This window comes from Castanea sativa, chromosome 10 (genome assembly GCF_040712315.1).
Source record: "Castanea sativa cultivar Marrone di Chiusa Pesio chromosome 10, ASM4071231v1".
Lineage (NCBI taxonomy): Eukaryota > Viridiplantae > Streptophyta > Magnoliopsida > Fagales > Fagaceae > Castanea > Castanea sativa.
Genome location: NC_134022.1, coordinates 7,665,293 through 7,737,381, shown reverse-complemented (window position 1 = coordinate 7,737,381; position 72,089 = coordinate 7,665,293). Strand labels below are relative to the sequence as shown.

The following is a 72,089-nucleotide window of genomic DNA, read 5'->3' as shown; positions in this document are numbered from 1 at the left end:
TGCGCATATGGAATGTGTAAGCGCTCAATTGTACCTGGACCCAAAAACACACGTGGGCTTAGGCCCAATGAACCTTAAACAATGAAATTTGTAGAGTGTGGACTCGCAATCTAGTTTAGTGATATTTGAGACTTGATGAACAGGCTAAAATATTACAGTGCTTGCAAATAAAAGACAAACTGGGCAAAATCAACCTCCTCGGACGTAAGTCGAGGACAAATTATATATTCTTTTTCTTTTTCTTTCTCAAAGAGCACAATTCTTTATAAATGTCTCTCTCCTTTTCTTTGCCCTCTTTCCTCCTTAAATACTTCTTCTTCTTCCTTCTTTATCCACGTGTCACACAAATCACCCTATTAGTCATCTGTCCCATCCACCACCCTCTGGGAGTCTTTAAATAACAGCAAGAAGGCTGACTTCTACTATTCAGGGGTCACTCCCCTATTAATGCGGCCAGGGAGGCAGGTGTAGGGTCTTTAATGTGGAGGTAGCAGCCTTTTCATAAGATATTTCCCTCACACCATTGCGTCTGGAGGGCGCCTAAGTCCCCCTTTTAACCAACGGTTTTTACGTAACCCTGCCTTGATCTTTCTGGCGAATCCCAAGGTCATCGTGGGTCTGTCCGAGGAGATATTCGTCCTCGGACAAATCCTCGGACTCTCGACTCATGGGTCGAGTTACGGTTCTAAGAGGCTTTTAGTCTAAACAAACTATCGCCCATCAACAAAGCCCAATGCCCAAACACTTACTTAGGTCCTTTTAGTCCCCACAATAGCCCCTAAAAACTTTATTTTTCCTTATCCGAGGAGAAAAATAGGGTTTTGATCCGACCAGAGCTCCCTCCACACGTTTCGTACATCACCACGCGTGTGGGGGTCGTTTCATTCCTAAAAATGCTGTTTGGCGCTTCGATTTCCAGAACGCGCGCATTTATGACTGCAAGTTACACCCTGTTCCCCACGTTCAACGGTGAGATGAACATCCAACGGTCCTCATCACCTCCTGAAAATTTGGGCGGGAAAAATCCAACTTCGAGGCCGCCTCCCGCACGTCATGACATTTGGAAAACTGCGCCCTTATTCATTTCTTCAGAATTCAATCACATCAAAGCGTCAATCATCATCTTTTCTCTTCAGAAACCCGTGGAAACTCGCATAACTGCAAACTCGTAAGTCCTTACTTTTCTCTACCTTTTTCTCCTCGGATTCTGTCCTCGGCTTCCTTCTTAACCATATTCCTTCTTGAAACTTGCCTTTTCCTTTCTTTTAGATGGGTAGATTTAAGTGTTTAGTTGATACCGCCGCTGGGATGGAAGGCTTTAAGGCCAAATACCACATTCCCAGCGACGTGGGTTTGAGATATTGTCTGGCAGAAGCCGTAGGTGATTCTAAGAAAACGGGAGAGGTCATTATCCCCATGATTGCCTTCATAGAAGGTGGGATGACCCTCCCTATGAGAAGCATAACTAGGGAATACCTTCGCAATCACAGGTTGTGCCCAGACCAGTGCGCACCCAATGTATTTAGGGTCTTAGGAAGTGTCGACGCTCTAAATGAGCAGATGGGCTTAAACCTCACTTGGCATGACGTCGTCTTCATGTATGAGTGTCACAAACTTACAAAAGTAGGTTACTACATTAAATCACGGTCTAGTGTAGTTAGGTTGATTTCCTGTCTGCCCAAGTCTAATAAAGGCATGAAGGACAACTACCTCATCGCCTCAGGCAACTGGCATGATGGCCCTCACTGCCCGGTCGTATGGGGAGACCCAGGTGTGACTCTTTAGGAGTTAATTTCTCTACCCCGTACTTCAATCTCAAAATTTTCTATTTGTTCATTTTCTTTTACACATCATCCAATTCGATTTCTCATATGCATTGCAGATCTAACTGTGCTTGGCTTCGTTGGTATTCTTTCTTGCAGATAAACAACTCGTGCGCCCTCGTTTGAGCCACTGCAACGTTGCTGATCTGAATCTTGTCCTGCGCTCAGAAGTATTTGTGAGTGAAGACTTGCAACTTAGAGTGGCCCACTTAATACTAGGCTACGACCCAATATCCTCGGATTTCCAGGAGATAGAGAACGCGATTATCGCGGGGGATAGGAGGCGTAAGAGGATAAACGTAGCAAGACCACGCTTTCCTGCCGACCACGACATCCCCGACGACCCCAACACCATCCTCTACACACAACCTATCGCGGCGATCCCTCTCTCGACGCACTCTCAAGCAACTGCTGTTTCGGAGGAGCAAGTATCCTCTTCGCACACGTTGGACGACGAGATAGACCGGTTTCAACTCGAGGACGTTGAAAGACCCCGAGGGAACCAGTTTGTCGTGCTATCTGACGAGGAAGAAGAGCCTGCCGAGGCCTCCAGAGTTGCGGGCTTAATAGTTGCCCATCCCGAAGACGATTCCGAAGAGGAAGAGATGGACGTGCTCAGCGGCCTTCTAACCAAGAGGGGCGAGAGAGTCGCCCAAAAAAGAGCGGGAAGGTCCCAAGTTCCCCCGACCTTGCCACCTCCCTCTCCTCTAGCCGATCCTAAACCTCCAGTTGAGGAGCCAAAGAAGAAAAGGAAGAGGGATGCCGAGGAGGCTGGTGGCGAAAAACGGAAGAAGCCCAGACAGCAGCCACAACAAGCCCCGCAACAGAAACTGGACAAGGGAAAAGGACGTGCCCGTTCAGTTGAGAGTGGGGAAATTAGGGATATGGCCGAGGTGCGCCGAGCACCGGCTACCTGGTCTCCTGACTTGAGATTGGATGGAGCACCAATCTCTTGCCAGTCCAGCATTAGGGCACTCCAGCGAGGCCACACCCACCATCTGGCTGAGGCGTTGGAGCGTTCCCTTTTGCTGCCCAAGGATATGGATGCCTTGGAGAAGATGAGCCAGCCTCAACTGTTCCTTTCTTTGAAAAGGGACTTAGCCCTGGTATGTTTCTCTCCGTGCGCATACTTCGTTATTTATAATATCTGGCTATTTGTAAATGTTTTACTACTCTTAACCCTCTGATACTTTGTCACAGGCCGTTCAAGAGGTCTTTGCTGTTGAGAAGTTCGTGGAGGATTCTCGGAAGAAGGCCGGAATGGAGCAGGAAATTCGTCTAGAGACTGAGAAGTCTTTAGGCCAGGCCTTAGCTGAAAACGAGAGACTCTCCTCTCAGTTGGCCAACTTAAAAAGAGAAAGAGACGGCGCCGAGGCCAATCTGAGAACGATGAGGACTCAAGTAGAAGGGCAGCGCAAGCTTTTCCATCAAAAGGATGATGAGCTCTCCCAAGCCCAGAAGGAACGCTCGGACTTGGAGAAGGAGCTTGCGCGACTGAAGGAGGAAGCTAGCACCTTCAAGCATTCTCTAGAGGCTGCAAAGCAGGCAAGTTACAAGGAAGGGGTAGCTGCAACGGAAGACCAGCTGACAGAGGCTTTCGTGGCCGTGTGCCGAGAATACTGTCAGCAAGTCTGGGGGGAAGCCCTAAACGTAGCAGGAGTTCCTTCAACCTCCGAGCTGAGGAAGTCCGAGAACATTTGGCTTCCCCTAGACATACAGGAGATAGAAGAGGCTTCTGCTGCTGCTCCTGCCCCTGAGACAATTCCTCCTACTCTTCCTCCTATGATTCTAGAGCTCATTCCGGATCCTATAGAACCTTCAGGTTCCAACAAAGAGAAGGAAGGGAGTGACGGTGCCGAGAAGGGCCTGAGCCAAAGTGTAGAACCTATGATCCCTCCAACCACTACAACAGACAAAGGAAAACAAGTTATGTCTTCCTTTGAGCTGGAATTAAAAGACACTGAGGCTACCAGCACTTCTCAGTAAGACCCTCCTCCGAAAGCTTAGGGTCATGCATAGGGCTTCTTTTTTCTTCCTGTACTTAGAATTTTCCATGTAGTGATATATATATATATATATATATATATATATATATATATATATATATATATATATATATATATGTATCAACACAATTAATAAAAGACAGTTTTATTTGATTTTGATCTGTATTGTGTTTATTTCATCTTTTCCTCTTTATGCTTACCACAAAAGTTCTCATTAGCACACAGCAAAAGAAGAAATGAGATAAATAAGTCCACTTTCAGCAGTTGAACAATTAAAACTTTAAACATCAATACAGATATTTGCCTTGTGAAGTAAAGCGTTCAAGAACCTAACAAAGACTGACCTGGTTTAGCTGGTAAGTAGTACCTTCTTTTGCAAACCCATGTAATACTTAGGACTTGTAATCTGAAATGCTAATTCTAGTAAAGTGTGGGGTCCAAGGATCCTACCTTATCAAATTTATGTCTGACACTTAAAGATATATAACATAAGACCCCATTCTAACCACGATTTTATTCAACAAGCAATCAGATATCAATTTCCACTAGGTATGTAGTCCGAGGACCATACATGACCAAGTTTCTGTTTGATATTTCATAACAGTAACTTAAGATGTTAATTTCCCCAAAGTAGAAGGCCCGAGGACCCGGCATAACTAAGGTTCTGTTTAACAAATAATAAGATATCAATTTCCACTAGGTATGTAGTCCGAGGACCATACATGACCAAGTTTCTGTTTGATATTTCATAACAGTATAAGATGTTAATTTTCCCAAAGTAGAAGGCCCGAGGACCCGGCATAACTAAAGTTCTGTTTAACAAATAATAAGATATCAATTTCCACTAGGTATGTAGTCCGAGGACCATACATGACCAAGTTTCTGTTTGATATTTCAAGAGTTGTAATTGATAAGTCCATATACATTTATAATTTAAATCACAAATGACAAAAGCGCCCTTTATTAATAATAATACCTTCGAAGGTTGTTTACATTCCACGGACGTTGTACAACTCTTTCATCTAGATCAACTAGTCGATATGATCCTATACCTGCTACAGAAATAATCCGATATGGTCCTTCCCAGTTCGGTCCTAATTTACCCCAAGCTGGGTTTCTAGCAGTACCTACAACCTTTCTCAGAACCAGATCCCCAGGCGCGAGTGGTCTGAGCTTCACATGGGCATCATACCCTCGTTTAAGCTTTTGCTGATAATAAGCCATTTGGACCATAGCTGTCTCTCGCCGTTCCTCAACTAAATCTAGGCTCTTCTCCAGGAGGCCGTTGTTATTTTCTGGGATAAAAGTACTCGTCCTCAACGTGGGGAAGCTAAACTCTAAAGGTATCACTGCCTTGGCCCCATAAGTCATAGAAAATGGCGTTTCTCCTGTGGATCTGTGCGGCGTAGTTCGATACGTCCATAGAATGTGTGGTAGTTCCTCTACCCATTTGCCCTTCGCATCATCCAGCCTTTTCTTGAGTCCACTAACTATCACTTTGTTAATGGCCTCGACCTGCCCGTTTTCCTGAGGATAAGCTGGAGTGGAGTATCTATTTATGATGCCCATGTCACCACAGTACTTCCTAAAAGCTCTACTATCAAATTGAACACCATTGTCCTAAATGAGTGTATGTGGTACTCCAAATCTGGTGATGATGTTTTTCCAGACGAACTTCTTGGAATCGACATCCCTAATATTTGCCAAGGGCTCAGCCTCTACCCATTTGGTGAAGTAGTCGGTCCCCATAAGCAACCACCTTTTGTTTCCCACAGCCCTCGGGAATGGTCCTACTATGTCTAATCCCCATTGAGCGAAAGGCCAAGGACTGGAGAGAGGGTTAAGTACTCCTCCAGGTTGATGGATGTTAGGAGCGAACCTCTGACATTGGTCACACTTTCTTGCATAGTCTTGAGCTTCCCTCTGCATATTAGGCCACCAATATCCTTGTGTCAGTGCCCTATGAGCTAGGGACCTTCCCCCAGTATGGCTCCCACAAATTCCCTCATGTAGTTCCTCCAAAAGCGCCTCCGTTGATTCGGGGTGCACGCATAACAAATATGGTCCGGAGAAGGACCGTTTATACAATTTCTGATCCTCAGACAACCAGAAACGCGGTGCCTTCTGACGGATCTTGTCTACTTCAGACTTGTCATCGGGAAGAATGTCGTTTTTCAGGAAAGATAGCATAGAATCGATCCAATTAGGTCCAGGCCTTATCAAATGGATCCGGGCTGCCCCAACAGTGGTAAGAGCTGGCGCTAGCAAATCTTCGACAAGGATAATCCTAGGAAAACCCTGAGCCGAGGACGTCGCTAAGGTAGCCAAAGAGTCTGCATGTGTATTCCCACTTCTAGAAACGTGAGACAAGATAAAGGAATTAAACCTGGATTGTAAACGTTTAACCTCGGCCAAGTATTCTTGCATCCTGGGGTCCCTAGCCTTCATGGTCCCCGTCACCTGGCCGACCACTAATTAAGAATCCGAGAGCATGTGAACTTCCTTTCCGCCCATCCTATGCACCATGTTCATGCCGACCAAGACTGCCTCGTACTCAGCCTCATTATTAGTAGCCGAGAACGCCAACCTTAAGGATTTTTCGAAGATAATCCCTTCGGGGGATACCAGGACGAGTCCGATGCTAGACCCTCTCTGGTTAGCCGCCCCATCAACGGATACGTTCCAAGTCAAAGGTTTCTCGTTCGTAACCATGCCAACTGATTTCTCATCCATGTGTGATTCCTTCAAAGTTTCTTCTAACAATGGTTCAGCAAACTCTGCCACCAAATCTGCAAGAATCTGGCCCTTCACCGAGGTACGTGGCCTGTATTTGATGTCAAAGACTCCCAAAATAGTTCCCCATTTAGCCACCCTTCTAGAGTAGTCCGCACTACGCAACACTGACTTGAGAGGCAGTTGGGTTAAAACTACAACGGTATGGGACTGGAAATAATGAGAAAGCCTCCGCGTGGCATGAACTACGGCTAGAAGTGTTTTCTCCAAAAGCAGATAACGCACCTCGGAATCATTCAGCGTCTTGCTGACATAGTAGACCGGTCTTTGCACCCCACCGTCGTTCCTTATGAGGACCAAGCTGATCGTATGGACAGCCACTGCCAGATACGCAAATAGGACCTCATCAACCTCAAGCCGAGACATAATGGGTGGCCGGGAAAGATATTCCTTAAGTTGTTGGAAGGCTACAACGCACTCTTTGGACCATTGGAACCCCTTCCACTTATTCAACAGTTGGAAGAAAGGCCTGCATCGATCAGCTGACCGGGAGATGAACCGGCTGAGAGCGGCGATCATTTCGGTTAATTTCTGAACTTCCTTTGGATTCCAAGGTGGCTGTAAGGTTTGAATGGCTCTGACCTGTGCCGGATTCACCTCTATCTCTCTATGAGTGACCATATAACCTAAGAACTTCCCAGAACTCACACCAAAAGAACACTTCGAGGCATTAAGACGCAACCTGTACTTTCTAAGTACTTGGAAAGTGTCGTCCAAATCTTTCAGGTGCGCAGATATCACCTTGCTCTTCACTACCATGTCATCCACATATATTTCAATGGTCTTTCCAAGCTGGAATTCAAACATCCTGGTCATCATCCTTTGCTAAGTAGCCCCAGCGTTCTTCAACCCGAACGACATCACCTTATAGTGATAATTCCCTGTTGGAGTAATAAAGGCAGTTTTCTCCTGATCTTCTGCCGCTAACGGAATTTTGTGGTAACCCTAGAAGGCGTCCAAAAAACTCATCCGAGGATGTCCGACTGTGGCGTCCACTAGCTGGTCGATGCGGGGCATCGGGAAAGAGTCCTTTAGGCAGGCTTTATTTAAATCTGTAAAATCTACACACACTCGCCATTTTCCACTCTTCTTTTTGACCACGACCGTATGCGCCAACCACTTTGGATAAAAAACTTCCTTGATAGCCCCAGCCTTCTTGAGCTTGAGCACCTCCTCTTTAACGGCCTCGGAATGCTCCTTCGAGGAACGCCGAGGGGGCTGCCTCCTAGGAGGGATAGCAGGATTGACGTTCAAATGATGACAAATGAAGCTTGGGTCAACACCCGAAGCCTCATAGGGGTCCTAGGCAAAAACATCAATGTTGTTCTTTAGAAACTCCACTAATTCCATCTTCTCCTGGTGTGGTAAACATATCCCAACCTGGAAGAACCTTTCGGGATCATCCGAAACCAAAAACTTCTCAAGGTCTTCGCATACGGCCTTCTCTACTGACACTGCATCGGGTGCACCCAGAGTCATTAATTGCTATAGGTCTGTCACAGCCGAGGTTGAGGACTGCGCTTCGGTCTGATGCAACACCGCAGCAGATATGCATTGCCTGGCCATCAGTTGGCTGCCGAGAATCTCTTCGATGCATTCTCCTGAAGGGAACTTCACCTTAACATGCAAGGTGGAGGAAACGGCTCCCAGAGCGTGCAGACAGGGCCGAGCGAGGATAGCTGTGTACGAGGAATATGCATCGACCACGATAAAATCCACCTCGACCGTCTCGGAGCTAGATTGCACGGGTAAGCGAATCTGTACCTTCGGTATAACGGCTTTCCCTTCAAAACTTATCAACGGCGAGTCGTAAGGGGTGAGGTCCTCTAATTTCAACTTTAGCCCCTTAAATAAGTCAGGATACATGATATCCACGCTGCTACCTTGATCAATCATTACTCTTCTCACATCGTAATTCCCTATCCTCAGAGTAACCACTAGGGCGTCGTCATGGGGTTGGATGGTCCCAACCTTATCTTTCTTTGAAAATCCCAAGACGGGCACATTTAGCTTCAATCTCTTCGGCTTGGAGCCCTCCTCCTCGGCTTGGGAGTCCGAAACTGCCGTCACCCTAGTAGGACATGAGCCAGTCCTGCCGGGCGCAGCGAAGATAACGTTGATCGTTCCCAACGGAGGCCGAGATGAGTTATTCCTCTGATTATTCGAGCCAAACTAACTGCTCTGCCTGCTGGGTTGGTACAGGTGCTGCTTTAACTTTCCTTCGCTAACAAGCTGCTCCAAGTGATTCTAGAGGGTCCGACAGTTCTCGGTAGTATGACCCACGTCTTGATGGTATTGACAATAGAGATTCTGATTCCTCTTGGCAGGATCCCCCGCCATCTTACTGGGCCATCTGAAGTAGGGTTCCTTATGGACCTTCTCTAGTAGCTGGTGCATCGGCTCTCGGAACACAGTATTAACTGTCTGAGGTGTCGCCGAGCTAGACTGCCCGGAGTAATCTCTTCTCGGCTTGTTGTTGTGATACCTGTCTGACCTGAAATCCCTTCTCTCTTGCGGGATAACCTTTGCCTTACCCTTCCCCTATTGTTGGTCTTCCTCAATCCTTTTATATTCGTCAATACGGTCCATGAGGCAACGTACGCTTCGTACGGGTTTCTTGGTCAAGTACTTTCTCAAGTCATGATCAGTTGGAAGGCCCACTTTAAAAGTATTGATCGCCACCTCATCAAAATCTCCATCTATCTCATTAAACATCTCCCAATACCTGTCGGAGTATGCTTTCAACGTCTCGCCCTCATTCATAGCCATAGACAATAGTGAGTCCAACGGTCGAGGAACTCTACTGCATGTAATAAATCGTGATGCAAATGCTCTAGTCAGCTCCCCGAACGAACTTATAGACCCCGATTTAAGACCGTTGAACCACCTCATAGCAACAGGTCCCAAGCTAGAAAGGAAGACTTTGCACATCAAGGTCTCATTGTGAGAATGCACAGCCATTCTCTGGTTAAAGTGGCTCACATGTTCCACCGGGTCAGTCCGGCCATTATAAATGGTGAAGGTGGGCTGGGTGAACCTCCTGGGGAGCCTCCCATTCTCAATCCTGCACGAGAATTGCGATTTGGAGAGCTGGTGCAATGCCCGGCTCATGGCATCGTTCCCTAAGCCCCTGGAGGGGAGCTTCCTGCTCCTACGACCCGATAGGCCATCTTCTTCACAAGAGGAGGTTCTGCTAGGGGGCGACCATGATCTCGAACTATAACTACTTCCCCGGGATTTCCCGGAAGAGATACTAGATGAGGGTGAAGCACGCCTCCGCCTGACGCGACGCAGCTTCTTCTTAAGGTGATCAATCTCCTTCTGCATGGCTTTAGCACCATCCTCATGGGCGGTACTGGCGCCTCCAGTGTGAGTACGACTCGTCCTGGGATACTCGGTGTGAACGCTACCCTCTCGATCCCTCCGGCGTTCAAGGCGTTCAAACAGATCCTCTGGTTGCAATCCCTGAGATTCTGCATGGTGTGAGCCTAAACCTGCCATGGTGTTCCAGTTCCTTTCCACACTAGATTCCTACAGACGGCGCCAATTGTAAGCGCTCAATTGTACTTGGACCCAAAAACACACGTGGGCTCAAGCCCAATGAACCTTAAACAATGAAATTTGTAGAGTGTGGGCTCGCAATCTAGTTTAGTGATATTCGAGACTTGATGAACATGCTAAAATATTACAGTGCTTGCAAATAAAAGACAAACTGGGCAAAATCAACCTCCTCGGACGTAAGCCGAGGACAAATTATATATTCTTTTTCTTTTTCTTTCTCAAAGAGCACAATTCTTTATATTTGTCTCTCCCCTTTTCTTTGCCCTCTTTCCTCCTTAAATACTTCTTCTTCTTCCTTCTTTATCCACGTGTCACACAAATCACCCTATTAGCCATCTGTCCCATCCACCACCCTCTGGGAGTCTTTAAATAACAGCAAGAAGGCTGCCTTTTACTATTCAGGGGTCACTCCCCCATTAATGCGGCCAGGGAGGCAGGTGTAGGGTCTTTAATGTGGAGGTAGCAGCCTTTTCATAAGATATTTCCCTCACACCGTTGCGTCTGGAGGGCGCTTAAGTCCCCCTTTTAACCAACGGTTTTTACGTAACCCTGCCTTGATCTTTCTGGCGAATCTCAGGGTCATCGTGGGTCTGTCCGAGGAGATATTCGTCCTTGGACGAATCCTCGGACTCTCGACTCATGGGCCGAGTTACGGTTCTAAGAGGCTTTTAGTCTAAACAAACTAGCGCCCATCAACAAAGCTCAATGCCCAAACACTTACTTAGGTCCTTTTAGTCCTCACAGAATGTTTGTTTGTTTGAAATATATTAATTTTAGAAATTATTACACCTACTAAGGAATATTTATTACAACCCTTTTAGAGAGAAATAATTATTTCTCGTTTTAAATAATAGTTATTCATAAAAAATGGTTACAACCTTTAATAAAAATATAACAAAACTGTTGAATAGCTAAACCATAAGGATAACTATTACGTTACAGTGCTGATTACAGTATACCAAACATGCCCTTAAAATTTATTATGACAATGTTGTGGACGAAACATTTCTCTTCTTTTTATTTTAATAATGTGATATGTAAGCACTATGTTAGACATGTAAGAATTTTTTTTTTTTTTGGGTTAATGAGATGCCATGAATAAATAAAAAATCAATGTCGAAAACCCATGTATTAAATTGACATAATTGAATCGTTGAGCTCAAAAATAAAACCATCCCATATTTATAGGGACCAAAAATTTACTTCTTCTTTTCAAATTTTTTTTTTTAAGAAGAACAAGTCTTCTATAAATATATTCTTTCTTGGGTGGTTTTATATTTGGAAAAATTAATAATAAAAATATTATTCATTGAAAAAATGAAACAAAAATATTCGGGCAAAACAACAAATTATAGCCAAAGAACAATGATTAATGCTAGGGACAAAACTTTTTAAAAACATTTTTCATAACTTATTAAGTTTAGGATTGTGCAACAACCCGCTAAATCAGCCTGACTCTCCAAATCGCCCTACATGGATGTGATATTTATTTTCAAGTGGGTTTGGCGAGTTTAACTATTAAAGTGGCAATTCGAGTTGGGTGGTGGATTGAGTTTTCTTGTTAGTCTATATCTCATATTAACTTTAATTAATTATTTATTAATTAATTCCTTGATTTACACATGTTAATATAGAAAAATATGATACTTTTTCAACATATTCCTAAACATACATAATGTGATACTTTTTCCAACATATTCCTAAACATACATAATGACATGGATATTCATAAAAGTTTTTTTTTTGAGAAAAATTTAAAAAAATACTCATACCATAAGACATGATTTCCTTTAATGGTTTTATATTTTTTTTGTAATTCCTTTAATAATTTATAGGATTAATTAGAGGAAATAATTTTTAAATTTATCTGGTAAAATAAAATTTGAAGTTTAGTATACAACACATAACTAAAATTAACAGCCAAATCTACCAAGTTGAAACTGGCCAAATTTTCAACTGACTTGCATTTTTGTAAGTTGGTGAGTCGGTGGTGGTTTGGAATTATTCCTTCTTTTTTTCATCAACCTGCCCAATTCGGCCTGTGCGCATCCTTAATTAAGATGACAAACTGTAATTGGAGTAATACCACTTTTACTTGGATCTAGTACTTTAATCATGCACCAAACATAATAGACTATGAAATTTTTTTTTTTTTAAAGATTTGTGAAAAAATTATTGTCGTTGATCTATATAATAGACGTTATCCAAGGGGCCCATGGGTAGGGATATGGATTGTGGAATCAATGCATACCAACATTGTTGAGATTATATTAGATTTTAGGAGATGGAAGATTGTTTTGAATAGTATCCTCTTAGGCCATTAGAGTGGTTACTTGCATCAGACTCTTTATACTTTCTTTCCTGTTTGTCCCCGATTCGACATTGGTTGGTCATGGATCTTTGATGTATTTTTTAATGCTCTTGTGTTTAATTGACTTTGGAGTTGTGGTAGTTTGGGTGTAGGAATTCCTATTGCATTGGATTGAACCTTGATTTGTATGGATTTTGCTAATTGGAGAGAGAGAGAGAGAGAGAGAGAATAAAAAAGTGGAGAAAATGAATTTGAAATACTTAAATTAGTAAGTAAAAATTGTTCCCAACACTAAGCAAGTCTAATATAGTTAGGAATTTAGTTCAAGTGATTGTTCATGTTTATCTTCATTACATAGTTAGATGGTTTGCAAATAATCTTACTTTCGAATTCTCGTGAGATATATTGGGTTATAGTTAGTTTAATCAATAAAATCCCTTGTTCTTGAATAAGGGACTTGGGTTTAAATATCACCTACAATAAAAATTAATTGCTTCTTATTCTTGAATAAGGGACATGGGTTTGAATATCACCTACAACATAAACCAATCAATTACTCTCAAAGAGTGAAAAAAAAAAAGCATAATTATAAGAGATAAAAAAGTCTTTGTTTTGGTAAGTTATTCTTGTAGGAATTCCCATTGCATTGGATTGAACCTTGATTTGTATGGATTTTGCTAATTGGAGAGAGAGAGAGAGAGAGATTGGAGGGAATAAAAAATGGGAGAAAATGTATTTGAAATACTTAAATTAGAAAGTAAAATTTTTTCCCAACACTAAGCAAGTCTAATATATTTAGCAATTTTGTTCAAGTGACTGTTTCTGTTTGTCTTCATTACATAGTTAGATGGTTTGCAAATACTCTTACTCTAGAATTCTAGTGAGATATATTGGGTTATAGTTAGCTTAATCAGTAAAATTTCTTATTCTTGAATAAGGGACTTGGGTTCGAATATCACTTACAACAAAAACCTATTAATTACTCTTAAAGAGTGAAACAAAAAGCATAATTATAAGAGACGAAAGGCCGATAGCTTGCCTCATATATTAGAGCCAGGTTTCAATCCTAAGACCTGTGGGTTATGGGCCCACCACGCTTCCGCTGCGCCACTTTGATTTGTTGTCAAATATTTTAACTTTAGTTTTATTATATATATTATTATAGGCTAGGCCTGTCAAAAGGAATCTAACCCATCAATCAAATTACATATTTTTTTAAGCATTTCTTTTTCTTATTTTGAAGCATTTGTGCTTCATATAAAATCCAATACTTTTATCAAATGGCATGCAATTTTTCTTTTCCAAAATTTTAAATACAATTCTTTTGAAGTGAGTTTAGAAGAATAACAATTATATATATATATATATATATAAATTTGTTTTTAAATATATATATATTTTTTTTGTTTGTGCCTAAGTTAAATACACTTTTAAAACTTATTGCAATTTTTTATAAGTAAATTCACATTCAAAGTTAAAGATAAGTGTTTATAAGAGATTCTACTCACCCCCCTTCCCCTCCCCCCTCACCCCTCCAAAAAAAAAAAAAAAAATTAAAACAACCTAAATCCCATCTATGGTTTTCTTAGATGTGGAAAACAGGTTAGGTCAGGTTTGGGTTAGATCAATCGAGTTCGAATTAGAAATAGGTTGGGTCAATTGGGTTACAGTTTAGGCCAGCCCCTATTTTTTTGCATAAAAAAACAAATTAAAAAATGTATTTTCCACTTAGTAAGTCATGCAATAAATTACATGGTGTGATAATACAAATATTTAACAATAATTGATCCTACAATAGGTCAATATACAATCCTTGAAAGTTTCATTTAAATACCATCATTGGTTCCATGACAAGTGGATACACAATCATTAATTAAAGATTACACAAAGTATGATTCAAAATAACAATATCATGGACTAAGTACAAATATAAGGATGCACAACAATTTGTAAAAAACATTGAGCCCATTAACAAATTATATATGTGCATTTAAACAAAAACTAATAGAATTTCTAATGAATCTTGTCCCCGATTCGACATTGGTTGGTCATGGATCTTTGATGTTGTTAGAAGTATCGGTTAAATGATTAAATTTACCATATCCCAATAGCTTAAGCTTTTGGAACAATTGGTAATTTAACATGATATCAGAGCATGAGATTCTGAATTCGATCTTTGTCTCCTCCACTCTATCTCCCATTTAAATTCCCACGTGTTGGGCCTCACCTATTAAAAGGTAGTTTCAGCCCACACATGAGGGGGAGTGTTAGAAGTATTGGTTAAATGATTAGATTTACCATATCCCAATAGCTTAAGTTTTTGGGACAATCAGTAATTTAACAGATGTATTTTTTTAATGCTCTTGTGTTTAATTGACTTTGGAGTTGTGATAGTTTTGGTAATTTTTTCTTGTAGGAATTCCCATTGCATTGGATTGAACCTAAATTCGATCATTGTCTCCTCCACTCTACCTCCTATTTAAATTCCCACGTGTTTGGTCTTACATATTAAATGGTAGTTTCGGCCCACACGTGAGGGGGAGTGTTAGAAATATTGATTAAATGATTAAATTTACCATATCCCAATAGCTTAAGCTTTTGGGACAGTTGGTAATTTAACAGATGTATTTTTTTAATGCTCTAGTGTTTAAGTGACTTTGGAGTTGTGATAGTTTTGGTAATTTTTTCTTGTAGGAATTCCCATTGCATTAGATTGAACCTTGATTTGTATGGATTTTGCTAATTGGAGAGAGAGAGAGAGAGAGAGAGAGAGAATGGGTTTGAAATTCTTAAATTAGTAAGTAAAAATTGTTACCAACACTGAGCAAGTCTAATACAGTTAACAATTTTGTTTGAGTGACTATTCCTGTTTGTCTTCATTACATAGTTAGATGGTTTGCAAATACTCTTACTTTAGAATTTTTGTGAGATATATTGGGTTATACTTAGCTTAATCAGTAAAATCCCTTGTTCTTGAATAGGGGACTTGGGTTTAAATATCACCGATAGCAAAAATCAATTGCTCCTTATTCTTGAATAAGGGACTTGGGTTCGAATATCACCCTAAAAAAAACCAATCAATGGCTCTCAAAGAGTGAAAAAAAAAAAGCATAATTACAAGAGTTAAAGGCCTAAAACATGTCTCATTTATCAGAGCCAGGTTTCGATCCTGGGACCTGTGGGTTATGGGCCCACCACGCTTCCGCTGCGCCACTCTGATTTGTTGTCAAGTTTATTAGCTTAAGTTTTACTTTATATATGTGTGTGTGTGTGTGTGTGTAGGCCCAGCAAAAGGAATCTAACCAATCAATCATGTTCACTGGCGATGCCACTCAGAAGCCAGGGTGTTCCTAGGAACACCCTGGCTTGAATTTTTTTTTTATATATAATAATTTAATTTTTTTTTATTTGTTTACCCTTAAAAAAAAACATAGGAACACCCTCAAGCAATATCAGGAACACTCTCAAAATTTTATGCCAAACAAATTTTGAACTAAAAGGCATGAAGAGACAGGGGTGTGTGCACACATGAGGTGTGTGCTAACACATAGTGGGGTGTGTGCTAGATTTCTCATAGTTAGTAAAAAAAATGAATGAAGCAACTAAACACCAATAATTAATAATTTAATTAACTAATACATTATAAAAGACAAACAAATTAAATTATGTTAGGCTAAACAACAATTAATAATTTAATAATTAATGAAACAATAATACAACAAATTATAGTTTATAAAAGACAAACAAATTTATGAAACAACTAAACAACAATAATTAATAATTTTATTTATATTTCAAATGAACTTATAGTTTATTGTACTGGTACCTTTGTTCATTAATTTCTTTTCTTTTTATTTTTTTTAATTTTTTTTTCCTTTTGAGGCTTTTCGGTGTACAGAATGCAAATTTGTTTTGGTTTTAAGAATTTTTTTTTTTAAAGTACAAATTTCATGCTTGCCAAATTTTGAATTTAGGCCGGTATTTACCGAAATGTCCCGAAACACCTGAAATAGATCGAAATGACCCAAAAATTTTTCAAAGTGGAATAGGAACACTCTGGACAAAATTCCTAGAGTCGTCACTGATCATGTTACACGTTTTTTTTTGAAGAATTTCTTTTTTCTTTTTCTTCTTTTGAGAAAATTTTGAAGCATTTCTGCTTCATATAAAATCCAATACTTTTATCAAATGGCATGCAATTTTTTCTTTTCCAAATTATAAATACAATTCTTTTGAAGTGAGTTTAGCAGAATAACAATTATATATATATATATATATATATATATATATATATATATATATATATATATATATATATATATAATATTTTGTTTTGTTTTTTTGTTTGTGCCTAAGTTAAATTCACTTTTAAAACTTATTGTAATTTTTTTTATAATTAAATTTACACTCAAGTTAATGATAAGTTTTTGTAAGAGATTCTACTCATCTCCCTTCCCCCTCCCAATATATATATATATATATTAAAGCAACCTAAATCCCAGCTATCTTAGATGTGGAAAACAAGTTAGGTTGGGTTTGGGTTAGATTAATTGAGTTCGAGTTAGAAATGGGTTGGGTCAATTGAGTTACGGTTCAGGTTGGCCCCTATTTTTTCACATAAAAAATAAATTAAAAAAGAATGTATTTTCCACTTAGTAAGTCATGCAACAAATTACATGGTGTGACAATACAAATATTAAACAATAATTGATCCCACAATAGGTCAATATACAATCCTCAAAAGCTTCATTTAGGTACCATGACTGGTTCCATGACAAGTGGATACACAATTATTAAAGATTACACAAAGTATAATTCAGGAGGGCACGCAAGAGGGCTCTTGTTTTAGCAAAGGAGCTGAGCATTTTTGAAGTTTCTGTTAAGGCTGATGCAGGGGTCATTATTAAGGCCATCCTAGCAGGGGACTCAGCCAATCCGGAATTTGGTCATGTGATTAGTAACATTTTGTCTATAGTAAGGATTTTCGTTCTTGTATTTTCTCCCATGTAAATCGTTTAGGCAATTTCGTTGCCCACTTTCTTGCCAAGAAGTCTGTTTCTGGCAATGAGCTACAGGTTTCGATTGAATCCTCTCCTGATGATATAACTCCTCTAGTAACTCGAGATGCAGTGTAATCTGTTTAGAGTTTCAATAATATTTGCCTGGCCTTTGGGTCCGAATTCTCAAAAAAAGAAGAAGAAAGAATAAAAATATCATGGACTAAGTACAAATATAAGGGTGCACAACAATTTGTACAAAACATTGAGCCCATTAACAAATTATACATGTGCATTTAAACAAACTAATCGCAATATCATTGTTTAAGAAAACAAAGGCATAGATTGATCATTCATGTGACTGTGTTTAGATGAAACAAATACAAGTGACCATTGAAAGTCGTATTGTTAAAAGAACATTACTTCTGTTTAATTATTTTATCTTTTCAAAATGAATGTAAAGATTGGTTCATCTTATTTCTAATGAAAAAAAGGTATATTTATCATTATTAAGTTTCACTTCTGTTACATATGAACAAGAAAAATTCAACAATTTATTATTCTTTTTAGGTGAATAGAAAGTCGTTTCCCTTTTTTTTTAATATTTAAATTATTACATGCACATCTCACTAAGTTAGATAAATGCATGCGGCATGCCCATATTTTGTTATAATAATCATATCACGTGTGATCTACAGCATGCCATTATTTTATTTGGGGCACATTTGATACACTACAATTAATTGTGATTGCATGACATGAGAATATGCATAATTATTACAAGGAATAAAAGAAAGATTGGATGAAGTAACTATTGCTTTTCATTTGTTTGGTGACAACATTGGAATTGAATTCTAAAAAATGGAGGAATGAAATTATATTTAAATCAAAATTTCTAAAATACACTTATTTATAAAATTTTATAAATAAGTGTAATTATATATTTTTTGATACTCTATATTTATAGATTTAGAATAACAAGCTAGCATATATATTGAACAATTTTATAATTAATATTATTATTTTCTCAAAATTGCACATAAATGAAATAAGGCGAAAATGCACTTTTGGTCCCTATATTTTGGGTCAATTCTCATTTTGGTCCCAAAATTGATTTCGTTACAAATGTAGTCTCTAAAAAAAGAAAATCGTTTTTAAAATGGTCCCTGCCGTCAACCCACTGACGGAAACCTCCTACGTGGCAGACAAAGTTCCTTGTTTGCTGATGTGGCAATAAAATATTATTAAAAATAATTATTTGGCATTTTTTTAATGCCACATCAGATTTAAATTAATAAAACATTAAAAAAAAGGCCAGATCAGAAAATTCAAAAAAAATTTAATTCCTCAATTTTAGTTTTAATTAAAAACAAACCAAAAAAAATTACTTTTTTTTAGATTAAAGATTGAGGCAAAAGAATTGCCAAGCGAAGAGAGATTGACGGAGGAAGAAAGAGTGAGAGATTGAGGGAAAGAGAGATAGATCAGGAAAGAGATAGAGATCGGGTCAACAAGATCAGTCTCCAGCGGTGGCGACGTTCTTCAGCGACGGCGATGAGATCGGTCTTAGGTGGATCGGGTATCGTAGAGGGTGGGTTTGAGAGAAGTGTTTCGCGTCTGATTGGCAGCGCTGCTCGTCGGAGGGTGGGGGGACCTCGGTCCGTCGTCTGATCGGCCTTCTTGGTGGTTTTGGTGACCAAATCGGAAATGTTGACGGAACTCGTGAGAGTCTGAGATCTCCTTGCCACTTCTTTTGCCAAGCCTTTCGCTCTCTTCCAAATGTCCTCCATTGTTGTTGATTTTTCTGAATCTCGAAATCTCAAATCTGAAATTCTTTGTTTGTTTGTTTGTGTTACTTTTTTTAGTGGGTTCGACTTGTTGGATTGCTGGGTTCGACTTGGTGGGATTTACTGGGTTCTAAGGTTGATTTCTTGGTTCGACTTTCTGGGTTCTGAGGTGGGATTGCTAGATTTGCTGGGTTCAACTTGCCTGAGATGGGTTTTTCTGGGTTTGAGATTTTTTTTGTTTAGGTTGGTTATGTTGTATTTTTGGATTAATTTGGTACTTTGGGGCTTTGGGATTTGATGATTTTGCCAATGTTTGAAAAAATGGTGGATTTGAGATTTATGATTTTGTTTTTGAGCTGAATTTTTTGGGTTTTTTTTGTGTTTGTTTCTTAAGAAAATTTTTGGGTTTGCTAGTTTGTTTGCCAGGGAAGAACATGAAGTTCATGTTCTGGAAAAGAAGAAATGTTCTTACGAAAAAAAAAATGTAAAAAGAAAAATAAAATTTAATTATATTAATGTTTAGTTTTATATTAATGTAAAGAAGAAATGTTTTTATATTTAATTTAATTATATTAAAATTGAGGAATTAAATTTTTTTGAATTTAAATTTGACGTGGCATTAAAAAAATACCAAATAATTATTTTTAATAATATTTTATTGCCACGTCAACGCCACGTCAGCGGCACGTCAGCAAACAAGGAACTCCGTTTGCCACGTAGGAGGTTTCCGTCAGTGGGTTAACGGCAGGGACCATTTTAAAAATGATTTTCTTTTTTTAGGGACTACATTTGTAACGAAATCAATTTTGGGACCAAAATAGGAATTGACCAAAAATGTAGGGACCAAAAGTACATTTTCGCCATGAAATAAAATATAATAAAGAGAAAGGGGGTTTTTAAAAAAAAATATTTAGAAAGAATCGTCAAAGCTCTCTCTCTCTGATAGGAAGCTCATTTGTTATACTACCTTGGCAATTGGCATCTATATTTAATCTTATTATCCTCTTCATCGTGCACAGTATCTAATTATCTATATTTCACCATCTACTGCTTTTGTTTTGTTCATGTCTAGTGCATGGGCTGGTGGTTAAAAATTTATTTATTTATTTTTAAGAATCTGGTGGCTATAAAATTCAATGGTTACAAATTAGTACTGGATACTGGAAACCGTATAGACTTAAAAAGATATATTCACATTATTTTAAATTATCTAAACAAATTATGCTTGAAACGAGCAAGTTTACACTTACCTCCTATCATGTTTTCATCATTACAATGTCAAAATTCCATATTCATCACATTTGTTCCTCGTGAACATCTCGCATTTACTTATTTACTTACATGTTTGATTAAGAATATTGATGACGCTGTAATTTATGGATTTCCAACCACGATATTGTTGAGTAAAATTTGGCTCTAGTTATATTGCTGCTGAATTAATGAGAATTTGTTACTACAACATAACATTATACCATGCTCTGCACAAGTAATATATGACCAACTTTGGAGTACAGCAATATTCTTGTTGAAATTCATGCATACTTTGCATCTGCATAAACCTTACACGCATTTTTTTTTCTTTTGTTGCCAAAAAAGTTGTTTCAATAATACCTACGTGCGCTGGAATAGGCCAAAATACATCGAAAATAGGCTGTATTTTTACATTTTGCGAAACAGCACCAAATTTAAAATTTGGTACTTGCTGAATGGACCAAATAAGTGCATTAGGATCCTTTTAATAAACTTTTGGGGACATAGGGGGTCTTACGCGTAGGCTTCCGGTCTTGATTATCCATAGGTGATAGGTATAGGTAGAAATTAAATTGACTAATGGTAAGAGCAATTATCATAGAACAGTGACATAGTCGAGCAAAAATTGCAAAACAGGAGAAGAGACATTCTTAGAATCCAAATGGAAAACCTATCTTATTTGTTTTGGCAAAGACAAAAAGCGTGATATATCCTTAAGAACTGGTACATACTTTTTTTTTTGGGCATGTACTAGACCTATCTCATCTCAACTGTAAACATAGATATCTTATTAAAGATATATTTTATAATAATAAATAAACGGTTAAGATTACATAAATATTGTATACATAAAAAAGAATATGTGCCGTAAAATGACGCAAATGATATTACATGCTCAAACAATTGAGGCATTAACATATGGCAAGTGGGTTGTTTTTAATGTGAATGTGGAGTGACCATATTAGGATTCTAGACATAAATAGTTTTAATGTTGTTACCTTATATTTGTAGATTACAATTGGATTTCAGATATGCATGAAATGGTAAACATACAAAGATACATCATTTGGCCCTCTATATATACAAATGCACCTATTTCAAAGATTGCACAAAAAACTTTTGCTTTGATAGAATTGGAGATAAACACTGGTCGGTCAGTGATGTACCAAAAATCTAGTTAGAGAATATTACAAATTTTCTTCTAGCTTTCTGGTAAATCATTGATCCGATTAGTGTTTAAAGTCCATTAAAATATGGATGTAACTTGTAAGAATCCAAGTTGTTTAGAATTGGACATGAATTCTGATCGGTTAACGATGTACCAAAAAATAACGGAGATTAACATATCTCATTTCCTTTAATTTTCTGGTAAATCGTTGATCCGATTAGAATTCAATTTCACATGAAGAATTTGATATCTTATATCAATATATGAGGAAGCATGTTATACAGGTAAAATCCACATTCTGTCACCATTTTTTTTTTGGGTCCATGTAGCGCTTTATTTCATTATAATATCTCCATTGTTTGTTTGTTTGTTTTTGTTTTTTTGAACGATGTTTTTGTTCCCATTTGAAGATTGTCTCAACTTTCATTGCCATTTGAAGATTGTCTCAACTTGATTCTCAAAAAAAAAGAGAGAAAAAGATGGTCTCTTTGCCGGTTGATTTCTCGTCTAATTATCAGAGTGTACCTGATTTGTAATTTATTTTGGTTTTAAGAATTAATATTTGGGTTTGCATGAAGTTGTCCATGCTCCAGTCTATCAAAACATGTTTCAAGAACAAGTGTGATTGGATTGGAAGCCGTAGGAAATGGCTTGTTGCTTGAGCAGTTGGCCTTGACTTTTTAGCGTGGAAGTGCATTAGTGGTTTTTTTTTTTTTTTTTAAAGGCTAGTTTTTAACTTTTAATCCATGACATCTACTTTTGAAAATTGCTCATTAGTCTCTATCATCAGAACAAAATATCAATTGATTTTTGGTGTAAGCAGGAATCAAACTCTAAATTCTTTATTCGATGACAAGAAATTTTATCGGTTGAGTTAATTAGAACCCAAAATGGTCATAGTTGAATGGTTCCTGAAGGAGAATGGTATACAATGCGATGCACCATCCTTGTTGCAATAGCCAATGCCAATGCCAATGTTAATGTTATTTTATGGACTAGCCTCATGAACGTACGTATTCAGCGAGTGCTTAAAGACCTTTAAAAAATAAAATTATATTGTCTAATAGTAATTTTGATAATTCCTCATTAGTCTCTATCATCAGAGCAAAAACATCAATTGGTTTTTGGTGTAGGCGAGAATCGAACTCTAAATCTTTTATTCAATGATAAGAAATTTTACCAGTTAAGTTAACTGGAACTCAAAATGGTCATAGTTGAATGGTTCCCGAAGGAGAATGATATACAATGTGATGCACCATCCTTGTTGCAATAGCCAATGCCAATGTTATTTTATGGACTAGCCTCGTGGACGTATGTATTCAGCGAGTGCTTAAAGACCTTTAAAAAATAAAATTATATTGTCTAATAGTAATTTTGATAATTGCTCATTAGTTTCTATCGGTACAAAATATTTTGATATCCGTCTATCTTAGTATGTTTGTGAACTATGCACATGTGCGTGCAAGCAAGTTTGATCCAATTAGAATTTTGTTCCAAGTACCGTTTTGATTTGTCAATTAAAACATTATATTTTAGTTTAAATCTAATCTACCATGCGTATATCATATTTTAATATCTAACTACATAACAAAGAGTTTATTGTTGGCCAAAATGGGCTTTTGCCCTTTTCGCAAAAAAAAAAAATCAGCATGTTGCCCCCTTTCCCAAACTAATTAGGAAAATGCCCCTCTTTTGAAACTCGATTTTCTCAAAATCGAGTTAAGCCCTATAGCAACGTTTTAAGGAGCCTATAGTGACGTTTTTAAAGACCTGTAGCGGCGTTTTGTAACTCGAGCTCCATGAAATCGAGTTATAGGTATAAAAAAAAAAAAAAAAAACTAGCATGTAACTCGATTTCATGGAGCTCGAGTTACAAAACACCACTATAGGTCCTTAAAACGTTACTATAGGCTCCTTAAAACGTCGCTATAGGGCTCCAGAATTTTTTTTTTTAAAACTCGATTTTGAAAAAATCGAGTTCTAAAAGAGAGACATTTCCCTAATTAGTTTAAAAAAGAAGACATTTGCCCATTTTTTTTGTGCGAAATGGACATTTGCCCATTTTTGCCGTTTATTGTTACTAACAAACAAACAAAGAGCTTATTGGTTTAGGATTAGGATGAACCAATAATTCCTCTTAGCACAAAATTTCAAATATCAACAAAGTTTTTATTTTCTTAAATAAAATTATGATGAATCAAATCAATTGCTTGTGACAATAATATTAAATCAAGCAATCAAATTCAAGTTTAATATTTCAACAAGGAAATGAATTAAAGAACCGAGAAAGAAACTATAAGGTAGAGTAGATTTTGAAAGAGCGAGGCTTACAGCCCCAATGATATTTGGGTCATGATTAGGATGGTTCATTATTACATTTGAATAAAGCTTCCAATGAAGTTTCTCGGGTAGCAGGTCATGCCGTCAATGGTCCAATTAGGCAATTACAACAACAAAATAAGCCAAAAAAGAAGTGTCGGAAGCTTTTCTCTATTATCAGAGCCAGGTTTCGATCCTGGGACCTGTGGGTTATGGGCCCACCACGCTTCCGCTGCGCCACTCTGATTTGCTGTTAATTTTGCGGAAGTTTTATTATATGGAGCATTCTAAACTGTCTTACTTTTGTTAAATGGCATTCAATTTTTTGTTTCAACTCCCCATGCAAGCATCATTGTTAATTTTTTTTAGACGAGTTTGAACAAAAATTTAAAAATAGAAGTGAGTTTAGATTTATGCTTAATTAATTTGTAATTTTCTACATATAGTTGGACACAATCAAGAATAAAAACAATTGAATATATATATATACACACACACATAATCGTTGTTACTTAAATTTAATGTGATTTGTTTTAGTTTTTTTTGTGCCTAAGTTTAATACACTTTTAAAAAATTTTGTAAATTTTTTAATTGAAATTTATACTCAGAGTTAATGATAAGTTTTTGGGAAATGTATACTTTTCACTAAAATCTTACACACCATGAAATGCGAATAAAAATTTTATCATCCTACAACTTTTGATTTTTGATTTTAACAGTTTTGGAGGTCCACCTCCCCCCGTGGCCTTGGGGTCCTTTTATAAACTTTTAGGACCATAGGTCTAATAAAATTAATTAATGTCTAATGGTAATAGTAAGAGAAATTATCATAAAACGAAGGCATGGTCAAGGAAAAAAAAATTGCAAAGCGAGTGAGGAAAAAACTTAAAATTTAATGGCAATAAAGTGGTATTTATAGAAAAAGAGATATAACCTTCTTACCTTCTTTTTTTTTTTGGCAAATACATGAAGTGTGATAAACCCTTAAAATATGGAGTATTTTATGGTCCACGTTTTTTTTTGCTTGTACCAGACCTATCTCATCTAGATCGTAAACATAGATATTACCTTATTTAAGATATATTTTATTATAATAGATGAACGGTTAAGATTAAATAAGATATTATCTTATTAAATGACTCAAATAATATTTACATGCTGATTCTCCAAAAAAAAAAAAATTACATGCCCAAGCAATTGATGCAATAGAACGTGGCAAATGAGTTGTTTTAAATATGAACGTGGGGTGATGTAGTGCTGTTTGGAGGCCTTTTCGAGCTCCGATTTCTTCAAATTTGATATCCTTGGAAAGTTCTAGATGTCTAATTTTCATAGGCTCTGGTCTTGTTCGATTTGGAGTTATGGTGACCAAGAAATCACATTTGGAAGAAAGGTGATGCAGTGCTGAAATTTTACAATACTTTTCTTAAAAAATTCATTTCTCTCAATCCATGATAGATATTGTCAAACCCTTTTTGTGAGAGGTATTCAAGACATTATGCTTCAATCTTGTTCAAATGGATTGCCCCAATTGTTACTTAGTTGGTACAATTGTTTTTTTTTCTCTCTCTCAAAAACGGCTTAAAAACAACCATTTTTTATGAAAATAGTAAAACATTTAATTAGGGTTTTGGTATATTATTGATATCTCATCCGTTTTAGGTCTGATTCTGGCCCATAAATTGTCATTTCAAAGGAGAAAAAATATGACCTACAAGATGGTCCAAAATTTATCCCGATCGAATAGTCTGATCAAAAATTAAATTTTTTTACCATCCTCAATTAGGGTTTTTGGTCTAATTCTTGTCAGAAGTGAAAATAACCCATAGGGTTGGTTGAATATAATTTGAGCCTTTGAGGTCTAAAACGATAATTTTAAGTATTACTTTTTTAATATTTAAATATCAATTTTATAATATTTATTTAACTTTCTATATTAAAATTTTTAAAGAAAAAACCATTGTTCTTGCCCCAGACATTCAAAATTAGTATTCAAGTTTTTGTATTTAGGTTTTATTAACATTTATTACAATTGATAATTACTAATCCATTTAATCAACACACTCATAGCAATCTTTTGGTGAAAGCGTGAAACAATTTAGAGATTATTGGCCCAATAATTTGGGGGCCTCCTTCAAGATGTGAGGAACAATACGAAATCCACTTACATAAAAAATTAATTATCATCCTACAACTTTTGAGATTTTTGTATCATCCTTCTATAAAATTGACTAATCGTGGTATGGTCGAGCAAAAATTGCGAGAGAAGAGAAGAGACGTTCAAATAGCAATAATGCGGTAGTTACAAAAAAAGAAAAAGAAAAGAAAAGAAAGAGACATAACCTTCTCATCTATCTTACTTTTTTTTTACTATAGCAATAAAGCGGTAGTAAACAAAGTATTTTACTATACATACTTTTTTTTTTCCGCATGTACTAGACACATCTCATCTTAACCGTAAACATTGATATTATCTTATTTAAGATATATTTTATAATAATAAATGAACTGTTAAGATTACATAAATATTGTATATATAAAAAAGAATGTGTGCCGTAAAATGACGCAAATGAACATATGGCAAGTGGGTTGTTTTTAATGTGAATGTGGAGTGACCATATTAGGATTCTAGACATAAATAGTTTTAATGTTTTTTTTTTTTTTTTGGTTGCCCACAGTGTATCCTCAAGGCTTTCAACCAGAGACTAATCACTGTTCGTGCCGGGAGAGCCCTACGAAGGGGTAAAGCACTGGCCCAGGAAATTCTTTTCAAAGTGCAGGTAGCAAGACTCGAACTAGGGAGCACACCCAGTCGAGCCCAGTACAAGCACTTTGAGACTGAGAGCTCTACCAACTCAGCCAACCCCCTGGGTTAGTTTTAATGTTGTTACCTTATATTTGTAGATTATAATTGAATTTAGATATACATGAAATGGTAAACATCCAAAGATACATCATTTGGCCCTCTATATATACAAATGCACCTATTTCAAAATTGCACAAAGAACTTTTGCTTTGATAGAATTGGAGATGAACACCAGTCGGTTAGTGATGTACCAAAAAACTAGTTAGAGAAATAGTACAATATTTCTTCTAGCTTTCTGGTAAGTCACTGATCCGATTAGTGTTTAAAGTCCATTAAAAGATGGATATCACTTGTGAGAATCCAAGTTGTTTAGAATTGGACATGAACTCTGATCGGTCAACGATGTACCAAAAAATTATGGAGATTAACATATCTCATTTCCTTTAATTTTCTGGTAAATCGTTGATCCGGTTAGAATTCAATTTCACATGAAGATTTTGGTATCTTATATCAATATATGAGGAAGCATGTTGTATAGGTAAAATTCACATCCTGTCACATATTTTTATTTTTTATGTAGCGCTATATTTCGTTATAATTAATATCTTTATTGTTTGTTTGTTTTGTTTTTAATCTGCTTTTGTTGCCATTTGACTCAACTTGATTCTTTAAAAAAGAAAAAAGAAAAAGAAGATGGTCTCTTTTCTGTTGATTTCTGGTCTAATTATCAGAGTGTAGCTGATTTGTAATTTGCTTTGGTTTGCATGAAGTTGCCATACTCCACAGTCTATCAAAAACATGTTTCAAGAACAAGTGTGATTGGATTGGAAGTGAACAGGAAATGACTTGTTGCTTAGCGTGGATGTGAACTGGCATGGTCATAGTTGAATGGTTCCTGTGGGAGAACGATATACAAGCGATGCACCATCCTTGCTGCAATTGCCAATGTATTATGAACTAGCCTCATGGGCATGTTAAGCGAGTGTTTAAAGACTTTTTTATTTTTATATTTAAATTCTATTGTGTAATAATACTTAGTATTTTTTTTTCTCAAAATAAGAAACTGTGTGAATGTATTTTTAGACTATTTTAATCTTGGGAGTAAGGGATTAAAAATTAATTTGACTATGTTAACTGTTAGGACATATGTGTTTCATGTTAGGAACATATGTCATCATGTATTGGCTAATCTTTTGACAAAACGCACTTTACTTGTAATTGGGTAGATCTAGGATGTGTTTAATTCTTCAAGGAATAAGGTTTCAAGTTCAAAAGTAAAGCCATGCAAATCTGTCCAAAAAACAAGTGAAGGAGTGTTGGTTTTTAAAGCTCAACAGCTAGTATTTATCAAAGTCTAAAAAGCTGTTTAAGCCCGATACTCGATTGCTGCTCGACAAATAGGGTATCTATCGAAATTTATGAAAAGCTGATTTTTAGTTCTGATTTTCATTCTAATCCGTGAATAGATGTTTGAGCTTTCTTTTCTCACAACCCTAAACATATATAAGTATTGTTTTAAGGGTCGTCATAGCGGATGCATATCAATGCAAAAGTTCTTCATAAGCATATTATGAACCGGAGACATATGCCTTACTTCATCTTTCTCTTGAAGAAGCTGTTGTGTTTGTACACCGTAGGATTTTGTGACCACGGAGCTTAGTGATCTTCATTGTGTTAATGAACTGAAGAACTTTGTGGCCAACATCCTTCTCAAGTTGGTGATTGTGGTGGGCCTTTTGTGCGATATTGGGCTGGACTGCTTCCTGCCGTGCTAGGCCCAAGGTGTTCTGGGTCAGGGAGTTGGGACTGATCCAATTGCAACCCACCTTGGTCCGGCTTGTGTGCAAACTATGCCTAGTTTAGCCCAGGATTTAATCACATACCTCTGGCAGGCAAAGTTGTTATGACAATTACAATAGGCAAATATAATAAAGATAATAACAGAGATTTATTCACCACTTAGACAAAGTAAATAGTGGGTCATTACAAGAAACACATGTTTTACGAGATAATACAAATAAATACGGAACAAGTGTTAATAAGCTTATTGAATCATAAAGAAATATCAGTCTACTGTGCAGAGCTATGACACGGGGTCTAAGTCAAGAAGGAAAAAAAAAATTCCTCAATGCGAATAATCTCTCTGACGAAGAAATTAACTGCTTTGAGAGAACGAGCCCTAAATGACTTGTGCCCAGAAAAGCATCTTGTTTTTAGTAGAGAGTGTGGTTTGAGAGGGAGAGGGGAAAATCATCCTATTCGGTGTATGCTTGCTGTACTATTATCTCTTTTTTGTTTTTCCTTTTCTATCCGATTCTTTCTTTCTTTTCCCTCTTGTTTTTTTATCTCTTCTTGTTTTTATTTAGTCCTTGTGGTTCTCTCCTGTTAAATTACTATTGCCGTCCCCCCTTCTATGCACAGTAGGGGTTCTTTATATAATGTCTGTCACAGTTGACTTTTACCATTTTAGCCCTTAACTGTCTTTGTTTGGTGTGAGCGTCCTTGCCGACCATTATTGATTGGTCAGTCGCCCAGCCAGCGCCACTTACCTGTGTTGGCCGCGCCACTCCACCTCACCAGACAAGAAAAACTATTTTGTTTGTTTGCTTGCTGTGACATTCTTACTTGCCACGATGTAAGTACTCTCTTTCTCTTTGTCCCTCATGGTATGCGCCTAGTGGTTCCAACTTAACTTTGCTTTTTTTAGGCGGTATGTCATCCCAGCAAGATACTGCCTCCAAAAGAGCCTGAGCAGGAAATACAAAAATAGGTTTTCCCCCCTCCCTCCGCCAGACCATGCCCTCTCACCTCTTACCTTTGACTCACGACCCATCACTTCTTGTATTAGTTGGGTACAAGCTGGTGGTGTTTGGGCCTTGCGCGTGCCTTACTTCCATGTTCATCCAAAATCTGCCTACTGCTCATGCGTTTACCGCGGTCTGAAGGTCTGTCTACTTCTTTTGACGTTTGTCCTTAACTTCTTACAGCGTGGGCTGCTTTTCCTGATTTCTCATTCTTTATGGCTTGCTGAGTTTTGCCCGATTGTGGGCTTCCCTTCCTTCGTGCTATTCTCCTTGTTTTATTCTTAGCCTTGCTATTACTTCATGCCACATCATTCTGGCATGCATGTTGTGATGTTATTTGACCCAAAACTGCTGGGCTTCTTTGGGCTTGCTGTTCATCTCTTTTTTGATGGCCCAAGAAATTCATTGGGCCTTTTACTACATTATTTGCGAGCTCCCGCGCCCATTTACTTTCTTAGGGCATCCTTGTCCCTTTCTAATTATGTGCTTCTCATGGGCTTTCACTAACTCCTTAGGCTTCCTTGATCTAAGTACTTTATACTTCATCCTTGGGGCTTATAGATTCTCCATTGCCCCTTACTTTCTTTACTTACATTGCTTTGGGTCTGATGTGGTAGCTATGACCCATTCTCACTTTTCTACATCCATACTGCCTATGGGTTTGCTACTTCTTTCTTTCCGGGCCTTTTTAGTCTCATTTGCTTCTTCAAGGTCCATTTGTTTGCTTTATAGACCCATGATCCATTATTCCTGTCGCTTGAGCTTAATAACTTTTCTATCCAACTTTCTTCTGCCCACGTTGTTGGGCTTCAAAAAAATGAGCATCTATAGTGATTAAGTCACGTACTGGAATCCGCGCATCTATTGGTTAGTCACGTACTGTGAGCCGTGCATTAAAAGAAGAGATTGTCACTACAAAATAAGTCCAATTGGGTATTGGGGTAAGGGTTTAACTGTAGGTTGGTATAAGGTACTGGGATTCCTTTACTTGTAATCGCTTGTTGTGATAATAGTGAATTCTCGGGAGTGATGACCTTAAAATCACTCGGTGGGATTTTTTCCTTGGAGGTTTTCCTCATTCGTAAACAAATTACCAAGTCAACTTTAATTTCCGCTGCATTTTACTTTATTTAGTGATTTGCTTGTGCTGCCACGTGTATTGCATGTTAATTTAATTAATTAATAAACTTGGCTAATTAATCAATTAATTCATCACAAGGGGTCAATACATTCTTGGCCTATTATTAACACTCTCTCCCCCCCTTTTTATTAATTCCAAATTGTATGTAAAATAATTTTTTTATTCTTAATTTGTGTTTTGGAAGAATGTATTCAGTATTAGTACAAATCAATAAAATTAATTTTCAAAATTCGCAAAATGGAAAACAAAAATCTTATCCAATTATATAGATTTGTGGCACTTTTCTCTTTTTTCTTTTTTGAGTAAACAAATTGCACTTAAAAAAAAAATACATTTAGTCATGTCCACTATACTTTCCCTATGTTTATTTGTTTGTTTGTTTACTTTCATTCGTTCAAACATAAGGGGGTTAGAAAGCAAGTTTCAACAAAATTAATTCCACTAATTGGAAAAGATATAGCCACGCTACTTCATAAAATGAATCGAACTAATATTGGATAAGTGGAACTTACTCCTTTTATAAATGTAAGATAGAAGATGAGATCATGAGTTTAAGTTTCATCAGGTGTGTAACTAACCAAAAAGAAAAAAGAAAATATTAAGTAGCCTTTGAACTAATCTTCCAACATGATTATAAATAGAATGGATTGTATTAATAGCACCAAAATACTGGTTTAAAGCTTATTACAATCAACCTGGGTAAGGATTGGTTTCTTGTATTAGTTTAACCAATGGATTACCATTAGATGGCTAATTCTCAAAAAGTTTTTTTTTAATTTAGAGTTAAATAATTCAAAACAAATTTAAGGTATATTATGCTCATATCCTTTATTCTCCCTCTATCTTCCTCCATCTAAATATTAATATTGTATATGCTATACTCGAGACGTTGGTGTTCTTTGACGACGCGTTATTATTATTTTTGGGTTACACATTTTTTTTCCTTGCATACACTTGGGCTTGGATCTAATGCTCTTATGCACAAGACCATTATTATTTCCATTTTCTAATGAGCTTTACGCATTTTTTTTCCCAGCATGCACTAGGCTTGGATCCAGTGCTCCTGTACACAAGACCCAATCCTTGCCTAATTTATTATCCATATGATAATAAGAGGAAAAATGCTGCGGGACACACAAGAAATTCGAAAAGCACACATTTTTTGCAATTATTTCAAAATTTCTCATTAACCAATAGACACTACTTAAAAAATGAATTGGATTAGCAAATTTATTTACCATAACTAGAGCTAAAAATTTAAGATGATTAAAAAGTAAAAGGGTAAAATTTTAGATTTTTTTTTTTTGGTTGCATTATCTTGGCTTTTTAACATCCATAGGACCATAGCCAAGTGATAATTATATGGTGCAATAACCCTTTTTTTTTAATCCGCAGTAGGCAGTAGCCCAATCTAAATCTTCCTCTCATATATATATATAGAGGTAAAATGTTAGAGTTTTTTTTTTTAGCATTATCTGGTCTTTTTACATTCATAGGACCATAGCCGAGCGATAATTACATGGTGCAATAACCTTTTTTTTTTTTTTTAAATCTGCAGTAGCCCAATTTAAATCTTCCTCTCATATATACACCTTAATACGGTTCTAGCTTAGCCCCTTTACCTATAGGTGTAAGGGCTCTTATTGAGCTTCTTTTAGGTCTACCATGGAGCCCTTTGTAAGAGGTACGTAACGACTACCCTGGGCTCCCTCAATCCCTACGGGGGCTACTAACTTCTAAGTAACACAAAAGCACACTACAAACTTCTCTCTTATATTCTAAACAAGCAATAACTGTTTGTCATTATTAATGTAGGTATTAACCTAGGTGCACATATGATTAAAAATGGTGTCTCCCATAAAAATTTGAAAGAAAAAGTTGACATTTATGAACACAAAAATAGTGATTAATTGTACATTTTCATTTAATCTGAGGGTCCTACGTGAAATAAAGCAAAAATCTATGTTGGTATGTAATATAATATTAGCTATGTTGATATCATTGAAGAGAAATTCGGAAGGCATAAATTTTTGCAACAACTTATGTTGCACCTTTGATACGGTTGACTATAAGTTGTAGAGAAAAGTGACGAATCAATGAGAAAGTAACAATCGGCCATTCACAATTAGTCACATCAATGTTGTGGCACAAAAGTTGCATTAAATGATATACCATCTTCTAAGGTACCAATAACCACAAGTGGTTGCCTGCCATTGCTTAGACTAGGGGCAAGAGAGAGTAACCCAAAAAGATTACATGTGCGTTTAGATACTGCTTATTTTGCTGAAAATTTAAAACAATAAAAAAATATTTTTTGATTACTGTTCATTAATGAATTTATTGTGCATTTGCCTTGATGCACTTTTCATGTCCCATGAAGAGTGCATTAGGCACTAGACTTAAAATAAAAAAAAGAGAGGCCCCAAACGCAAATGCTCCAAATGCAATCGCAAACCAAACGGAGCTTACGTTTCTATAAATAGAATTAATATTCAAATTGGAGTATTTCCCAGTGAAAAATGAACTATGAAATCTATCCTCTATACTCCTAGACATACCTCTCTCAAAATGGAGAAAACTTGCACCCTATACTCTATGACTTTATACAACTTTGAAAATATTTACAAGGCAAAGCAGCTGAAAATTTGCTGAAGCTGAGTTTTATGGCAACATTGCAATGCCATTTTTTTACTTTATGTCATCAGCTTGGCTCGTGAGCCCAAAAAACATCTGGATCTGGACAGAAGAGGGAAAAATCTTCAATTTCTAGATTTGCAATGTGCCAGTTCACCAAACGAGCTTGTATTGACTTGAATAGCAGAAGGATGGTTGGCAAAAGCCACCATTTATCATCCTCCCTGTCAGCAAATACAATTAAAAGCTTTTAAAACATTTGGCCAAAGAAAGAAAAAATTTCTTAAAAAAAAAAAAAAAAGGCGCCAAGAAAGAAGAAAGCCGAAACACCAAAATATAGCCCAATCATTTTTGAAAGAGAAAGACACTTTGGTATTTAAGGCAAAGTACATATAGGCTGATTTTTATACATGTGAGACCAACAAAACATTTTCATCCAAGATAGTGATCTATGTGATTATTGACTAGGTCACTTAAATATCCTATAGAGCACAGGGTAAGAGTTCAGCCTTGAAAAAAGCAGCTATGTAAGTTCTTATTCATTATACCTACAGAACAGGAAATCAGTCTGCAAACTGTGTTGCTAAACACAGGTCAATTGTGGAAAGATATGAGAACAAGAAACTCTACTCCTGACCTGGGATGTTGTCCTAGATCCCAATTGTGATTTTGCAAAAAATTTGAGTTATTTGCTAAATATGGTTTTGTAATATGAAATTAAAAGGCTCACCTTCTAGTTGTGGATGCACTTGACTTGTCAGGTGGCTGGAGATAGGAAAATCCGTAACGAAAAATGCCACAAAGGAAAGCCACAGCCTGCAGAAGACAGTCATTACATGACACTAGCAAAGATAATAGATATGACCAGAAGATTACAAATATTTACACTATGAGCCTTTTCAACTGCGTTTAGAACTGCACAAATAATAGCCCACTGTCGGCCCAGTAATCATTTATAGCAGGGAAGTAGCAAATATATCTTTTACATCCCAGTAATCATTTGCAATGACAATGATATAAAATTGTTCAAGAATAAAAAATAAGTAAATGTGGCAGAAGATTGACAAGTCTGCACTCTGCACAGCACAGTTCTACTGTGCAAATCAGCTTATAGGTTTCATATGATAGATTTTCATGGAACTAAACTTCGAAAATTAAAATTATGTTAATATACAAATGTACTTTTTGCTGCAATTCTATCTTTAAATTATACATGTTAATAGATCAAGGGAAAAACTGAGATGTAAGCAAAATAATGGAAACTCAAAAACGAACAAAAAAAAAAAACCCCACAGTTTTCCTTTTAAAATACTATTTTTTTTAAAAAAAATTCTAGAGCACATTCACCATGAAATTTTATTTTATTTTAAAATTTTCTTTTAATAAAAAGGGACTTGCCTACAATTTTAACAATACTGACTTAGGGAGTAAGGATAGTGTTATTTTGAGGATGTTGGTATGCAAACTTCTCAGCTACAGAAAATTATATAATCAATCACCTAAAATTATGCTACAACAGTAAGAAGCATGAGTAGTCTGTATCACAAGCTATACATAATATGTGGCATGAGATGTGTTTCAATGTTGAAAAATGACAGAATAGCAACTGTGGACTAAGTTTGGCTCCAAACATGTTTGGAGCCTTACATTTCAACCCCCAATGGAAGATGACGTGTGTCATTTTCATGTGCAATGCACATGACTCACTTAACCACACTTTAACCACACTTAATCCAACCAAGCGTCTGCTTTACACATGACAAGGAAACATGTCATCTTCCCATTGGAGGTTGAAGCCATAGTGCTCCAAACATGTTTGGAGACAAACTTAGTCTACAATTGCTATTCTGACATTTTCCCACCTTGAAACGCATCTCATGCCACTTATAGAAAGCATTACATCTCTTTCAATAGAAGACTAATTCCTATTCATAGTGGAACTTAGATTTCTTAAAACCCTAATAAGAGTTGGACACCTTGGGCTTTTATTATCAATCCCAACTAAATAACTAAAATTAAATAAAACCCAAAATAAGACCCAATGAACCATTAGCGCAGCCCATATCCAGAAATTAGGAAATCACAAAATTGCCCCTGAAAAGGGCTCTTCTTTATAAAGGTTCCCTACGTTATAATAAAAAATAAGCCTAATTTATTTAGTTGCTCCTCACTGACACTGATAGGTAAAAAGAGAGGAAAGCAATTGATCAAGCTCTTGTTACAAGTACCAGGTACTTGGTATAACTTACAATATTTGACAGAGATGTAGCATTCCACAATGCATAAATACGTGCAAGTGAAACTCTTCTAGGTTCTTTACTGAATAGGGCATTTAATCCAGCTGGAAAGGGACAAAGTAGTGATAGGGGAAGAATGAGCAACACAGCAAGGAAAGCCCCAATAGAGATCCAATAGAACTGAAGCAACATAAGGAGGGTGACAGAAAGATCTGACAAAAGCATGACAGTGATCAACAGCTGCAGGCTGTCCTGAAACACAGAAATTTCAAGTATTAGAAAGCAGAATTACTCAGTAAATTGTAGCGGGGATAGACATATTATCATCAAAGTACCTGACGACCAACCGGTCTTGTATTGCGCAATAAGAGAGAAAGGGGAAAGAGAAAATCCCTTTTAAAATCTAATGATCTCAATGTAACATCATTTATGAGTCCTCCATTAATTCCCCTAGTTATCCTTTTAAGAGAAAATGCTTGACTTGTATGAGCCCAAGTTTTCTGCTTAAGACTTTCTCTTGGAGACGCAACCTTTTTCCTGAAACATTATTCAATAAATCACCAAAAGAGTCAACTTATAGTTTCATTGTTGGACTAACAAATATATATTTGGGACTAAAGAATCAACAGATCCTTTGATATCGTGGGCATTCACTGGAGACTACGAGGAGAGAGAAATTGCTATTTATCCTAACCACAGATGATGCCAATAAATGAAGTATTAAGTCTACCCTTTTGATATTATTGTTGAAAGATAAACTGTTATATTTCCTTTAGACACAGATGAGTTTAATGCCATTAAAAATCTACATCCATAGGTAGTATTATTTGTTAGAATAATGTTTAAATGATTAAATCACCATTTTCCAACAGTTTAAGCTTAGGGACAAGTGGTAGTTTATCATGGTTTCAGAGGAAAAGGTTCTACATTTGAATCTTGTCTCCACCAATTCATTTCTTCTTTTCTTTTCTCTGTTTTTCTTGTCTCTCTACTTAAAGGACAAATAATCATATCTACAAAATTTTACATCCCCATAAAAAATTTCCTCAGCAACAAATGCAGAAAACTGTCTCTGACGTAGGCTGCATGAATGGCACAGAATAGAAGGCATAGTTGTCTCTTGTCACCAGAGTAAGAAAGTAGGTTATCTACAGATAGTTGCTAGTTGCATGCATCTGAAACAGATTTTAGGTGATGTGAACTATTAGATGGACAGTTTATGATGTATTAGTCTTGCAATGCGCAAAATCTATGGTGCAGGATATATAGGAACTGTAGGTAAAAGCTCTGGTTCAAGCAATCGTGCAACTGCTTAAAGTTACCTTGTAGAGTCATCACTACTGTCCAATAAATCAGGTTGGAGCATATCTTGAAAATAATAATCACCAAATGCAACCAAAATACCCAGCTGATAGTAACCAGAAGCTGTTGCTTGAAACCATCCGAGCTCAATTTTAACCCCATGGAACTCAAGCTGAGGGTTTGCATGACTATTTATCCAGTCAATAACAGGTATAAGTGCAGAACGGATGGAGCAATGCCTCACTGTCCTCAACTGAGCATTCAAACCAGCAACCAAACGTGTCCAAACAGTTGCTGGGACATGCTGGGAAACAAATACAGTTTTCTTTTTGTCAGATATAAATGTTTAAAATTATATTTAGAGACACCAAAAGAGAAATAATTTTGAAGCTATTTAAAAGATCATAAACAACCAAGAGACCTGGCCAAGAAGATTGGTCAACAATGTATCACTGTGAAGATTATAAGGTGACATATAGCTTCCATCCCCACCAAAAATTATACACATAGGGAATCTCTTCTGAATAATTGATACCATGTCCAATCGCTTCTCATCACCTCCTAGGAAAAAATCAATGTATGCCACCATCAAGTCTGGTGTTGCCCCAACCTGTATTAATGTCCACTTGTATTAACTCATGTTAAAGAAAATGAAATTATGCAAAGTTCAAAACTGAACGGAAATCCACACTTCAAGGGATATTTTGTATATAGTTTTAGTAAACTAGGGAGGATTACAGACACATGCCTCTTGTTTGCTGACTGTCCAGGACAAATAGATGAGGTGACTTCCTAGACATTTTAGAAAAAAGTAACCCCTCCAGAGATAATGGATATAATTAGTATCTACATTTATTTGACACACACAATAAAAAATAAATAAATAAATAAATCTAAAGAGGAAATGAGATAGAATCCAAGGAGTATAACAATATTTCATGACATTTAGAATGTCCTATAACCTGTAACACTAACGAACATCAGTGGATACAATAAGGACTCTCAGAATTTTTTTTACCTCTTTACAGTTGACCACTTACATTTCAAAAGCTCACTAGCCAATAAGTTGAACAAGAATAATCACTGACACAAGTTGATGGTGGGCATTAATATTGCCATGTGTTACAAAGAGAATTCATGTTTCAGTGACAATGTTTGTATCACAGTCAGAGTCTCAGATTTTATCATATGACTCACATAAGTGTGTGACACTCATAACCACAAAATGTAATGTATGTCTCATTAAGCAAAAATCTGGAATCAAGTTTCGGTGTCCTGATTTAGAGATGATGTAAAACAAAAGATAATCAGATGATCCAAACCCATTCAATAAGGTATGGATACATTATTACATAGTCCATTGTTCCAAACTCGTCAAGTGAACACATGGCTTGACTGGGAAAAAGGTAAACAAAGGAGACAAAAACAGTAGAACTTCTCACTTGAGTAAAAAGATAACTCACAAAATTTAGAAGTAAGTCAAGTCAAAATTTTGAGAAAATATATCAAAATCAAGGCATCAATGAAAGAAATTTTTTTCTTCCTTCACCTTGTGTTTGGATGAAATAATTGATAATTTTTATAGAAATTTTAAAATCATTGGATTTACAATCCCATCAATTACTAATTTTATTGATTAGCACATATAAAGAAATCATACTCATCTAAACTAAGCAAAAACTACATAAACAATATATAATTATCAAATCTAATGAGAGTTGGTATTGAAAAAAAAAATCTAAAAAATTTAGCCTCAGTCAGCAATGAACACAAGTTATATGTGGAACAATGTGTGACACACAAGAAAGAGCCAACTGGATAGAACGTGGAAATTATACATATTTTTAGGTGGAATTTGTAATCATAATTTTGCCTCTACAAATTCCACCAAAAAGTTCCATAGAAAATAACAATTTCTGTTTCTAACTTGCCAAACTCAAGAATTGCAGATAGCATAATTTAAAATACTGACTTAACCTCAGATTCTGGTCAATCATTCTTAACCCAAACAAATGGTAAACGATTTTGATAGCCAGAAGATAAGAATTTGAATCTATTTATTTGAATACACTTTTTATTTGAGAATCTATAACCTCAAATCTTTAGTGATGATATTACCAGACTGAAGAATCATACAACTACCACCAAGCCTTTAGTCTCAAAATTTCGGGATCAGCTATGCATTCTCAACAGGGTCAGCCACATGTATACTTTTTTGCCATTCTATTCTAAGATTGAAGAATCATCTATGTAGATATTAGCTACGAATGTATACATCATGTCTAGGTCGTCATGGGTTGCCCCCTGACTAAATCTAAGGTGACTCCCAGTCAAAATATACTAGACTCTATCAACTTTGGGGTCAAGTGGAGTTTTAAGACACTGGAAGATCAATACCTTCTCTCACAATAAAGCTCAAATAATCCAAATAGCTTATCTTGCACCACTGCAAACTGGATGTCTTAATTTTTTTGGTAAGCTCAAATAATCCAAAAGTTCTTTCCTTTCTCTATTTTAGACTTACAACTATCACAGGAGGTGATCTTATAAACAAATGGGAAAAGTTGGGGGGGGGGGGGGTTGAGGGGGAATGACACAGATATGAGAACTTACTTTGTTGTGAACACCATCCAGCGAGTAGTATTTTATTAGGGAGTACTGAATTAATATCACAGCAAAGTTTTACACTCCATTTTGATGAATGTTTTAGTTTGTCCATTGGAACAAAATATTTTGGTACCGTCGCATTTCTATATACTTTAGTGTTATTTATACATAGTCTGTATATTCATAAAAGAAACCAAAAATATGCAGTCTATACTCTAGGCAGATCATTCCAGGCTGATATGCAAATATCATCCAGAACTACCAAAATAGGCTGAAATGGCCAAAACATACTACAGATTGGAAATTTCAGCAAGACACAAAATAGGGGGGTCGGTATACTGTTTTGCTTGCTGATAAAAAGAATTTCAGCTGTAATTACCAGGTACAAAACTTAATTTAAAACTTTGCATAACACAAATAAATTGGCTCTAAACCAATAAACACATAATAAGTCAAACCTTCATCCCTTTGTATAGGGCTCGGGATCTACATGAGCGCAGACATGAATGGTCATATTCAGACTTCACATATTCCTGAAGGCGATGAATTTTTTTTCTTCGACGCCACTGCTTCCAGGACCAGGCACAAGGATATGCGAGAACTGAAAGTATGCTGTGAACTGACCCTTCCCACCAATCATATGCAGAAACAGAGTTAATTTCATCAATAAATCTGTTAAATGCATCTTCATACCTGCATAACAAGAAGGGTTGTACATTACAGATAAAATTTTAGGATATAAGACAAAGAAAATTGATGCTAACATAATATTGTTCTATCTTATGGGCTTCATAGTTTGTACTGCTTTTTAATCAAAAGGTGTCACTAAGAAGTGTATCTTGGAATAAAAACTACTCCAATTGCATGATGCCAAAAGAGCAACGACAGTTTTCTTCCCAACTAAGCCAAAATCATCAGAAAAAGAGTTGAACTCTGATGATTAATATCAAGAAGTTGGCTGAGTTTACTAGGGTCGAGGATTTTCTTGACATTTGACCTAATTTTACAAACAATTTCATTAGTTGACAAGTTTTGCAAACTAATTTGTTAAGTAGCACCTCAAGTCTTAGAGACTCAAATTCGTTTTAAGAAACTTGACCCTTAAGGCTCGAGTTCCATGTGGATAAAAAATCCACATCATCCTCTGCCAGGGCACCAAAACCGAGTCTCTTTAGACTCAAGCTTCATCATTAAACTCGAGTCTCTAATTCTTGAGATGTTACTTAACAAATATGTTTGGCTTTGATGCTACATAACGAAAATGATAGCAAAATCAGGGTAAATGGCAAAAAAATCCGGGTCGAGATATTCAGAAATATCACATATGACATTAATATCAGATTATGCCTATATCCTTTTTAACTTGAAATGTTTTCTTACACTACTTCAATAATTGCATTGGGAGGAGAGTAAGGAAGATGCCACGGTTCTCTAAATGTGTTGGGACCCATGAAGTACATTCTGTGAACATGGCTTTGAGTTTCTTCCGCTCTGGTTCCCCGCACCTAGGTTTAAGTATATGATAAACAAATCAGATTTGTAAAATGCTGAAGTAGGCCTAGTAATCACTGCAGGCAGCATAAGCTGAAACAAATAAATGTCTGTTATAATCAACAATGTACCTCTGACAAAGAAAGAAGGTATGGAAAAGGGTGATGACAGTGGTGTTCAATTGAATTCTCCCTGTGATAAGAACCTGACCCAACTACTTTGATTCTTAAAACATTTAAGAACAGAGCTAGAAGCACCAAAATGCATGACAACAGAAGTGCAAAAGGGCAGGGCCCCCCAAAAGTATACATCAGCTCCTCAAGAGGCGTATAGCAATTTGGCATCCTATACTTGTCAGATATACATTTATAGGGACACGATGGCTGACTTACTCCTCCTGAAAAAAGTGCTCTCAAGTGAGACGTGGGCCAAAAGAAAAATGAGAGAGAGAGAGATTATAGCAAAATTACCTCGCACGTATATGAAATTAGCCCGGTTGGGAAGAAGATCAAGGGAACATGGTGTGCAAAGATGTTCATCAGAGCCCTCAACATCTTTGTAAGTACCAATGGGGCATTCCTATACAACATTTCATTGCCAAAAACTTTTATGTAATAATAATAATAAATAACAGACATATACAACCAAGGAAAATCTAAATAATGTGTATGGAGTAAGAAGTAAGACGTGAACATTTATACTTGCTTGATAAATCTTGCATATATAAAATACATGCTACACATGCCCACATGCATACACATACATCTAAACATTTCCATACATATGAAAGTAGTCTTATTTCATGGTAACCTCAGATCATATGTACTCCTCTCAGCCTAGTAATCTAAGTCATATACTTCCATTTGAGTAATTAATGTTTCATAGTTGAAACCAACAGATAATTACATAGTGACTTCCTGTAGTTTGGCATTAACATAAGTAGCCCACCCCAAAGGAAACCATGTTGTAACTTCTTAAAACGGTTAGCAACACTTACTGGAATCAGGATAACAAGAGAAAATATGACGGCAGGCTAGAGAGAGTACTCTTAATGAGACTGATCCTACCTCCCTCAGACAGGTAAAGCTTTTTCCACCCTGCTAACCGCTTCTCCATCCTTATTCCTTGCAAGTATTGGGTCCCTAATAGCCTTGGATTTAAACCAAGAGCCCTATGGTAATCCAAATACTTCATGGGCAAAGTAGAAACTCCGCACTCCAATATTGCTGCTAGCTCCTCAATACCTAGAACCACTCCAACAGGAACCATCTCAGCCTTGGATAAATAAATCTTTAACCCAGAAACAGCTTCAAAGCACAACAATATACACTTCAAATACCCTATTTGATCTGGCTCAGGGTCACATAGAATTAATGTATCATCAACAAACAAAAGGTGAGATATCATTACATGTGCATTCTCCTTCCCTCGAACTTCAAACTACTGAAGAAAATGGCCATCAGCTGCTCACACCATGAGTTTGCTCAAAGCCTCCATTAACAAACAAGGGGAAAAGTGGATCAACCTAGTGGAGACCCCTCGAGCTATCAAAAAAACCACTAGGATTACCATTGATCAATATGGAGAAATGAGCTGTGGATATGCAAAACTAAATCCAGTTTCTCCACCTACTCAGGAAGCCACAACAAAACTAAATCCAGTTTCTCCGCCTACTCAGGAAGGCACACTGCTCTAAAATGTATAACAAAAACTTCTAGCTAACATGATCTTACGCTTTTTTGAGATCCAACTTACATAAGATCGCTGGGGTACCAACTTTCAAACAACTATCCACACATTTGCCATTAAGGAAGAATCCAGGGATCTGTCTCCCTTGTGTAAAACATTTTGAGTCTAAGACATCAAACCCCAAACCAACTTCAATATTTTAGCTAGCACTTTAGCCACAATCTTATAGACGCTACCAAAAAGGATGATCGGCCTATAATCTTTAGCATCTGAAGCCCCCATATTCTTTGGAATAAAAGAAACTTCAACAATCAGGTATCCCTCTTCCTCCATTCATTTAGCACTAATAAATGTTTCTTCCATACTGTCACATCTCCAAAAGTCTCCTTACTCCTATTTCTCATATTGTCTTCCAAGGAGTTGAGTTTCAAAGCCAAAATATAACTAAGAGACCCATGGTAGTGATAACTCCCCCACCAATTTCTCACTTTATCCACAAAGCCCTCAGTTCTTAACCACGTATTTTCAAATGTAAATAAGCCCTTGCCCTTGTTGATATCATTACCATCAAGTAACATGGGAAAACAGTTTGAATATGATCTTTGAAGAAATCTCTGATTCAAGTAGTGAAATAGTTCTTCCAAATCTAGTGAGATCAAACATTTGTCCCACCTGGGCATTGATGGGTGACCATGATTGTTTGACCAAGTTTAAACACCTTCCTCCAATGGTAAGTCCATTAGGCTATGTTCTGAAATAAGCTCCAGAAAATTGCCACATCCTTACCATTGTTCTTAATGCTCCTCCTTTTGCTTGGAAAAGGAATTATGTTGAAAGCCTCCCCTATGCACCAACCAACTATATACCCTTTCCCATTCTTCCCAAAGCTGCTATCTATTTGCATCTGCATTAGGATCATACACTCCAAAAAAAGTCCATACAAAACCACATTTTGAAATCAAGAATAAACTGAAAAATCACTTACTGCCTCTTCAAGTTTATCTATGACTCTTGTATCCTACATAAGCATAATTCCACTTGATGCTCCAATTTCTAAATGTATTGTCAGCTGTCTAGCATTTATTGTGTGTCTTTGACAAGTCAGGCATTGCTTCTCTTATAAATAAGTAATAATCTGAAGAAAACTGGCTATATTTTAAAGAGAACTAATCTTATTTCTGGGGTTACTGACTCCCTTTTCTGCCTTCTAGGCTTTATCTTCTGTTTACAGCAAACATGTCATCTTTGCTGCCTTATTCAGGCTGCATCACTATGGTACAAACTGTGGGTGAAAAGATACAGTCTGCCCTCTTGATCTTATTGAGAGAGCAAACACATCTTTCCACATTTTCCCTAAATTGAATTCTTGGATGTCCTTGAGCCCATGACACAGAAGGGTTCATCTAGCACTTGAGTATTTGTGCTATTCTCTAAAACCAATTGCTTAGGGAACCTTTTTCTAACCTTTTAAGCCTGTAATAGTAACCTAGAGAGGGGCAATTGCAGTCTTCTCTCATCTATAATGATAAAGAAGAAAAATTATCCTCATGAAAAAATGAAGATACACCAAGCTTTCCAATGTAACAGCCCTTGATTATGATAAGTTAGTAACAGGTAATAAAATTATGATTGAGAATCTTAAAAGATCAAAGAAAATGTTACAGCTCCTCATAGAATGTAAAGGGAAAAAATGCAAGTATTACATGACGCTACAAGTGATGTTGTTTCTCAGTATAACAACATGGATGCATGTTTTCAATATTAAAGTCAAGTGTCAAAGCAAGCCAACCTCGCAGAAAGTACCATAGAGGCCCTGAGGGCATTTTTTTCCAGTAATTGTGCCCTCCTCCCCGTAAAGACCACCATTGTCCCCAGCACCTCCGCTGTTAGACATAAGTAATATGCTGTTATTACCTGGACTGGTCTTTTTAAGATCTTTTTAAAACCATACCAATATTTATCATTCAAGTTTGTCAATTGTAACAGAAAGAGTTCTAAAATGATGTCTTCAGGCTAAAAAGGAAAGGTTTTGAATTGAGATAGAAAGGGCATTTCATTGATAAAAAGCATAACAAATAAAAATTTAAGGCATCTTGACAGAAGCTATTTTCTTCTAAGCTGATGCAGAAAACCAAATCTATATGGCCTTTCAGCATTATTTTTTTATTAAACCTTCAGTCACTTAACAGTGGCACCATCAATTCTTTAATAGTTCACAGGTAGCTAATTGTTAAGATGATTCAAAGGTTTCCATTTAACACCCCCCCCCCCCAAAAAAAAAAGAGAGAGAGAAAAGATGCTAAGGATATAGAAATCACACGCACACACACAATTAAGAGTTTATCCTGATTGATGGGGGTGTCAGAAAATAACGTCTGCATAAAATTTTAAATTCTTGAATAAACTCCTATTGAAGAATTTCAACAGATAATATGCTATGAGAATTATTTGGATAACAAATAGTTGACACCATAATAAATATAATTCACTTAACATTATCCTTGTCATCATGTAAAAAAAAATCATTTTTGATAGGTAAATGTGAAAAAAGGAAAAAAATACAGTTTAAACCCTACAAATTCAGTGAATTGTCATTTTCGTCCACTAAGTTTAAAATTTGTCATTCCACTATGTATACTTTTTTTTTCATTTTAGTACGTTATTGTCAATCTTGTCCAGTGCCATTTGAACAATGCTGTTATATCTTTTATCATGTGAAATGGAATCGTTTTGAAAGAGTTAACAGAGATTTTCAAACAGCAATGAACAAAATGGCTGAAATTACAGTGCTGTAAGACCACAATGACAAAATAGTTAACAGACTACAATGTCTAAATTTAAACTTAGTGAATGAAAATGACAATTCACTAAACTTGTAGGGTTTACATTGTACTTTTGCACTAGTTTAGTTTTCTGTGCATGGATTTTTAGACTTCGTGGAATCCTGGCACGATACTTAGCTGATTTTCTGTTTATTTTTTCCTCTTCTCTTCTCTCTTTCTTCTGTACACAACTACTGTACCGGGATTGCTTTTTATCAATAAATTTATTTACTGATAAAAAAAAAAAAGATTCCTTTATAGATCAATTTTGGCTTAGAAGAATGTTACAAATTTTGGATAAATTCAAGTTGGGGACTGTCTTTATGTTTCTTCCCACTGTCATGTCCCAGCCTGGGCAACTCCTGTGTTCCACAGCAGCTGAGGTCATCGTGTTTAATAATCAAGGTCCTGCCACAGCAGCAATGGACAAAGTGCTTGCTTGGTCTAGTTGGGTGCAATCTCAATATGACCAGGGGTACATAATATTCAATTCAATACTAGTTTCCCAAAAGTCTATGGACAGCAAATATACAAACTACTGATATTTACGTATTGCTCCACCATAAAAGGACAATTTTTTTTAGCTTAGAAAAAGGGCATTCTAAGTAACCCTCTACATCCAACCAAAAAAAAATCCCTACAGAAAAAATACTCTTTCTATTACTTGTTTTATGAGTCGAAAGACCCATGGAATCTCATACTAAATAACATGCATACTGTTGTGTTGTCAAGTAATATAATATCATGGAATAATATATTGAAACAGTTTCATCCCCTGATGCTCATTTCATATTTCAGTTGACAAGGAAATTAAAAAATCTGCAGATCTGTTAGCACAAGTACATGCACTAACCTTAAATTTATCTACCAATATGTAAGTCATTTATCATAATAATAGGCATACCGACTATTTATGGAGCCATTTATACTTGCAACTGGAGTATATTCATCCCCAACATCGATCTTACACCAGTGAAAATGAACTCTCCCACCCCCACCCCCACCACCGCCTAGAAGGCCACCGTTGCCCCCAACAACAGATAAAGACGAGTTCTCTGAAAGCCTGAGCTCTTGAAGGAAAAGGAGGACTGTCCCACCAGAACCTCCACCAAGTCCACCAATCAAAGAACCGTTTCCATTTCCTGCCATTCTACGAAAGCTTTCACCATCAGCCCTCAAAGATCCATAAATATCAAGCCTTACAAGCGGCCACTGGATGGATCCCATCACTAGCAAACATGAAAAATGAACTCTTAAACATGATAAAGGTGGTGGCATTAAAAGATACAAGATCTAGGCATAACATTTAACTTACATTTTATTCATGTAAAAAGTGGAGTAATTTTAAACATAACACCTCTCATTTACTTAATCAAAAGACAGGTGAACGTTTTGGTGGACAACTGGGGTTAATTTAGAAACATTACCAATCATTCCTCCTCCAACCACATGTCCATACAACTGATCAGGGCCTTCAGTTCCACTTCCCAATTCACAGGGGAGATCAGCATCACCATATTTGTTACCTCCAGTGCTCACCCTCCCATTGAAATACCCAAAGCCCCCTCTGCCCCCATGCCCAGCACCACTGCCAGCTCCATTTGAATAGTTTCCCTTTCCAATACCTCCACTGCAACCTGGAAAAGGACCTCTGTCTATTAAAGAAAAATATGTACAGAATCTTTTTTCCAAGAAATTGACAAGTTGTTAGTATGAATGCATTATGACCTTGCAACAACGGAACAGACAAAACAAGGAGTCAACAATCTAAACAACTTTATTCTAGCAATACACTCTTTTACCTAATTCTGAAGCAGTCATCACACCACCAGTATCAATAATGACAGTCCGTGCCCTGTGGATGTGAATAATACTTCCTCTGATAAGTCCATTCACAAGAAGGTCCTCAACACGACAGATCTGTCAAAAGTCAGAAGATACCATTGACTGTTACATAATGATACATGCAATAATACAAATTGGTCTTCTTATGGTAACTTGTCATTAAAAACATTTTCCAGGCAATAGCTTTCAAGATACAAGAAGCAATCAGAACATAAAAAAGTCTTTGAGAAGAGAATAAAGACCAATAGCAATCCAAATATGGGCAATGGGCCAAAAACATGGATCCTAACTTGAATAAAGATATCCAAACTTTGGGTATGAAGAGCTCAATGGAGGGCACACGATGCACAAAATTAGGAGATGATTAAATGTCTCCCAATTCTCCTTGCACATACAATACCAACACCTCCTACTAAAGATCCTAAGTATGCTGATTGGAGAGAGAATGGTGCACAGATTAGGAGTGGTTTGTGGAATAGCATGAAGAGCTGTAGTTTAGCCTTTTGGCCCACTGCAAAACTTGGGTAAGAGTTGTATTCTAGTGTTAATAACCTCCAACATATTTATGATCTTCATCAAAACTACTTCCCCATTACTCTTAATGATCTCTCTTTAGAGGATTATTATGCAAAGTTTAGACTTTAGAGGTATACATAAAGAACTTGAACCTCTACCAATGTATCTCTACTGATAATAAAAAGCTAAGAGACTGTATGCGTGTAGCTTGTTTTCTCTCTGGTTTACCTCCAACTTTGACCCAGTGGAGACACATATTTTGCACAGTAAGGAACTTCCATTTTTAGGCAAAGTATTTAGTTGACTTAGACAAATCTCCTTATTTGAGTCTAATTCTATTTTACTATCCACTGAGAAATACACTTTTTCTGTTGGTATGGGAGGGTGGTAGATTCTCTAGATATGGCTTATGGAGGTCATGGTTGTCAAGGTCGAGAACAAGGACGAGTCATGATAGAGGATGTGATCCTCACAAATGCACTTATTGTCATGGAGAAAGTAATATTGTAGATTTCTATTGGATTTTTGTTGGGATCAGCATTGTAAATCACTCAGCTCATCAGGTCAGCCTTCAAGAGGAAAAAAAAATACTTCACATCAAATTACACTGAAACATCAATAGTATCCATCCCTGAGGAAAAGTACCGTTAGTGTCCATGCAGTCTAATTTTGTTGAATCAAATTCAACTGCTACTTTGGTTCAGACAATGGAAAGTGGAATGATTGCTATAGGAGCTCGATAATTGATAAGTTTACCAAAGCTTTGTGTAAGATTTGTTTGGATGTGTTATGTAACAAGCTGGGACTGTATAATATATACATCCCATCTTGAGCGGGAGTGTTATAAGTTTATATTAAGTTAGAGGCAAAAGAGTAATATCATTGTAATCACCCAGATATATAAAAAATATGTGTGTTTGGGTAAATAATTGTGCCCTAGACTCACTTCCCCCAAGACAATAAACATCTTACAGATTAAATTGTAAATGATGTATTAAGGTTGTTGTTTGACTGTTGAGGCTAATCTACTCTTATCCGCACTCTCAGCTTTTAGAATTTCTAGTTACTTAATTTTACATCTCAATTACCTTTGATTTTTTTGGGTTTCTCTTGTATATTCCAGTACATTAGGAAATTCCCTTTCTTTTAATAAATTTTATTTCTTTGTTTATTAGATTAGATAGGTAAACAGAACTTCATCATGTGATACCTGTTTACAATTTAAAACATCAAAACAATGCTAAAAGAGTACAATGGTCAAATTGAAGCTCTTATTTGCAAGGCACATGACAATGATGGCTGGCAAACAATATCAGAATTCCATAATGGAGCCACTTGGACATGAGTTTTCCAATGCATTGATTTCCTTATAACACTATATGATTGATGCTGGGAAGGTTAAAAGTGATAAAAATATGATTCTTACTTGAAGTGAAAAGGAGAGTGTATAATTGACATGGCAGTCATCTGGTGGAGTTATCAAATCCACAGGGCATGTCTGACTCTCACAAAGGGACTTTGTAACCCTACAAAAAGGTATTCAAATTTAAAGATTTGGAAGATCGTCCGGTACAAAATCAAAGAAACAAAATCAGAAGTCCTTTAAAAATGAATCACAACTTCATACTCACATGCTTCTACCAGCACTATCATCCAATGGAGCCTGAAGTAAAGAACCAGGGCCAACCTGTCATGAGCAAGGAATTTTAAGAAAGCTTCAACTAAAGGGAACCCAAAAAACTAATCAATTAAACGGGCATGAAATATAGAGACTAATACACAAAATTTCCATACATGAGTTGAACTAGTACAAACCCACGAACAGAATTAGAAAGCTGTAAGGAAGGTCTAGAAAATTTGGCATTAAATGGGAAGAAGATGCGGGGTTCATTTTTTTGAGGTGGAGGAGGGTATCTTTCAGCTAGTTATGTTCTCCAATATAAACATAAATAAATAAAAGGATAGGGTAAGAAGTAGTTCCATGATCTGAACAGCATTTTCTTTTAGCACTAACAGGTGAACAGAGAAACTGTATTTCACTCGCATATTTGATATTTGTCTTCCTAACAGGAAACGCTATCTTTAAACCCCCCCCCCCCTTTTTTTTAGTGGAGGGGGATCTATATACCTTTTTTGTGAGTGCGTGTGAGTGGGGAGGGGGGGGGGGGGGTGGAAGAAGAGTGACATAAATTCTGAATTGTGTTATATTCTATAGTATATCTATTAAGCTTTTCCTATCACTTGTAGCAGGCTCATAGCAAAGCCATATTTATTTTGCACATCTACTTTGTGTTGGTGTCTATAACAGAAACCAGGACCTTAAACAATTATAAGAAAACCTTTTATTAGGTGAAAAAAAAATGTAAACCTCATAATTAAATAAATGCCAGAAATGTTTATGTTAATGACTTACAGTTATGTTATAAAAAAGAGATAGGGAAAGTCGCTGCGCTTTGATTGCATCACCATGACCAGTCAATTTTAGCAGTCCCTGACCATATACACCCAAGTTCGCATTTGAACTAATAACAGAGTATTCCTGTAAACGATAATGATAATATGTCCTCAATTTTCAATGAACCCATGAAAAAGATTGTGTTAATAGACAAAACACAATCAATTATATTAATGGATTTAAAATCATCTTACCCTTAGAACAACCAGATTCCTGACTTCAAGGACAGAAGCAGTAACAATGGTATTTCCACCGCCATCAATTAGAATTTTGGAGTTCCACATAAGTAACATTTTGACGGCAACTCTAAATGCACCAAAAACCTTCATTTATAAAACGAGAATACTTTAGATCATCTATAGGAACTATGACATATACCTTCAAAGAGCTAGAAATCACTAGTAAAAACTGCACTGTGACAAACATAAGGGTGTTTTCTCAAAAAATTAAAATAAATGAAAGGTGGTCTTTAAAAGGACAAAAAGAAGGATTTAGAATGAAAATAAGCGAATGATTTGCAAGTTCTTTCCCCTTGATTTTACAAATAATCGTAGCAATTTTATTTGCAAGTGACATTACCACAAGCAGGTAGTTATATCCCGATAATCATATGAAAAATTATGACAAATACATGTGTTAAATTACCAATTGTCCCAAAAGTTTAAGCTATTGGGATATGATAAATTTAATTATTTAACCATATAATTCTGACACTCCTCCTCACGTGTGGACCAAAACTACGTTTTACCTTTTAATAGGTAAGGCCCAACACGTGAAATTTTAAATGGGAGGTAAAGTGAAGAAAACAATGATCAAACTCAGGACCTCCTGCTCTGATACCATGTTAAATTAACGATTGTCCCAAAAGCTTAAGCTATTGGGATGTGATAAATTTAATCATTTAACCACACAATTCTAACATGCTTGGACATTCAGCTCCAAATTCCAAGAGTATAAACATACAACATGTGATTGAGAGAAAAAGAAAAATACAAAACTATACATGACAAGTTATATTAATATGCACAATAAATTAAGCTTTGCATACCTTTTCCTGTGCACCACCATAGACAAGGGTTAGACAATATATACATGGAGATATTAAACCCTGAAAGGTTAGCATGTTTTGTTGGAATGTATGACATTTTCCACAAAGGTTATTTTTGTTTATTGTCTGGAGTAAATCAAAGGATTGGAGTAATCAATTATATTGATATGAAATTCAAAATATACATGTAATAAATTGATGTTTGAACTATTTTCAGTGGTTGGAAGACTCGACAATGTACTGTTAATTAACAGTAATCTTCCCCCTTCTGACAAATATAGCTTCATCCAACCCATTAATCTATTCTACATCTTCTCTACAACAGAATTCCACAATGCAATAGCCTTGAGGGACAAGCCCAAAGGCATACCCAAATAATTCATTGGCAAACTCCCAATTTTGCAACAAAGAAAATCAGCCAACTCCTCCAGTCCCCCAACATCTCCTTCTGAAACTGCCTCACTCTTTCAAATTAACTTTCAAACCTACAGCCTCAAAACAGTTCAATACCATTATAAAATAAAGTTGTTCCCTCACATCATAGAATAGTATCATATCATTAGCAAACAACAAAATGTGAAATTTGGAGACCTCTATCAGAAGCAACACCAACATTGAAGCTAGAAATGTAAACCACGCCTTCATCCTACGCAACATCCTACTCACAACCTCCATTATTTAGATAAAAGGCAGAGACAAGAGGGGGTCACCATGTCCTAGGCCTCTTGAACTATCAAAAAGACCCATAGGAGAGCAAATGACTAAGGGTTCGTTTGGTTGGGAGGATGGAAAAGTGAGAGGATAGAAAATAGAGGGAGGATGGAAAAGTGGGAGGATAGAAAAGTTTTTAGTTTTCCTCGGTTGTGTTTGGTTAAGAGGGTGGAAAAGTAGAGGGATGGAAAAAATTTTAGTTTGGTTGAAAATAAGGTTTGTATAAATTTATTATCATGTCCCTCTTAAATAAAAGAGAAAGTAATACATTATACTTAAAAAAAAAAATTGTGTATAGATGAAAGTAGACATTTCAAAAAATAGCATAAGAAATCATCCAAAAGTATTTTCTTTAAAAAATAATTAAAATAAAAATTAAGAGAAGAAAAGAAAGAAAAGAAGAACCCACCACCTGACAAAACAAAAGAAAGAAAAAAGAAAAAAAGCAACAAAAAAAAACCAACGTTACAGTGAAAAAGTCAAAAGAGAAAAAAAAAAAGTCAGAAACGTTAAAATATTTTTCCCACGTTTAAAAACAAAAGAACCAGAAAAGTGGGGGAAGTTTTGTCAAAAAAAATTTCTCACTTTTTACTTCAATTTTCTCTCCAATTTGGAGAGATTGTATTTTGAAGGGAGAGAAGAGAAAACTTGTGGGCCCCATCACTTTTCTCTCCCCCTCCCCCTCTCAACCAAACAGTGGAAAATGGCATTTTCCATCTTATTTTCCTCTCTCTATTTTCTATCCTCCCTATTTTCACCCCAACCAAACACACCCTAAGACTGAGAACCGAAATTTCATAATGCACATATGAATCCAATCTCTCCATCTTGTACCAAACCCCATCCTCCCGAGGAAATTAAGCAAAGTTCCTCAACTAACATGATAATAGGCCTTTTCAATAGCCAACTTACAAATCATACCTACAACCTGATGGGTCTAAAAATCATAATTTTTAAAGCCCTACTCTTTCTTGGGATTAAAGCAATAAACGAGGCATGTAGAGATTTCTCAAACCAATAAGAATCATAAATTTCTTTAAAACAATGCCATAATATCACATGCAAAAACTAACAATCTGTTCATGGATCACCGATTCCTCGATATAGACTGTACAATCCACCCTCAGACAACTAACATGATAGTTCATTGATGACTCAAACAGCCTATGCGAAAATTTAGTGTTGCTATCACCTTCCTTTAGCCATGCAGCAATACATTTCTGCCTCCATAAAATATTTTCCAATAGAGCCAGCAGTTCCACTTCGATTTTCAACTCCGCTCTTATGTTGACCATAGACTTTTGCTTGTCCACAAACTTGGCAAGAAAGGGGACTTAAATTCTCCGTCTACTTGGTAGCCACAAATTGTATCATTATTCATGAAGCCCCCCTTAGCCTTTTTGTCATTATTGGCAAGAACTCGCATCCCGTGATTCCTGTGATTCTTTCTGATCGCATCCCATTCTCAATTCATCTGGTCCCCCCCCCCCCTCCTCCTCCTCCTTTAGAAAGGTTGAACCCTAGGGATATCACATCACTCCACTCCCATAAACTAGTAGCGATTTTCCTCAAACAATGTTTCCCACCTTCAATCATCCTTTCCTTCCACTCAAACAGTTCCTTGATGGCCACCACTGTGGAATTCGATCAACTCTAGGTAATACCCACGAAGATTCGCATACAAAATTAATTTGGATAGCCCTAAAACTGGCCCAATACTGCCTAAAGAATAACTCATTCAACTTATAGGATTTTGTTGCACGTAATTGGCCTACAATCCATTTCAGTCCCACTAGCCCCACCAATAACTCCCCAACTATTCTACTCTTCTTTCGCAAATATTGAAGGGGTTACTTCTGCTTCGACAAATTGACTGTCAACAGTTTTTCTATCAATTGCAATTAACACCCAACCCCAACTGGAAATGGGTTGCTATTGATGTTAGTGTTGGCGACTCCTAATGGTTGTGCTACTGGTTGGGGTGGTGTTTGGTGTTGGTGTTGGACTGGTTGGTGGGTTGGGATGGTCTTTGGTTTTGGTTGTGGTTGTGGTTTAGCATTTGACCCTGGGACAAAAGATGGCGGGCTTAGGGTATATGCATTTTGGTAGTTACAAGCAAAACAATTGGTGTCTATGTGGGCGGAAGGGCCATACTGGTGTTGGCAGAGGATATCGAAGAATAAGGTGAGTACTCAGTAGGCAGTTGTGTTATGGGGCTGGGGCGGAAGTTGTGAGGCATGTGGCTGGGGCAGATGTGGGGGACTGAGGAGGGACTAGGTGCAGAGAAAGTAGTGGGCGCATGGGTGGGGGGCCACTTAGTCTCACCCATGCTTTTGACAAAATGTTGCCCAAGATCATGTGACAATAAAATCATTATGTCTTTTTCTTTTTTCGCCATGCAAGCTTATGATAAGAATCCAAGCAACTCTTTCAAAGCAAAATCTATATAGCCAATAACAAATCTTATTCCTTCACTAACAGCCAGAGGTGCTTTGCAGTATCAAATCAGGCTGCCTTCCAACATTTGCAGCCGCTGACTGACCAATATTTTTTTTTCCCTATAATTCACACCAACACTACAATGCTTTTAATCCAGAAAGGGAAAGCCCTGTCAAATGTTTTTTTATCAAAACATCCCCAATGTACAAGACCTCAAGGCTGAGCTAGAGGAATAGTAGTAGTCTTGAACTCATTGGACTTTGGTTTGATGGCAAGTGCCCTCAACCTAAAGAAATGTGCTGTGAGTTCAAATTAGAAAATATGCCTCTCCAAAATTGGGGGTAAGGCAGCCCGCCAACCACGTCTCCTATACCCCATTCATCTGAGAGCCCAGTGCACTGGGTATAGCCTTATGTTTTTCCCAAGATACCCATGCATGGCTTTTCTAATGATAAGGCTTATTATTTAGGGAACCCGATTTTCAATACGAAGACGAATCTAACAAAAGTAAACAAATATATGCTCTTGCAAAAAACTCAGCTCAACTCAACTCAAAAGCATCTCATATATACATTTTAATACATTTTGTAGGTTCCCACTTTACAAGAGAAAAAAAATACGTGCTATCAAGTATTAGAAAACAAATTTTTAACAAGTAGGCTCCAAGTACTCAAATAAATAGCTTTGAACTTTGAGCAACATATGGACAATTATTTTGCACTTCTTGGGGTGGCAAATGAAGAAAAATGAGATGGTCAAAATGTTTCCTTTCAATCTAAAGAGAACCTCCAAAAACACATAGGATAATACCTAATAAAAAATTTTGAAAACAATGCTTTTCCAAAAAAAAAAAGTGCTTACAAAATAGATTACCATTATTTGAAATTCTCAAAACTAGTACCCAAAATATTTTATGTCCCAAGTGGAATAGATTGTAAGACAATGATCATAGAAAAAATTAATAGTTCTCTAGTATAGCCCTCATATATTAGGATTGTGCCCCTCTTTTATGTTTTTTATTAATTTAAATTCACTTATCAAAAGATATAAATAATTTGTTGAGTAATAATATTCTAAAGATGCAACAAGACAATTAAACCCCAAGACAATTCCCAGAAGTCTTGGTATTTCCAAGGATATCTGGTGATAATGCAAATTGGCTAGATAGACCCTTTGAGGAGGCAGAAATTTGTGATGTCATACAGAATTTTAATGGTGATAAATCGCCTGGACCAAATGGGTTCCCAATGGCTTTCTTCCAAGCTTGTTGGGGAATTCTCAAACCTGATCTTATGGCTATGTTTCATCACTTTTTTGCTAAAGGTCAGTTTGAGAAAAGTTTGAATGCAACTTTCATCACTCTCTTCCCTAAAAAAAATGCAGCAATTGAAGTCAAGGATTTTCGACCTATTAGTCTTGTTGGGGAGTTTTATAATCATTGCTAAGGTCTTAGCCACCAGACTTCGCACAGTTATGGAAGATATAATTTCATCATCGTAGAATGCTTTTGTGAGTAACAAACAGATTCTTGACCCTATGCTTATTGCTAATGAATGCCTCGACAATAGAATGAAAACTGGTTTGCCAGGCTACTTTGCAAATTAGATGTTAAGTAGGCTTTTGATCATGTAAACTGGGGATTTCTTATGTAGTTACCAGAACGGGGTGGGTTCTCTGCAAAATGGAAGCAGTGGATTTTCTTTTGTATATCTACAGTTCACTTCCCTATTCTGATAAATGGCTCTCCTTATGGGTTTTTAAGAGTTCGAGGGGGTTCAGACAAGGTGAACCATTGTCCCCTTTACTGTTTGTCTTGGTTATGGAAGCCCTTGGGAGGATGTTGGATAAAGTTGTCCATGATGGTCACATGTCAGGCTTTGGTGTGGGTCGTTTAGAGGGAAGATCTTTGGCAGTGTCTCATCTTCTCTTTGCAGATGACATGTTAATTTTTTGTGATGCTGATCTGGATCAGGTTTTGTTTCTCCATATGATCCTCATTTGGTTTAAGGCGGCTTCTAGCCTAAAGATAAATTTAGGCAAGTCAGAGTTGGTTCCTGTTGGTATGGTGCATAATTTTGACTTATTGTTGAATGTCCTTGGTTGTAAACAAGGTACTCTTCCAATGAAATATTTGGGTCTTCCTTTGGGAGCTAAATTCAAGGATAAGACAATATGGAATCCAATTCTGGAAAAGATAGAGCGATTAGCAGGGTGGAAACATTTGTACTTATGCAAGGGAGGTAGAGTCACTTTAATTAATAGCACTCTATCTAATTTACCCACGTATTTTCTATCTTTATTTCCTATTCCTACTGTTGTGACTAAGAAAATTGAGAAACTTCAAAGGAATTTCTTATGGGGTGGCATTGGTGATTAACCAAAATTCCATTTGGTTAAATTGGCTACTGTTTGCAGTCCCATTGCTTCGGGTGGTTTGGGGATAAGGAAGGTAAGACTTTTTAATGAAGCTTTGCTTGGGAAGTGGCTATGAAGATTTAGGATGGAGAGGGCTGCCCTTTGGAGGCAAGTGATAGCAGTGAAATATGGCTGTGCATGTGGTGGCTGGTGTACTAGGCCTATTAATGGCCCATATGATGTTGGCTTGTGGAAAACTATTAGTCGAGGATGGCCTTCTTTCTCTCGCCACATTCTATATGATATTGGGAATGGGTCTAGGGTGAAATTTTGGCGAGACCGTTAGTGTGGTGAAACATCTCTTGCAGTCAGCTATCCTGAGTTGTATAGATTTTGCCGAAATCAAGAGGTTAGTTTGGCTGAGATTATGAAGTTTGATAATGGAACCCTGTTTTGGGATGTCAGTTTCTCTAGGGGTGTGCATACTCGGGAATTAGAGGCGCTGGCTGGTTTCATGGATACCATATATGGTGCTTCGGTGAGAGGGTTTGGTAAGGATAAGATGTGCTGGAAATCTAATAGAGAGAAGGGCTTCATGGTTGAGGATTATTATAATCTCTTAGTGGGCTATAATGACTATTCTTTTTCTTGGAAAAGTATTTGGAAACAGAAGATTCCTTCTCGAGCAGCTTTCCTTATTTGGACCGTTACTTTAGGGACATGCTTAACAATTGACAATTTACGAAAAAAGAAGGTTTGGATATTGGATTGGTGTCACATGTGCAAGGGTAATGGTGAATTGGTTGATCATCTTTTTCTTCATTGACCGATTGCAATGGATCTCTAGGCTATGGTGTTCGGTCTGTTTGGAGTGAGCTGGGTTATACCGCAATCTATAGTGGGGCTTCTAGCATGTTGGTAAGACAGATTTGGCCGTCATCGAAATGGGTATATATGGTTGATGGTTCCCCATTTCTTATTGTGGTGCCTTTGGAGGGAGAGAAATAGTTGGTGCTTTGAAGATAAGGAGAGATCCATATCAGACTTGAAGCTATTTTTCTTTAGAACTTTAATGGATTGGTTGGCTGCTTTGCGGAACTAATTATTTTTATCTTTTCTTGATTTCTTAGATTCTTGTAATTTTTATTCTTGATTGTTTGACCTCTTGTACACTCCCTGTGTACTAGGTTGTTCCCCTTTTTTTACAGCAATAAACTTATTACTTATCAAAAAAAAAAGGGGGGGTTTGTGGGTTTTGGTTTGGGGGGGAGGGGGAGGTGGGCGAAGCTCAGCAAGCAAAAACTCAAGTTGAAGTGTCTCATTTTAACTATGGGGGTCATCTACAAGAATTACAAAACCACCAAAACAAAAACAAAAACAAACAAAAAAAGTAACATACCTTTATGATGGAATCGCTCATCAAAAGTTCCTCGGCAACAAGCTCAAATTCAGAGACTGGATACTTAGACAGTCCAAATACAATGGTCCCTCCACGATAGAGACTAATTTGGCCCCTCACCTTCACAAGCAAAGATTTAGAGATGATAAATTAAGCTTCAAGGAAAGCAATTGAATTAAACAGATAAGATCAAAGAGACTTCTATAGAATTTAAATTATATAAACAATGAATGAAAAAAATCTAACAAAAGAGGGAACTAGACTGCAAAATATACAAAAATAAAAATAAAAAAAATAAAAATCTAACTTGATATGAATGCGAAACTCTTGCCTTAGCCAATTCAAGGGCAGAATAAGTATCACTATACTTTAACAGTGAAAGAAAAAGGACCCAGAAAGAAATTTAGTTTCAAGTTCCCCAATGTTATTTTACCTAAAAGAGAGCAAACTGTAAAAAAAAATCCAATGAAATTTGGAAGAATTTCAAGATACCCTCTCTTAAATTAATCACATAGACTCCTAAAATTACACTTGATTTTTCATTCAACTAAAAGTCTCCTCCGACCTTGTCTCAACCAACCTCCATCTTTTAAAGCTCCATGAGGCCGCATAAAAGTACTGGGAGTTCAGCCTTAGAATGATTTTCCAATAAAACCTCTCCAATGTTTTTTTTTTGGATAAGAAATAATATTGTATTGAAATCAGGAGAAATGTCAAGTGCTCATGTACACAACACTCATAAGGAATTACAAATATGGAAAAAGTTGCAATAAAAAAGAGAGGGAATCTATGAAATTTACAATAGAACTCAAATCAGTATCCCCAAGGATAATAGACCAATGAAACAACAATCTTATAAACAAATATTTCATCTCTATAACCAATGCTTCACATCGTGAAATGAATAAGTATTCCTCTCCCTCCATATAACCCACATTAAACATAGGGTAACCATATCCAACTCTCCAATGTGATTTGTACAAACCTCATAAGAGTTTCAAACAAAATAGCAATCTACAGGAGTTCACCTATCAGAAGAAGATGAATTATCATGGCACCCCAATATCTAATTCCATCCCATAAAAAAGGCCAAGCCTTAGAATCCCTTAGAGACGTATTACTTCATTCATTGGACCATATACATGACGTTCCAAAGGTCTACATGCCACCCTAAATATCCTGCAAATTCTATTCCAACCAGATTACCAACATTGAACTTAGTATAGATAATGGCAGTAGCACACTCTATATTCTTCAAGGAATCTAAATTGACTGCTAGAAATAAATGGTCCCACTATCCATTCTCATTCCAACACACGGACATAACAGACAATAGTCATAAAGTTCAGTAAAATTAAGGTCATCCATACATTGATTAGTCATATCTTATTTAAAGTATATAAAATGAAATATGTAGGACCATTTTTTTCCTATGTCACCTCATCAAGCTCATGAGCCAGCTTGTTTCATAAGCCATACCTAAATCTATCACTTAGGCCTGATGTGGGTCTGGGCATCAGAAATTGGCCATAAGCAGTTTATAGGTGTCATTTTAATGTAATAATAAACCTACAATGATGTTCAGGGTCTCATACCAATAAGATATGAAAAGGAGGGGGATTGCACTCTATTGAAAGCAACCCAACTATTTGAATTTGTCATTTATTTCTTGGAGTTGGGGACTTAACCCGTCAAATGGTCAATGTCTCATATGACACATGCAAACCTTAAGTGACCAAGCTAAGGTCAACAAAACAATTTAAGCTTGTGAGCATACAGCAAACTCCTTGAGTATTCATCGAGCTGAGGGTAAGCTTCAATCTTCAGACTTAAGTCAAGCTCAAGCTTCTAATTATTTCCAATTAGCTGAGCTCAAGAACTTAGAAGAAACTTGGTTGAGTCAACTCAGCCCCTACTTGTGACAGATGAACGAGTAAAATCAACACTCCCACTTCTGCTTCATCCAGCATTGCTCCCACAAAACACCCAGTCCTTTTACCAGTTGATGACAGTAGCCCATATAAAGACTTTATAATATGTTAATTATGACACAGTCACATAGGTCCTCATGCAGTTTTTTTTTTCTTGCTTACATCTCAAGCAGACTTTGAAGCTTCTTGAGGTGTGAATTCACCAATGTTCTATAATGGCACAGGTGAATGGTTGCAGAACTCGTAAAGTACCACAACCCTCCAACAATCATATCTTGGATCTTCCACCTACAGAGTCAGCAACATAACTACTGATACGTTGATCTTATGCTAATAAACCATATCCCAACAACTACTGTGCATGAACATCCTTTATTGGTCTACATGGCAGGTCCAAAAAGGTTTGTCAACAAAAACTTAGTGAGAGATCAACTTATCATATGTTAATGACAAATGACAAGGAGAATGTATGTCATTGACTGCAAAATGTTAAAGGAGAGATTAAGCAAAATATCTGAACTGGGGGGGAGCAAGTTACCAGTTCAGATGGTTCAGTGCTCTGGATAAACTTGTACAAAGAATAAACAGGAAAGCATGTGATGATGATAATGTTGCCCAAGCATAGAGAGATATTCCACAAAGAACTACACAATTAATTGCACTATTTTCCATATTGTGCATTTTGCAACCATAAATGAGGCGTGTGCACACATGTTATGAGGGAAAAAGAAAAATAATAAAGATAACATATGGATGGAACATGAGCATCCAAACAACACTCATCCTTCATGGAATGTATAGAGAACAAGAACATATTAAGAATCATGAATATGTAAATTTTTCAAAGGAAGCAGATCTTGTAACCTGAACTCTGGTCCAAAGCAAAGGAACTAAAACTTTTGCATTATTCTCCACAAAAACATGTGACCATATAATTGTAGTAGGAAAATCAAGCAAAGGAGTTTCAGTTTCTGTTGTGACATTGTCATTGCCCACTCTTAAACTCAGTAAATCTGCATTGAAGTATGTGCCAGCTGCTCCTGCATTCCTAGGACAGCCCATACTCCAACCACCTGTACCAAGGAAAAAAAGAGCATTGAGGAAAGCAGCCGTTTTTTCATTTCTTTTGTCCTATATTTAAAGCAAACTTGAGCAAGCCGTTTATGAATCTAAGTAAATACTAAAGGTAGGAAATGGATATGCTAGTCATCAGCACATATACAGTTTAGCACACAATCAACAGAACTTTGATATAGTGTCAACCTCAGGCCTTGGCATTGTCCCATATACACCTAAAGAGATCATCTGTGTATTCAAGTCCTTATGAACAAGGAACATATATTGGCATCAGCGAAGTCATCAATATTACTGATTTTGATTTCTAGACCAAACTGTGGTTGTCAACAGTATGTATCCAAAAGTGAATGGTTTTTTTTTTGATAGGTAATCAAAGACTTATCCAAAAGTCTATTGTCATCAAGAGTTAATAGTTGTTGGCTGTTTTTTAGAATATTGTCCGTAACAGTATCAAAAAATCTCAATGGAGACATAAAGATAATGTGAATATCTTTCTTGCCAATGTAATTACTCTACCTGTACTTTTTTTCTTTTTTTTGATAAGTTCTATCTGTACTTATCTCACACCTCAGTGATTTCAGACCCTTATTTGCTATATTTCTTTTTCTAAAACTTTAGCTCTTCTTCCAGCTTTCAAGCTTTTGCTCCTAGGTATTCTTCAACACTTCAAGGGTTTTAGCAGAGACAAGCTGCAACCAAACATTTCTATTTGAAGTGTCTACAATATGGAGAGTGATTGAAAAAAAAAAAAATCATTTCTAAGCCACATAGTTAAATACTATGTTTTTTAAAACAAAACACTCATGTAATATATATATATATAGACAAGTAAGACGTATTTTATTCCAAAGAGACTACTACATGAACACAGAGGAGTCTAAAGAATACAAAAGAACAAAATTATGTACTAAGAGACAATAATGATATCAATGAATCCCCAAGCTCGAGACCAATCAAAAAGAACCACTAAACATAGCTAAAAATTGAGCCCCTGTAATTTCCTCATCTTCAAACGTATGGTGATTTTGTTTCCACCATATTGTCCCCTTCTCGTACAGCAAATAAAAAAATCTTTGCCACCAAACTAGGTGGCAATTTTAATTTGTAGATTCAAAGTCAATTTCCTTACCTTTTTTGTGATTCTTGCAGGGATTCTCCTCCCACCTTCTATTGTTATACTCATTCTGCAATGAAGTTTTTGTTTCTTTATTCCACACAATTAAGTTTGAGTGTATGTGTGTGCATGTGAATGCATGCATGCACATGTGAATGTTAATTTGTCCATATGTGCACGTGCACATCCATGGACATGGATAAACTCTCACTACAGAAAGTACCACTAGATCAGTTAGTCCAAGCTGAAAACATAATAGGGAAAAGGAGGGTTGATATTATTTACAGAAAACTCCAGGTTAAAACATACATTATTATTTAAAACAAGAAAAATTCAGCAAACTCATAATTTTAAACTTAAGAGCCTATTTTCCAGAAATGTGACAGTTGGGACAAGTTCAAGCATCAGTAATGGGGTTGATGCCTCTTGACTAGTATTATCATTATCAAAGGTTAAAATCTAAAGTTCCACAAAATGAAATCCAGAAAAAGATCATATTAGCTTTTTATTGCCACTAAGACTAGAACACCAACATTGAAAACTCAATTCAAATCGATGCATCTCACTCCTTAATATCATATATAGTTGATACCACTTCAGCTTAACAAAATCACATGTTGGACAGACTCCATGGTGCCACATTGTGGCAGAGACTATTAATCCCACCACTCTTAGTAACTATTAAGTAAAATTATGCAGCCAAAAAGAATTTTTTTTCCATAAATTTCCAGTGAACCAATTAACTCTATTAATAACAATTTTTGGCATGTAATTTTTCAGATTTTTCAGATCAACAAAACAAGTTGAGACTCTTACATAAGAATGAAATATATAGCAGTTGACTAATCGTTGCTTCTACTACCAGATACAGATTTGTGAGCAGTACGAACCATGCACAGTAACTTTTACATCTTCTTGTATGCTGTAACAATCCAGAGATATTCTTCCGCCACCACCTCCACCCCATCCCCTCCCACCTGCTGCACTTATCGTACCATATCCCTTCCTATACAGTCACACAATGCTTACAGTCAAGAAAAAACTAATACATATGATTAGAACAAATTCCTCCATACTTCATCTACAACCAAACTAAACCTATGGTAATGAAATAAGTGTAATACAATTATTATATCACTCATCTTCAGCAATATTGATAAAATTATTAAAATTAGGGCAAAAAGAAATATAATCAATAGATGGGGAATAAGCCTATCTTACTTTTCTTTCCTTGGGTAATTTACACACAAATCTAGTGGGTTTTGAACCCACAACTTCACCCAGTGTTACTTTTTTTTTTTTTTTTTAATAAGTCTATAGATGGGGGAGAGGGATTTGAACCTTAAATGTCTCCATTGGAAACACTAGGAGGTGCCAATTGAGCTACAAGGCTCTTGACACAAAGAAATAGATATATTATCTATATAACTGTTGATTATTTTTGCATTACCCTAAGCAAATAAAGATTATAAATTATATCTGTGGTTCCAAATAGTGGATGCTGCTGGTATACACTACACTCCAGGAAGAGATTAGTAACTGCTCACATATTTGGAAGACAAACTATATATAACTTGGGGTTGAAACTCTGGAGTATTATCAAAACTGTGCAACTGGCTTGGTAAAGCTAATTAAACACCAACTACAGGGAGAATTGGTCACTCAAAATTATTCCCGTTACATTGGAGAAAAAGGTAGCCTAAGCTCTTCAGAAGTCATATCCACACCTCAATTTGAAAATTTTGAGACACCAAACTTGAGGTTTGGGAAATTTTTCGAAAATAACGTTTTTTTTTTTTTTAAATTATAAAATTTACTAATAAAAAGACAACCTAGTACACAAGTGAATATATACATATGCTTGCGTGCATGTCTGTGTGTGTGTGTGAGAGAGAGAGAGAGAGAGAGAGAGAGAGACGACTGACAGGCCTCTGAAGTGAGATATGATGAATGGGTGCCAACAGCTTTCACTTTTTAGGACTTAGGAGTAGGGGCTGAGAAAAGCTCTTCATATAGTCTGGGTTTCAGGGTAGTGATGCTTAACTTAATATTTGAGAAAGGAAATGGTTTGATAAAGGATCTTTTAAGCCCTTGCTGAACTGTTGGTCTGCAGTCCCACCCTAAAAAAATGAATAAAGAGAGGACTATTGATGTCACAGCCATTCTTTTACTACTCCTTACCACCCCCCTCTCATCAGATAAAAATCGAGGTCGCTGAAGCAAGAACAAAGAGTGATCTTTGAATGATATATATGTGTGTGTGTGTGTGTGTGTGTGTGTGTGTGTGTGTGTGTGTGAGAGAGAGAGAGAGAGAGAGAGAGAGTAATGCACTAAGAAACTGAACAAACGACAAGTGTGAGAAAGGAATTAAGTTGGATAGAAACAATAGAAAGGCTGCAACTCTTCAAGAGTCTCCCTCTTGGACTGAACTAAAGCCACTTCCCTTTATTGCCTTGATAGGCTACTGCATCAGAGTGAGAGAGAGAGAGAGAGAGGATATCTGAGAACCACAAAAGCTCTTTAGGTTTTGAAATTTTAATGATGGGGCTGTTTTTGCATGTTTATGTACATAGTCATATGTTTTTTTTTTTTTTTTTTTTTGATAAGTAAGACATATATATATATATATATACGAGCGGCTACTCTATGCCTGAAGAACATAGAGCAACCCAGAAAATACAAGAGGAAAAACAAAGAGAGACAAGAGAGAGAGAGAGAGAAGGTTACAATATGATGGAGAATATTCAAATGCTGACAACCTAGTAGGCACACCTCATCACCTAAATACTCTAGATTTTTCTAAAAGACTACCACCCATACAGCAAAAGAGTACGACACAATATAATATTATCTCTCTAACATCATACAAGCACATACATATAGAGAATTTTGCTTGCATTTCGAATATTTGTGGGAAGAAAAAATAGAGATTTGATGCAAATTTGCACAACATAAATAGCTTGTCAGATTTAAGTTCTTAGGAGGTTTGAGGTATGTATTTTTACTCACACACACACGCACTACCTCTAGTAGTTGGTAGTTATTAGCTGTGTTGGAATTATAACCAGTAACTTTGTCATTCTCAACAATACAAGAAGTTTCGGCTCTAAGGAATCTAGAATCTAAACTAAGAAAAACCTGTTGATTTGCTACATTTTATGGATAGGCTGAACCTCTGAGAAGCTTTCATATGTACCACTTTTATATTACCACACCATATACCATTGCAATTTACACATGGTGGTTACGCCAAGTGGACAATCTCTCAGTTTCCTTCGTATCACACCACATACTTTCTTCTCCCAAATAACCATCAATTAACTCATCAAACCAGTTTTTAATTACAAACACAACCCCATAACCCTTTCTTAAAAAATTCTATAGATTCACGAGTTCTCCTAACACTAAACTCGCCAAAACCACATGTACACAAATTCAGCAATTTGTCCTACATCATAGATGAAACACCTTTTTAAACAATTTGCTGATAGTATATTGGACCAAGATTGTGATTATATCAATTATAAATCTTAAACATGTTATCAAAACAATCTAAAACTAAATGACATTATAATAAAGGAATCAAGGTTAGTGAGACATGATTACACTTATGCTATATACATACATACATACATATATATATATATATATATATATATATATATATATTCATCACTTGACACAGATTTTAGCAGGATTATGCTTAATTTGTTGGGGTATTGTCTAGAAAATATGCTTACACCAACCAGAATACAAACATTTGAAAATTTTGAGGGGTCAAGTGGTATTTTTCTCGAGAACTACTTGTAAATATAATTATATTATAGTGGGAAATAAATAATAAATTCAAAAAATTTGGGAGGGCGATGGCACCCCACTGCATTTGACAATTGTATATTATCTGCATAGTCAGACATTTGTATATTATTTGCAGCATCTGTGGCATGCATATTAACTGTGTGAGAACCAATAATCTTAATTTGATTGGTATGTTCAAGGGTTTGAATTAGTGAGCATCAGAACCCAAAAGGTACAAGCATGAAAAAATATAACCAAAAAATAAGTACTCACAGCTTTACAGCATGTATAAAGATACTTCCTCCAGATCCTCCTCCACCTTTTCGTCCTCCATCCCCACCTTCTGCTGTTACATATCCATTTAAATATAGAATTTCTTCCACAAGAAGCTTGACACGTCCTCCACCATTCCCTCCAAATGGGTTTTCAGCAGACATGCCGCCACCCTTGCTCCCATAACTCCAGGGCTCAGACAAAGATGACCAAGCATAAACATCACCACCCCAAAAACTCGTCAAGTTATTTTTCAAGCAGGATGCACCTCGGCCACCATGCCCTCCACCAGCACCATCATTGCCAACAGGTGTACCACTAGTTTGAGGCGGCGGTGACCCACCCAATGATGTTGTATTTATAGAGGAATTTTGCTCTAGGGTCAAATTGGCAGCAGAAAATACTATAGAACCAGCACGAATAGTTGCATATTGACCCACATTAACATTGCCAGACAAGTTAAAAACTATAATACAGCCTTCAACAGGACACCTAATTGAAACATGCGGGAGAATCTCTAGGTTTCCCGTACCATAAATGTAAAGATCAGAATTCAAATATAAGTTTGAGTTTAGCAAGCAGGTGGTATTAAATGACCCAACTCCTTCTAGGTCCTCACAAGATACTGAATCATTATATGCGGATGAAAAGATTGATCTTTTGAGATGTTTAGTGGTGCTACTTTTAGAACCATAACTTAAAGCTGAACCAAAATCACGCAACCAGCCTTCTGACCCAGTTCCCCTACCTCTAAAATGTACTGAACCAAGAGAAAGGGCAGACACATAAAGATACCCCAACAGAATGCACCAACAAAGGTAACTGTGCATTAGCAAAGGATGCATCACCATTCAAGACATGTAAAAAATAGAATTTCTGTCATATGCTCATAAAACTTCCCATAAATCTTGGTTTCCAACCCAGTCTGAACAGGTATTGTAGTTATATACTTTTCAGTAAGATATCAAGTTACTTCAAACCATCTTCTTCATTTATATAGTCCTCTATATGTTCAGAAGCAAGGATTGTTGTTGAAGTGATCAATCCCACGGCCCAGATCTTCTGAATCCTGGCATTAATACCATCCATAAGAAAACAATTTACAAATGAGAATGTTAAAAAATCATGCGGTAAATTAAACCATATAATCCGACTATCTGGTTTGGAGAAAATAACTTGAGACCAGCACAAAGTATGAGATCATGACTGAACTATAAATGTTTGGGAATAAATTGAGGATACAGTATTTTCGACATAGAAATTAGTGATCACTTGTGTAATTTGTATGGTATTGAAGCTAAAATATACTATAATAAATAAATTATTTACAAGCCAAATATTGGGTAAATAGAGACTGTGCTTTACAAAAACGTGAAAGATTTCCTAAGAATTGCATCAAAGAAGGGCCTTCTTCTTTCAAAATATGAAAAGCACTAACCAGTTTTTACATGTAAGAAAGGAGGCTTCTTTCCTTGTAGAAACAAATGCAAGTTAACAACTCATAACTTTTTGGTACTATTATGAAACTTTATAGGGAAGTTTAGAAGCTACAATGAATCCAAATTATGTTTTTCTAATAGTTTACATTTTTTTTTTTTAATTAGTAAGTTACACACACAAATGCAATGGGTTTTCATTCCTTCCCAGCATTAGACAAACAATTTGCATAGCAGAATTTCTTAAAGTGTGATTCCCTGATGTAATTTCCCCATCACAGTAAAAATGAGGGTTACGTTAAGCATTTTCTTTGCTTTTCAGTCATCATTTGCAAGAATCAACCACAATTCAATATGCATCAATATATTTCAGCCATTATCACACGAATATAATAAACTCTCACATACAACCCCTCAAAAAAAAAAAAACGAAAAATACATTAACATTTAGTAGATTAGCATTGAATTTCATTTTTATAGACTCATCGTCATCATCACAAAATAAACAAAAATAATTAGAGCAAGAAAGACAATACAGGTAGTGATTTGCCAGTTCAACCAAGGAGAATCAAAAAACCGCAAACACCGAAAATCAAAAACGTCAAAATCAGTCGCAATTGCAGACAAACAAAGCTTTCCACCACACAAAAATTAAATTTTCACTCAGACTAAGACAGCGAGCGAAGTTTACCATTTAACCAGCGAGAAAGCACAGGAAAATTCCACAGATTGAATCAGAAGGAAGCTTCGCTTTTTCCTCTCTCTCTCTCTCATTCGAGTCAGAAAATTGCAGAAATGGCCTCTGCTTTGTCTCTTTTTCTTTTTTCTGATTGAAATTGAGAATTGACTGTTTGCTTTTCTTTATTGCTTTGTCTGTGCTTTTTTGTTGTTTTGTATATAAATGCTAATTATTACTTCTATATATACTGTAAGGAACGAGGAAGAGGCACTGAAGTAGTGTGTGTGAAAGAAGCTACGTTTTTTTGGTTTTGCACAGCTGGACTCTGATAGAGATTGACGCGTGTGTTTTTATAGTAGTATCATTTTAGAATTCTCTCTATCTAAACATTCACTCTCTCCTTCTCCTCATATTTCGGGATTGCCATTCTTGTTGTGGATTTTATGATTTGAAATTGCCCTAATTCTTTCTTTTTTTTAGAAAGGAAATTATCCTAATTCAATCCTTTAATTCCATCCTTTTTTAGCCAGCAACTTCTTGAAATTTAAATACAATATATTTTAACTTTAAAAATTGTTATATTTACAATATTTTTACAATTTATTATTAAAATTACTTTTTTATCTATTATTAACAACATGCTGCTTAAGATTTAGTATAAAAATATTATAAACATAACATTTTTCTTTAATCTTAAATTTATATTAAAGGAAAATTTGAAAGAATTGAATGATTTAAAGGGATAAATCTTATCCAAAAAAGTTGTTGGTATATGCACATTTTATTGAAGTTCCTTAAAGGGAACTTGAAGATTTAATGAATAAAATCTTATCTCAATAAGTTGCTGGTACTTGGTATATTAATTGAGATCTCTTCCTTCGTTATGATGAATGAAAATTTTGACTCAATAAAAAGAAGGATTGAATGAAAAAATTTCAGTGTATTTAGATGAGTTTATTTTGATTATTATGTGTAATTATCCTTATACCTTTAAAATATGATGTTTTTAAGGTGAATATCAACTAACATCCATTTTTTTTATTTATAAATGTGATAGGATTTGAACCTATGCCATCAGCTCATTATGATTGTTCTTTACAATTAAATCAAGACACCAAAGTTTTTTTTTTGTTTTTTTTTATGTAGGTCGAATTCGAACTTAAGTCTCTTATTTGAGGGCAAGACATTTTATAAAATTTTAAATTAGACTTATATTGTGTACGTGCGATACACACGTTAAATAAAATTTATTTTTAAATTCTTGAAATATAATTGGGTAGAATTTTAAACTTCCTAAAACCTAGCTAATAAAGTTTTTCCTGAATGCTCAATAAATTTCTTGGCACACTAATTGGCTATTGGACTGATCCCCGTCAAATCAAAAATAAAAAATTAGCCTCATTTTTAACTCTTTACCTGATTCAGTTTTTGAAACTATAATTAAATTAGCCTCATCACATGCGTTTTATTCGTGCCATGAGGCTTTTTTTTGTCATAATTTTCTTTTTGCTTTTTTTTTGGATAAGTTTTGTTTTGAAAATATGGATTAGTATAAAAGTGTCCTATTTTGTATGCATTTTAAATAGAATTGAAAATATATTTTTACTTGGTTGTTTTCAAGTTTTTTCCATTTAAAATTAAACGTAAGTTTTATGGGTATTTTTGAATTATATAAAAGTCCAATCCAAATAAAGGAATCCTCTATAGATAGTACTAGCATCTGAATAAGCTCTTCTATTTTTTTGATTAAAAGTTAATAATTTGTATCTAAAAGTTCAAATAGTATAGATAGATTGGTACTTGAGGTTGGTTAAATGTTTAAGAGTGAGAGGAGTGGGAATGTAAACTCAAAAAAAAATAAATAAAGGCCATCTCTTTGTAAAATATAAGTGATTGTTTAAAATTACTTCAAACTTTTTTTTTCTTTAATTTTGGATATAAAATCAATTCAAAGACTAATTGTATTCTACCGGGTGGGGAGTGGTCATAAGTTGGAATTAATTGGTAGGAGAGCACTGGGAGGGCTGGAAAAAGAAAATGAAAATGAAATTCCCAATGGAACGAGGGTAAAAGCGTAATACGCATGACGATAGAGATCTTTATGTTGACAACGAACCGGATCCCAACTGTTTTTATTCCCATTTAATTTTTAGTTTGGGTCCCACTTTCGCTTTCCACAGTCCACACCCATGTGCATAAAGTATGTACTTCTAAGTTATAAACTATAGTTTAGTAGATCCATCTCACTTGACACAATTTGATGAACCGATGCTTAAGTTGGTCCGACCGTTTAATTGGGTCACTTGTGCAATTGATCCTGTAAAATCCAACGGTTTTTTTTTTAGTAACTTGTGCAACCAGGTTGGGTTGTTGTGTAGTCTCAAAAAAAAAAAAAAAAAAAAAAAAGAAGGTTGGGTTGTTGTGATCCATCCAATTTTGTAATTTTGAATAAAATTAGAGTTTATTGCAGTTATTTTTTGACTTTTCAATAGAGATAGTGTTTTTTGTTTTGGTTCAAATTGTAATCTATTACACATCAAAAAAAAAAATTTGTAATCTATTAGATTAAAGCAATGAGTGAGATATGCAACATGCACAAAATATGACTTTGAAGTTTGAGATCAAAACTTTTATTCCTATAATTTTAAGATAATATAATGTAATCAAATTTTATTTCATCCGATTAAAATTAAGACAATGCATTCTTTCAAATTAGTTTGGAGGAAACTTCCTCTAATTTACTACGTAGTGATTTATAAGACTATTAATATATATATATATATATATATATATATATATATTTATATTTAAAGTCAAAGCTGAGAAAAAATTCAATTAAATTATAAATTTGAGTTCAAATTTGCGCCACATGTCTCGTATAATTTTTAAATTTTTATGTCAAGTGAATTATTAGGTGCAAATATTGTAGAGTTTAAATCCAATTAGATTTTAATTTGGATTTTAATTAGAGTTTAATTTTGTATCATGTGTCTCGTTTAATTTTTGTGGCAAGTGAATTACTACATGCAAAAACTGAAGAGTCCAAATATAATTATATTCTGAATCATATATATATATAGGTAAAACTAAGAGAAAATCTAATTAGATTTCATCTTGAAATTTAATTAGAGTTTAATTTTGCACATCGTGTCCCATCTAATCTAAATTTTTAAAATTTTGTGCCAAGTGAGTTAATTTGGTGTAAAAATTGGACTTCAATCAAGGTTTAAGTTTGCGCCACGTGTCCTATTTAATCTATGTTTTTAAATTTTTGTGCCAAATGAGTTAATTTAGAGTAGAAAACAAAGAGTCCAATATAAATAAACTACAAAAAACATAATCATATATCTAACTCTATATATAAAATTAGAGGAAGAGAGAGTTTAAATAATTTTATATTTATGACAATTTTTTGTATAACTAGAAAACAATTCAAATTTATAAGTCATTTATGTAATATAATA

General features: G+C 36.1%; 1 protein-coding gene and 1 non-coding gene across 3 annotated transcripts; both read right to left on the bottom strand.

Moving 5' to 3' along the window:
* Window positions 1–15,642: 15,642 nt before the first annotated feature.
* On the bottom strand, window positions 15,643–15,714 carry TRNAM-CAU (transfer RNA methionine (anticodon CAU)). The gene has a single exon. It is a non-coding gene; the product is annotated as a tRNA-Met (tRNA).
* A 17,478-nt stretch (window positions 15,715–33,192) lies between these two features.
* Window positions 33,193–68,822, bottom strand: LOC142613642 (uncharacterized). Of its 2 annotated transcripts, none has more exons than XM_075786080.1 (23): window positions 68,638–68,822; window positions 66,511–67,579; window positions 63,330–63,445; window positions 61,113–61,321; window positions 58,318–58,437; window positions 50,560–50,688; window positions 50,324–50,449; window positions 49,542–49,597; window positions 49,337–49,436; window positions 47,352–47,469; window positions 46,977–47,186; window positions 46,454–46,778; window positions 44,517–44,610; window positions 41,509–41,617; window positions 41,170–41,435; window positions 40,928–41,052; window positions 40,006–40,240; window positions 37,362–37,550; window positions 36,961–37,244; window positions 35,974–36,175; window positions 35,651–35,890; window positions 34,132–34,217; window positions 33,193–33,625 (listed from the first exon to the last, which is right to left on the bottom strand). In XM_075786080.1, the coding sequence occupies exons 2-23, from the start codon at window positions 67,359–67,361 to the stop codon at window positions 33,469–33,471; spliced, it is 4,347 nt and encodes a 1,448-aa protein (XP_075642195.1). In that variant the 5' UTR covers window positions 67,362–67,579; window positions 68,638–68,822; the 3' UTR covers window positions 33,193–33,468. The 2 variants fall into 2 exon arrangements, with proteins under 2 accessions (XP_075642195.1, XP_075642196.1); XM_075786081.1 differs by having other exon boundaries at window positions 66,511–67,572.
* Window positions 68,823–72,089: the final 3,267 nt, after the last annotated feature.

Coding starts and splice junctions, on each gene's coding strand:
- LOC142613642 (XM_075786080.1), bottom strand. CDS start 67,361: ATGGTGATGCATCCTTTGCTAATGCACAGTTACCTTTGTTGGTGCATT. Junction 47,187..47,351: donor GATGACTGCTTCAGAATTAG/GTAAAAGAGTGT, acceptor GTCCTTTTCCAG/GTTGCAGTGGAGGTATTGGA. Junction 37,245..37,361: donor TGACCAATCTTCTTGGCCAG/GTCTCTTGGTTG, acceptor TTTGTTTCCCAG/CATGTCCCAGCAACTGTTTG.